This window comes from Ciconia boyciana, chromosome 5, assembly GCF_034638445.1.
Source record: "Ciconia boyciana chromosome 5, ASM3463844v1, whole genome shotgun sequence".
Classification (NCBI taxonomy): domain Eukaryota; kingdom Metazoa; phylum Chordata; class Aves; order Ciconiiformes; family Ciconiidae; genus Ciconia; species Ciconia boyciana.
Genome location: NC_132938.1, coordinates 18,635,052 through 18,707,140, shown reverse-complemented (window position 1 = coordinate 18,707,140; position 72,089 = coordinate 18,635,052).

Here is a 72,089-nt window from a genome sequence, read left to right as displayed (position 1 = left end):
GAGAAAATCTGTAGAGAGAGCAAACATTCATATACAAGCGTGGCCTAGAATAACGTTTCCATCTTTGCATGAGATTTACAACATACTCATACCACTGTATGCTGTGACCAACAGCATAAACAGAACACTTTGCTTTTGATCAGACATTGTACTTTTCTTTAAATCTTGGCCATTGTGGTAATATAATAGGAGATCATATGTCAGCAGTGAGTGAAAGGATATGTAATGACCATTACTGTATCACATTTGGCAGCTGTACTGAGCTGCACATTGTGTTCCTGAACCAATTTATACCACTCTAAGGGTATAAATCTTGTGCACTGGTGAATCTATACTTCTGCAGGAAGAGATCTCAAGTATGTACTAAGCTTTTCACACTTGAATCCCGTTGCCAAGGTAGGAGCTGGTACAACACAGACCAGAGTCTTCCTGGGTACCAATTTCAGGCAATGGAGGTGGGGTGGTGGAGGGCAGTGTCACTCAATAGCAATGTTTGGAGAAGAGTCACGTGGCAGTATAAATGATGAGTAATGTGGAGTCTAATCCTGTTGTGTTCTCAGCAACTTTTCATCACTAGCAGTCCACATTTGTGAATACAGGCATATTTACTTCCATCAGTGACTTCTCACACTACAGATAGTGGGACTACTTATGCGCTTGAAGTTAAGCACATTTACAAGCATTGTATGACCATGGTCATAACTTTTTGCTTCACAGTATTTCAAATAATTTAAAATTATTTGTTCTTAAAGACCTCAAGATGACATAGCTGGAAACAGGTGTTCCTGCACTTGTTCCTGAAGATACGCAGGTATTGACTTAATGCTTGTGACCTCAAATTCCAGGAGACACTTAATGCCAGTGTCAGAGCAGTATATAACTTCTTTTTAAAGAGAATAAACACATTTATTAGAAATAGAGTGTATCTAAACACGAGAGATACAATTTTCAGGTGGAAATGGATGCTGAGGGCTCATGTGCAGTGAGGTATTTATTGCCAAAGGTGTTATCTGGATTCCAGAATTATTTCTACACCTCTTTTCACAATAAATAGCTCCCCTGTGCCACTTTAAAAGGCCATGGCATTCATCTCATTTCATGGAGAATGAGCAGCTTGTTACTTGGATGGGATAGAATCTATTCCCATGCATCAATTTTTTCTTTCCAATTATGAAATATTTTAAGATCCTTGAGAAAAGATCTTTTATGCAATATGTTAAATGAGTTTTCAATGGGCTGGACAAACGTTTTTCTAAAATAAAGAATAAATGTTTCCCATTAACTCATTATTTCCAGATTTCTTTTTGCTGTTATAAAAGCTATGCTTAATTTTATTTCTTTTTCTGGACAAATGTTCTGCTCTGAGATCCTGATCTTTTGCAAGTATTTGGATATATTTCTTCAAATTTTACCACGGACCAGACTCTAGTGCTGTAGAAAGGCATATAAGGCTGGATCTAGATCTCTCTTCTTTATCATTAGCAGCATATCCTTCAATGACCAACATGTGGCAACCACATAAAGGTAAAATGTTTGATTTTATCCAACAAAACATCTTCCTATTTCTAACTTTCAATGGTTTGTGTCATTTTCCATATTTTGAATAGAAATCTAACAGGTACCTCTGAGCCTGTCACTTACAAAATGAAAAATCTAGGCAAGTAATTACATAGCTGAAGAAACTTATCCGAGACATCCTAGAGCAGAAATCTGCTTTCAGATCTGTGAAATAAGTAGCAGTCATGACAGGTTAAAGTAGTCATGATAACAGGAAAAAGAAACTGAGCCAAAACAATAACTGCTTGGCAAAGTACATTCCTTGAGTAACCTTCTGCTGGTGTTCTTGCAGCTTCTAATAACCCAAAAGATGGAAAAGAAAAGACTTATCAAAACTTGTATTAGGCAATGAAAATAAATCCAGTATTGAAAAGCTCATAGCTTGAAAAATTGCTGAATACAGTACTGAAATAAGCTTTCCTAAATTCAATCAGCTGCTATTTGCTACCAGTCATATTTAAAGTGAGTGAATATGTTTCTTGAAGGAATACACTGTTTTAAAGAGGTTGTTGACCTCCTGATGGCTGGGTACAGGAAAACCATGCACAGAATAGAGTGTTGAATGTTAAATAATGATGCTTCTGAACTCATATAATAAGCTTGCTACCTCACTCTTTATTGTATACTCGACAGCCTTTCTCCCAGAAATGTCTGCAAAATAAGTAGCAAAACAAAACCATCTCCATCTATACTTTCAATAGGTATGCTGCATATTGTTGCCACTTAGAATCTTCAGACTCTGCTTGAACTAAGAGGTGAAGAAAAACAGGTATTTGCTATTTTACTAACACTACATATTTCAGCCAAAATTGTGCTTGGTCCTGCATACAAATAATATGAATTTTGAATTTATTGTTCAGCATCAATGGATTTCCAAGCACTTTAGATAAAAGTTCCTATTCTTTACAGACAGGAATCAGAGGCACATCACTGGTGTAAACTTCCCTGAGGTAACACAACAAGATACTGGCACAGCAGAATCCCAGGCGGATGGGTACTCTTGAGCTGAGTGAGCCTATCATGGCAGTAGATAATGCAAATCTTATTTTATTTCATATTTTAATACTTTATTTTATATATTTATACATTTATTTATATAAATAAAGCTTTTCAGGGTCTTTTACTATTCAGATGTACTTAAGTTAGACAGGCAGTGCAGTTACACAGTTCCAAACCTAAGGAACCAACAGGAAGCATATGATATCCTAGATTATTACAATATCATTGAATAGTGTGCTTTTTCTCCCCTTCTGTAATTAGCAGAATGCTTATGATAAAATATACATTTTTGTGCATGGATTTAGGGTTCCTGTGAGATGTAAACCCTATCACTACAAGAGACAGAGAGAACACTGAAGTTTGGCAATTTACCGCTGACATCTATGAAACAAGAGGAAATCAGTGTGAAAGCTCTGCCTGTGTGCATCAGAAAAAGGGAAATCACTTTTCCTCCCCCAGCATTTTTCTAGACAACTGTTGCTAAGACATTCTGAAACAGATAAAGTGATTTTTCTTTTTCTCTTGGCTCATCAGGAAAGTTATGTTCGCATCATTTTTTTTTCCAAATCCTCCTTTCATTGGAAAATAAAAACAACTGCACAAGGCCATGCTAAATATCCATCTCTTCAATGGTGAGCAATGGTGGATGTCTGGGGAAGAGCAATGAGGAGAGGATGAGCAGTCTGCAAGACTTCCCCAGGATGCTTTCACAGCCTTCTTCCCCTCTTGGTGATGTTACAGTGGCTGCACCATCAAGAAGCTGCCCCTGATGAATGAACGTGTTAGCTTGCTTTTATATGAGCAGCGCTATAATCAAACTTTAAGGATACCTTTTTCAAAAGTCTTAGGTGCAAGAATTCACCAGAAAATACCACAGCTCTCTGGGCGTGTGCCTTAACAAAGAACTAGGATGTTTGTGGATTACCTCATGGACCAAGAGGCTAAAGAAATTGATTGCAAGGCCTAATCTAAATAATGATAGGTGCCAACCTGGGTCTTCATAACTTCATTTGCATCCTGTGCTCCACAGAGAGGACAAGTGACAGGATCAGACCAAGAAGAAGTTTGCTGATGGCATGGTGTGGTAGGACGGTGGAGCTGGAAGATGACTTCTGCACCCCAGCAGAGGATGGAGGACAGAGGCAATTCACAGTGGAAGATGGGAACTTGACAATGGCTTGTCCTCATCCCTGCACTGGCAATACTGTGGAGGTTCCACTTGCATGGAGAGCTGAAGGATGCTGACAGCAGCTCTCCCGAATCCTTTTTCTGTAGGAACGCAAGCAATGTGGAACAGACCACAGTAAAAGGGAGCAGCCAATCTACAGCTGTTGGCCAGGGTTTTAGTGGGGAGACTAGGAAGTGGTTGGGTGGTTTGGAGTATTCAGAATAAAACAGCAGTCAGAGATCCTCCTTGGGAGGACTTCAGTCAGTTGAACAGTGTGATTGGAAATGAAAGGAACATGTGGAAAAGAGTGTGAATGAGTCCCTTTCCCCATGTGAGTATCGTTTGAAGGGGGAAAGAAAAACGAAAGGCAGGAGAGGTTAAACTGACTGTTAAATAGAAGCACATTTCTTGCATATAAAGTTTTATTGTGAGGGTTGTGTTTATGGGCCTAGTGAGAAGGGCTGATTAAATGGCAGGTTAATAAAGGGACAGCATGTGGTTTCTGACCTAGGTAGAGAAAAGTTATAAGGTGGGAGAGAAAAAAGTCTGACTGAGGGCCAAGTATGGAAAGAGGAAATCTTACATCGACACAGCTCATAATCAGTGCTCCTTATTTAATACGGAGGAAGCTGTTGCAGAGAGGAAAAAGAAATGTGGCATGTTCCATTGCTTTACCACCAAGGCTAGTAAATTCATGGCTAGGATCTGTTATCAGGCTATAGTCAATACCCCAGGTGACTGCAACTTCTGTGTCCCTAAGTTTCAAAACTTCTAGCCCAGCAAAAAGAAAATGTGTTATGATACCATTGAAGCCAAATATATAATAAGGCTATAAAGAACTGAAAGTTTTGTAGGTAACCTTGTATGTTAAAACTGATTCTTTTACATAAATAAGTGGCCAAAAATTGAAGAAAGAAATAAGCAAACAATTTACAGTGATGCTTTTAGTATAAATCTGTACAATGATACAATTATAATATCACTGGATAGTAGAACTATAGATAATGGGAGCTGGATGTGATAGCCACTGTAGAGTTTGGTCAAAACATGGCCATATCTCCAAGCATCTAAGAGCTGACATTTTATATGTAATTGTCATACACCTACACTTACTGAAGATCCCAACTAACTGAAGTGCTTCCTTTTATTGTATTAGCTCAGCCTAGTGTCTTATTCAGTTTGAAACCCCTGCCATCATTCTCACTACTGAAAGCTAAAATATACATGAAGTAACAAGAACAGAGGTAAATCCATTTGCTGTCTGTGCATGCAACCACAGGTCAAACTGTCTAACTCTGATGTAACCAAGTTTTGCCATATCTTCTACACATCTGTGAAGTCTACGCTGGTGTCTACCAGGCAAATTCCCTCTACTAGTATCTGTGGTACTTCTCCTTCTCTGTTGACTTAGCATTTCCTGAAATACAACCCTGTTTGACCTACAGTCTTGGAAACGCCTACTTAGTATAGCAAATTATAATTTCCAGTGCTTCATCAGCACTTTTGGCAAATACCACTGTTTCAGCAGAAATCCATTATTTTTATGGAAATTTAGACATGCTGCTCTGTAACGGAATATAATGACAGGATGCCCTCAAGTGGCAAAATATAAACTCCACCCAGTAAAAATTAAAGTGGTTAATATATAGACATTCCCTGCTAGAAGACACCCTGCTGGTTCAGATATTGACACTCTAGATGAACTTAAATAGCTCCTATTCCTAAAATGGTATAAGGAAATGAATTAAAATCACATAATAGAACCCTTGCAAGACAAGAATTGGGGCAAGAAAGAAGTTCCCAAACATGAAAGGTTGTCTAGCTTTTAGCCTATGTGGATTGATTAATTTCTTGCCTGCAGTATTAACTTCTAGTTCTTTCACAAGACTAGCAAAATCTTCATATACTTCCTGGTATTCTTAGATAGGGACTATCAACAGGCAGTGTAATTGCATGAATTCTCATATATTTGCATTAATTCAGGCATGAGCCTTCTATTTCAAACCCATACTGTACCAAGCCCTACAAAAGTGAAGTACATTAATGTATTCATAAAGAATCACAGATGATGTTTTATAAGTTCACTGTTCTTTGGCAATACAGCACACATTTACACAAATCGTTTTTTAAATTCATAGGAAGTTGGCTTCCACTGAACGAAAAACCTGGCCACAACAACAAAAAGAAATATTCAGCAGTTGGTATAAATTTATTTTTTAAAAGTTCTTCAACTCTTAATGGGAATTTTCATTCTCCCTTCTCGCCCCCTTAAAAAAAACAACAGAAGATTTGACTAACCTAATTTCTTTTTTTACAGTAACCCAACAGAGGTTTTGCAATGAATAGCATTACTACTTTGGTAATATAGTTAGTTTGTCTTATATGAGATAAAAACAACAGGTTTTGTAAGTAAGCCAGAATATGCAAGGTTGGAATATTCATTAATAATTCAAATACTTACATGATTACTCTGCTAAATAGAACAGAGCAGAACTTTGTGGTTACTATTGCTTTCCCTTTAAAACTCTGGTTTTTAACTAAACAGACCTTATCTGAAAAAATATTAGAAAATAAGTGATAAGTGGCTCAGCTAATCCTAAACTCTTCCTCTTTAAAGTCACTGTTTTATCTAACATCTGAGGTTTCTCTTCATTAGGTCTGTAATCTTCTTAAAATCTCCTATTTTCAAGAGAGCCACAAGTATTTCCACATAAGTTTTTTTAAGTAGGTAATTCTACATACATTCATGAGGCTGATGTGACATCATCCACACTGCTCAAGGACAAAGGACTTGTCTTTATTAAAACATCATGCCTTTCAGTCGTCTTTTGCTGGGCTAAGGCCTATAGTATTTCTAAAAGTACCACGCTGAACATTTTGCATGAAGGCTAAGAGGTTTTAAAACAATGTAGATAACCTTATTCTGATCTTTGAAAAAAACAGAAAGCTGTGAAAAATCATTAATGTTACCACAGGTGTGGGAAATGATGCTGGAATAATTCCCTTTTTGCACAACACTTATTTCCCTGACTCCCCACTCAGGCAGCTACGTGCCCACATAATGTGGTCCTTGCCCTCTTACTCTCCCCTTCTGACTGCCTGGGTCAGTCTTTACATAAAAGAACCCAAGTTCCACCTACAAAGCCGTCTCTCTGTCTTTATTTTCATGGCAGACACTTTTATATCAGAGTACTTTCATCACAGTGGCACCCATACCAGAGCCACAATACTGTAGTTAAGGGTCTGTTCTTTGGCATTTCTATTCTAAAGCACTATTGTATGAGGTTGCTCAGCAGCTAAAATTCCTTCCATGCTGAGACTTGGCATACAAGTGCTTAGCTCAAAAGCAATTTAATTTTTTTAAAATTTTGTTTTTAACTCTCGGGTGTCCCTTTGGAAAATGTAAAGGTGAAAAACAATAAATGCTGGCTGTCTTTGAGTGATTGCTGGCTTTGTGATGGTGTGAGTGATTTTTACAATGAAATATTGCATGCTGTTTGTCAGTAATGTAGATTAAATAGTTTTCAGGGACTATCTGAAATCCTTGAATTGCCCTCTATGAAATAAGTAGAACAAGATACGGTAGTAATTTTGTCTTCTGAATGGATGCTACTTTTGCTAGAGTGTGAAGGTGCTCTCCTATAATGATAATTTTTAAACATTATAGTGATAGATATTTTAGAAGTATAGATAAAAAGAAGTAGATAAAAATCAGAGTAACTTTAATAGCAGAATAGCTTTAACCAGGAGATTTAGGAAATAAAATAGTTGCTACATGGAATAAAACAGAATTCTTGGCTTCTCGTCCCCTTGATGAAACAGTCTATCTAGCAAGGTTCACTGTGAGGTTCACCATCCTTTGAAGCCCCATTGTTAGAGGTTGCTCATAGTGGCAAGGTGCCAGACTGATGGACTTTTGGTCTGTTCTCGTGTAGTTGAGAATGGACAGGGTGCCGAGCAGCTTAATGTGGATTAATGGTGCCACTTTAAATTATACCACTGTTATTTCAGAAAAGGCAGGAAAACACTGAACCATGTTACATCAGCATATGGATTTACAGTTCTTATACACCCACAGACGTTACTAGTAATAGAAAAAATAGACTAAATACACAAAGGGGTTTGGGGTTGGGTTTTTTTTTTTAATCTTTTAAGAAGTGACCAAAACCTGGGAGTTTTGTTTTAAGAATTACTAGCAGATCATATACAGATTTCCAGGAACAGACACAGGCACTAACTGACAGTGATAGCTTTCTATTTAAATAGGTTAGATGATGCAACTTGAGTATTTATTCCCACACTAGAGAAAAGGTGAAGCTGTAACATCCCATCAGGGCACTCTCCTTGTGTACAAAACATGACTGAGGGCAGAACTTACCCACTGCAGGAAGGGGTAACATGGGAAGCCATATCATTTATTTTGGACATCACAGTGTTGCTTGAAATTTGACACTAGAACACAATTTGTTGAAGGCATACTGGCCAGAATGCTTTATTTATTCTCAAGTGTTAAATGCCAAAGGTAAACAATGTACACATTTTCCAGAAGTTGCCTCATTGATCATATCTGAGCTATCTAGACTGGCTTTTAAGATGTCTGTTAGCCTGTTTGCATAGTGGAAGAATGCTATACAAGCATATGTGGCCCTCAGTCCTTTTCACCTGCCATGCAGGTTTCCCAGTAAACATTGCAGTCCAGTAAACTAAGCTGTCCTGAAAAACCTATTCATGCTCTGAAACTAGTTTCTTACATGTTTTCTTCTGAATAATACTCTTGCATTTCCTGTCCCTTACAGCTTTGTTATGTAGTCCAACACACCTCTAAAGATACAAGGAAAGCCTTAAGTACCAAATGTTGTCTATTCTGAAAAAAGTTTGTATTTATATGACATTTTTCTTTCCCAGTTTTTCAGTATAAGCCCAATAAATGTTGGGTTTATACCTTTAAAGGCATCTATTTCTCCTGCTGGGAAAACAAACTGACAAATTCAAATACCATGTCCTATTTGATGCTGCAGTTCCTTTGTGAGGATTACAGGTAGGTGGAAAAACTGTGGGCACGCATAAGACTTGAGAATTGAAGAGTGGATTCTTCTCAGAAGCAGGCTGTGATCACTAACAAGCTGGTTCTTTTAAGCTTCTCCTTCTGGGAATATCTGGCATCAATAGCACCCCCAAAAATGTGGAGGCAAGATACTGGTGGTCCAAGAAAAAAAACATGTGAGAGATAAAGTCCAAAACCGTATATCTATATTGGTAAAAACATACTCAGTTCCGCTACCTGCCATTTTACTAGAAAATCAAACAGAGAAATATAATTGGAATAGCAGCAGAACTCCAATTCAAAATCAATTGTCTGCAGGAACAGTAAAGGAAACCTTTTTGAATATCAGCCAGCTATGCTGTTTCTTTTTGTATAAATATCCCCTTTTTCAAGCTTCGTCTAGTGTGATAATGAGCTCTCTTTTTTAACAAAATGTACAAAATATCTGAAGCAATTAGACTGCATTACTGTCTAATTATACCAAATGGTAATTTTCAAATCAGAGTTACTGTATTTTCTGTAGCTATACAATCACAAATTAGTAAGCTCTTAAATTAGTGGGCTTCTGCTGGAATCACTGGCAAGGCCTTTAACTACAGTACAGCAGTGTGAACACACTTCTGTAACACACCCAATTAGTAAATCATTCTGTTACTCATTACCCAATTAAAGATTGCTTTTCTTTTTACACGTTTTTACACATGTTTGTGTGAGTTTGGGTGTTTATGAATATGTATAGCCTATAGAAGTAAAACAAGAAGTACTCGTTTATAGAGTATTATTTCTGAATTAGGAAAATGAAAAGCTCTTCTTCACACAGTGGATATTTACGAGGTTCTTAATTGTGTAGCAAATGCAGGTGATAGATGTGTAGAGATTAAAACCAGATGTCTTAGTCTCTTGATCTTTAAATTGTCAGCTAGTGGCACTCTTTTTAAGTAATTCTGTTTAATCATGTCTTCTTTCAAAGGAATGTTCCGTGATTTGCTTTAATGATGGACAGTATTTCCTGCCTTACAAGCTGTGAAGATTGATGAGAAATTTTAACAAATTAAAAGGAGATAAGGAACATTTTGATTAAACATCCTAATTGTTCGAAGAAGAAGGGTGAATAAATACATCACAAAATGACAGGATAGGGCCATTGTATGAACAGCTGAAAAAAAAACAGTAATGACATTTTTGTAAAGAAGTAATTACACTAAATGAGTCATTAAGAACATTCAAATTCATATGAATTATTGTAATCACAGAAAAATATAGAGAAGCAAATCCATATAAGAAATTTGGTATAATATATATTTTTAATCTCTGGGTATGTTTTCTTTGGGTATGTTTTATGTCAATAAAACTCCGATTTCAATTTTAGTTTCAGTAACATTTCAATAACTTCGTAAAAATGCCATAGAATACACAGAACTAGATCCTGATTTAGTTTCTTTTTAAATAAAGAAATAATACTCTGAAGGTAAAATTATTTATACTAGTTACTTATTAGTTATTGATCTTTCTGTTTTAAAAATCGCACTTTTCTCTCTGAAAAAAAAGGTGAAAGTCTATTTCTTCATGTTCTAGACATAGGAAATGCATGCAAAAATATGGAAGATTCTCATCAGTTGACGACAGGGAGGAGTATATGGGAATATTAATTGATTGTAAGACTATCGTGAGCCAGTAACAGACTGTGGCTGCAAAAAAGTGATGATCTCTTAAGCATTTCAAGGGTGCATAGTGAAGTACCAGTGCTATAGTACTGATTCCTCATCTGGAAGTCTGTGGGCAGTGATGGTGGATGCTACATAACAAATAAAAATCCAAACCTGAATGAATTCAGAAAAGGGTCATTAAGATAATCAGGTGAATAAATTATTTACCTTATGAGAAGAGAATGAAAAAATCAAAGCATACTTAGTCTAGTAGACAGAAGACTGGAAGGGATTACATTGCTATCTGACAGTGCCAGAGACATGTACAGGGAGCAAAGCCCATCTTCGGTGGAGGTAACAGTAAGCCCAGAATCAAAATGGGTATTTTAATTGGGAAATTAAAAGGCTTTGAAGAAAACCCTTCAGTATGATTAGAGGGAAGTAAGGCAGTACGTTTACGTGGAACTTGAAGTTATGAATAGGGTATAGTGTATGTCATGGTTTCTTGTGATGGGAAGGGAATGGATCTGGTGACATTGAGGTAAGCATGGCAATCAGCAGAGAAGTTGTGTGATGTCCTGGTCCCACCACCTGTTAGCTTACCACCAACTGACTTGAAAAGACCTGCCGTGTAGCAATTCATTTTCTGCTTTTGTTCCAAATAATATCCATGCCTATGAAGATGCTTCCAGTCCTGCATCCTCTATAGATAACTACTATCTCAGTTTCAGTTAAAAGAACACAAAAACTGTATGTGTTTTCAAAAGTTTTCAATGTGTTTGGTGTACAAATCTGGATTGAAAAAAGAATGAAAATATAGTCTCCCTTTCTAGGATGGCTTCTCTCATTTACTGCTTCTTCTCCAGCCAGGTACAGCGTGGCTCCTGCAGCATTATAGTACACCTAGGCTGATCTACTCACAGTTGAAATGAGTATATACAGAGCGAAGCTAATGTAGTGCAGTGGCTGAAACTGATAGACTTTTACACATGTAAATCCAACATACAGTAATCAAAAGGTTTGTTTTGTGTTTGCATTACAAACACCACAACTTGTGTTTCTCAGAGTTAAACTGTCAACCATATTTATCTGCACTGTTCTTTTTTCCCCTGTGATATGAGGGGAAGAATATGTTATTACCATTTACGTCTAGCACGGATGTATCGCTGACCCTTTTATTTCCAGCATACTAGTCATTTTACAGGCAGGAAAAAAAATAATAAATAAAAATCCTTTGCTCATAGATTTTGAAATCTAAAGAGTCCTTTTAATGTGTGAAATCTAGATGAGGGTCATTACTTGAACTGCTCACAGCTCATGTACAATTTACAAGGCAACAGCAGGGATATAAGCATGCCTAAATCTCCAGAGGGAGGTAAAGGAATGGATGAGTAACACCACACTCCTGAAATCTCACTCTGGACCTAAAAGTGAGCCCTCCTGGGTAATGGTGTGTATAGGGTTGATAAAAGATGATAAAGTGTTTGCACTTCTCTAATTACTTGTGTGAGAAAAAGTTGTACACCTGAAGTTTGGGAGTGCTGGATTTCAGTTCAGACACACAATTCTTTTTAGCATTTGTAGCTAGGGCTCTTACCTGTTGTAAGCTGCCTGACAGCAGCTGACAAACGGGGGTCATCTTTCCAGCTAAGCCACCCATCTAATGTTTGGCAAGAAATCTCAGGGGAAAAGGACGATATTACAAATATATTTATGGGGATCCTCTAATAGTTTATGCATCAAGATAGCCCTGGAAAATAAATAAGGATATTTGATTGTTTTCTCATATGTCATCACAGCTCATACAGGGTAAGTGTTTAGTGGTTGAGCCTTGAACATTGGCAGCAGAACAGGAGAAGCCAAGTGAAAAGGTTAGCCAAAAATGTCAGCTTTAACTTTAGAGGGCTAACGCATTAACTCAGAATGGAAAGTCCACAGAACAGATATAGGGTTAAAATGAAACCAGCAGGCCAGCTAGAAAGCTTACTTTGTGGATAGAGTTCATAAAGTTGCTACTCATTCTCTATCAAAATGTGCCTGCTTCATAGTCACATATTAGCTGGAAATTAAACCAATCTGATTTGCCTTCTGCAGATGCTGGGTAATGCTGAAAAAACAGTCAACCTATTTAGGTGCCTGAATATGAATAGGAAAGCTTTCCTTTAGGTACCTCTGTTTTGCACATTTTGCCTAACTTAAAATGTCACAAAGCAATGGACATAAAGGACCTTTTCTGCACTGAGATTTTTTGTACCTGCTCATTCGAAGACGGGGTCACCAGAATAGGAAACCGTAAGTATTTGGCAATTCAAATCAGGGACTGGAGCTGCTGCTCTCCATGTATTCTGTCAGACAGATGGACTTGCAAACTACTGAGCTGTGCAGACCCTGTGTTCTTCAAAAATGCTCCCCTTAAGGAAAACAATTGATTTTTTTTCCATCAGACAGCACAATGAATGATGTTCAAACATGCCAATTATATATAACCTATTCATTTTCCTATCTTCTATCCTTCAGGTTGCTTTTCATAAGGTGCAGATTTGAAAGTTCTCAGGGAAGAACAGAAAAATATTTTTTATTTACTTCTTGTTCATGCCCACTAACTTATATTACAGCAAGATTCATTCCTTTATAGTAAATTAAAACTATTCACATCACGGCCAGAATACCAGCTGTGATTAGACAAGTCATTTGAATAAACTAATACAATTCTTGTATTATTTGATGCAAAGTGCAATTTCACTGTATTAAAATACAGCTGAAGCATATACTATAGTATTATAATTCTCTAAGTTTGTACCCATGCTCTTTAATTTAAAAATCCATTATGCTGCTTTTGACTTGGACACCAGGAATATTACTTTTTAAAGCCTGTCTGTCTTTAAAATCATAAGAGCTAAACAGTTAAGTGAAAGCTACTTTATGTATTTTCTTATGGCCTTGAAAGTGGTAACAAGCTCCTGGCATGTCTGGGACAAGGACTGTTAGCTGAGTTATCCAACTCTGACACTAGGAGAGGCTTTTCTGTCTAGGTACAATGTGGTTTTCCTCTTCAGCCAAGCTGCTCAAGTTCCTCTGCAAATGGCTGAAGCTGGCAGAAGCCACGATTTTGGAATTCCTCCATGATGCCTCACAAACTCAGTTCTGGTGGAGCATAAGCCTGGGATATTTGTAAGTGTTACTCAGCAGTGGCAACTGTGTTTAGCTACCACTGCTTTCTTGCCTCACCCAGGCAAGTCTCGTAAGGTGCCCTCTCTCACTGTCCTTGCTACAGCACCCTTTACCCAGGCATAAAGCATGAGCTGGAATTTTCTTCAGTTTATATAAATAAGTAAAGCCTTAATAAATGGTGCTGCAAAGCCACAGTGCATATAATTTTAGTATTAAAAAAATTAGCAAGTATCTGTTGAGTGGAAACATTTTGATTTCCTTTTACTTTAGGTCACACTTTAACATAGTTTATTGTATTTAAATAAGCAATATTTATGCCTCTAAGGCTGTTCCAGCTTGACTAGCATCAGTGTTATAGTTCTCACTAAAAAATATCATAGGTAACCAGGGTGGATTTCTAAAAGTTCAGGAGGTGTGGTTTAAAACAAAAGTTGTCAGTTTGAAATTTAATCACTGTAAAATAGTCAAGACAGTAGTTATTTCTGATATGGCACGTCTTATTGAATTGCTCTGCCACTACTTGATGGCTGTGCAAATATACACTTTTTAAACGCATTTTTTTCTCTTCTTTGTGAAAATACCACCGAAATTATACTAGAAGATAGAGTTTAATGGAAACTACAGAAAGTACTAGCAAATACACCAAAAGAAGTAAAGTAAATAATAGGTTTTAATTTCCTTCACACAGAAATGCTGGGGTTTACTTATTACTACTTGCTTGTCTAAAAGGGTTATAAGGGTTGTTCTATCCTTTACATAATCTCATCTGAAGTAAAATTGACTACAATATTAATCACTGGCAATTCAATTATTTCCATGTTGTAGCTTTCAGGGTGGTGCCACAAAGGAATTAAAACTTACTTAAATTAGTCATCTTTCCTATTAGTGATTTGGGATTTTAAGGTATTGTCACATAAAAATAGGGGAGAGGGACACTCAGTCAAAGAAGTGAAAGATCACATTACAAAATTTAGTCCAAAATTGAGTCATTCTTTATGGAGCAGACTTTGTGCTTCACTTAGTGTAAAATATAGAGGATTTTTTTTTCACTTTACCTATGACAATCATTCTAGAAATATCTTTATCGTATATAATTTCAGTAAGAAATTCAGATATGGAAAAAAGCTGTTTTGTAAGCTGATGTGGCTCAACAATGATTATGTCCAACCCTTCCAATGATAATTTATTAAGCAAACAGGCTGTCCCTGTCCCCAAGGCTTTCCATGCTTCTGGGTGCTCTGAGGCACATGGTGAAGGGATGGGTGGATCTGAATTTCGGGCAGTGTGGATGTAAGCAGCTGTGATGAAACTATAGCTTAACAAATGATCATCCCATTTGCTTGTAGGTAGCAGAATCATTTTCAAACGTCAACAAAAAATAATTGTGATCTGAAGTAAACATCCTTCGGGAGAAATGAAAGGGAAGACCATGGTCAGAGGGAGCCATTCAAGCCAACCTGTGATTGTGCAGTGCTACAAATCTGATAAATGTAATCTTTCTGAAAGATTCAGTTAAAACAATTATTGTTGAAGTATCAAACATAACAACCCTTTGTTCTTATCTTTTTTTTCCCCTAGTTCACCTTGCCCCATTGTCACAGTCTCTTAGCACTTCAGATGATAGTTTTAAGGCAGTGGAACAGCTAATATTACCCACATTGAGCATCGGCAAAGATCATACTTCGTTAGCTAACCCTTAATCACTTTCACTGAGAAGAACTGTCTAACAATAAGTAAGGCTTTCAGCTAACTTGGGTGAAAAGATGAGACTTACATGATTGTTTCCTGACTGTTCAACAGAGGAAAGACTTGCTGGCATGACGTTAACTTTGAAGCTATGGAGAATTAGATGAAAACCGTCAGGTTTTCCTGACGGTCATCTAAAAACCTCTGGTTTTCCAATTATGGGTTTCAAGTTTTAAATGAAAGGTCCGTGTGAGAGCCATGTGAATACTTCTGCTGAGTCAGGATTATTTTGCATCAGTGTCTATGAACACCAGAACTATAAGCCAAGTATAAGACCGCTATCAGGTCAGTACTGCAGCCACAGCAGCACAGAGTTTTGTACGAGGACAGTAAATTAGGTTTTGCTAAAGTCTATCATTCCACAATTGGACTATGACCAATTCCCACACTTACTATCTAGCAGTCTGTGCCAACCCTGTAGACACAACTGACAGAAAAAGGACAACAGACAGCAGTTTAGCATGTCTGTTAGAAACTTAATCACCCTAGTACACTTAGAGGATTCTCTCAGGCTGCCTTGCGTCCATTAACAATTATCTTTAAGAAGGTACTCATGGGGGACAGATCTTTTTAAAAGGAGAAACTGATGAATTATAAACTAGCTTAATTTTAATTCCTGGAAAAAATATTTAATCAAACAAATTATTTCTGACCACCTAGAAGATAACAAGGAAATAAGTAAGAACCATGAAGCATTTGTTACAATCAAGTGTCATCTATTTTTCTTTTGAGACATTTAATGGGCTTACATATAGTGTCATACATGTTGACTTCACTAAGATTTCCAACAGTATCTCTTATGGCTAGTTGAAACTGCCATAAGATGAGCATGCAGACGGATAAAAGCAAGTTCTGAAGTTCATTGTCAACTTAGAAGAATGTTTTAAGTAGGATTTCACAAAGATCTGGATGGAAGCTATTCAAGAATGTCATTAGTAGCTGTTTCATAGAATACAGACCCTGCTTACGCAGGCTTCACCAGTGGGAGTGACTGCAGGCAAATTTGAGTACAGTGCAGGCATTCAGCGTGATCCTAACATTGGAGAAATTATCCTTGGAAAGATGGATACTGTTCAGCAAGGACAAATGCAGGTTCAATAAGTAGAAATAATCAGCTGTCTCTCATAGGAGTGGAAGGGTCTAAATTACACTTATGCAGAAGAGGACATAAAATTTTTAGCAGATCAAAGGCTGAATGTGAACCGCAGATGCAGCACTGCTAAGGAAAGGCAAACAATACCAGCATGTATAAATAATGTAACTGCAAGACAAATGAAGCGGCCCTTTCAAACTACATAGTGCTGGCCAGGCCAGTACTTGTCCTATCTTGGACATAACAGTTCAAAAAAGATTTTGACTATCAGGGGGAAATCTAAAGGAGAGCAAAGAAAAGGATCAAAGATCACAGTGATGGCCTTGTTTGAATCTTTGAGTTCTCAGACAAGCTGCAAAGAGGAAGAAAACAAATCATTCTCATGTCCGCTGTGGATGGAGTGCCACAGTATCACAGAATCAGAGTTGAAAGGAGCTTTGAAATGTTCTTGCAGGCAAGATCATCCCTTCTAAATATATTCCGTGTTAGACCTTGAGTTATTAGTCTGAGTGGAAAACTATTGTAAGAGCCACTACTCTGATATTTAGAAACCTCCTTCTCAAGGAATCAGATCATAGAAAACTCAGATGACAGAATAAATTCTTATACAAAATGAATATATCCTACAGCATGCTGTGTGAGAATTGTTACTGTTTCTTATTTTGAATATCACTTGTACATAATGTCCAACACTTGGATATTGGCAGGCTAAGAGTGTAGGCAAACCAAGAGAATTTTCAAGAATCTTTCAAGAAAATACATTTTTCCAGTCACTGTTTTCCTTAGAAAAGATGCATATAAGCACTGTCTCTACTCAACAGCCACTTATTACTTATTATTATTAAAAATGTAGCAATTGGAAATTAGTCTGAGATTTGAAAAGAAAGGTAAATATTACTTTGTACAAATATTTAAAAGAAAATACAACCATTTAGATTACTCCTGATTAAATTAGGCCCAGCTAGCCAACCTTTAAACACAGAGAACAAGATAAATAACCCTTTCATGAGAGCTTGCCAGGCAGGCACAATTTATTCTTACAATATTATCCTTATTGCCAATGTAGCCAGACACAATCTGATCTGATATTTGCTCTACATTCTGTGGAAGAAGTGTTACTTTATACAAGATTATAAAAATTATGCCTGTTAAATTGCAGAAGAAAACGAACAGACAAATGGAGAACGATGAATGAAGCAGATAAAGAAATTACTCAGTAGGCTAGAAAAAAATGTTATATTTCCCCTATTTAAACTCTGAATCTTATACAACAAATTGCATACTTTTTCTCCTAAAACAAGTTTTGCAAATAGGCTATACTTGGTCCATCCTTTTGTTTAGCTCCTCCTATTTTTGCCTCCTTAGAGAGAAGGAAATTAGGAAGGTGTCCTTATCTGAGTTTACTAAATGTATTTAAAAAAATAGAAGCAAAACATGGTCTCTCACCATCTGTAAAATAGCAGGAAACCCTTACCCCCTCAATCCCAACTGCCCATGCCAATCTTACATCAAATGCAGAAGTAGAGGCACCTTTTAAATCAAAAGGATGGTTTGGTCCACTGTACAATAACATGAAATCTTTCACATTTTTAAAAGTCCTAATTTTCTTTCAAAATTTATCATCTTTTTAAAAAATCTTAAAGTTTAATAGAATTTACAGCCTTCTAAGATCTTCCCCTTCCTCCTAAAACTTAGCAAGTTTAACATCCTCTGAGAGGGATAAATCCATCATTCTTGTCAGCCTCAATAATAAGTTTTTGTTGAAAAAGCAACTCAATAAAATAAAAAAGAGTGATAGTAACATGTCAGGCAACCTAAGAGAAAACCTATATTGCAAGGTCTGCTCTGTGCTCTTTTGAACTTTTATAAGAAGTGATCTTGAAATGAGAGCTGCACTAAGCTTTTTCTTAAAGATCTGAACTGCAGAGAAAGAGTTCCTTTAGGAGAAAATCTTTTGAACTTTATATATTTGAATCAGCTGACTTTGTCTGGAAAACCTGTAAGAGCACTTTTGCTACATGAATTTAGAACAAAAATAGTATATTTAATTTAGTGCATTTACATTGTTGGAGGAGGATTTCTGAAACGACTTTTCTTAAGCTCTCTCTAAGCTTACAAAGCTTATAGGACTTTAAAAAATAGTTCACATTCCTGCAGTTTTAATTGAGCTGTGTGTGCAGTTTTATGGAAAAGGAGAATTTTGAAAAGACATTTAAGTGTCCAACATATCAAAGGTAGTTTGATAAAATTTTGTTTAAGGTTAACAATCAATAATTCACATATTATCCTAACTAGAGAGAGAGGCCAACAGATGACATTTTTGCTATTGAGAAAATGGTTCTGCATCACATTCACAAATAAATGTCATTGGAACATTTCTTTGCATCTGTATTATATCCAGCAATTTTTAACACACTGATTCAAATTATATACTAGGTCAGATTATTCGTCCAGAAGAGAACACTTTGATCATGTAGTTCACCCTCCCTCATGATACAGGCCCCTGGTCCTCCCCGAATTAATTACTGTTTTAACTAGCAGATGACTTGTAAAAGCAAAACATTTGAAGCGACAGAGAACTCACAATACTCCTAATAGTCTGTTCTAGTGGCTAATAATTTTTCCTCTTTAAAATTCTTAACATATTTCCGGTTTTAATTTTTCTAGCAGTAACTTCTAGCATTTGGCTCTTGTTACATTTTGGGGCGAAATGTTGAAGAGCTTTTCATTAAGAAATGTATCAGTTCCTTAAGATTCACTGTGATCAAAACTCGCCATAACCTTTTCTTTGATACTCTAAACAGATAGATTTTGAGTCTTTGACTATAAGGCATGCTTTCCAATACCTTGATTGTCCTCCTGGTTCCATTTTTAATCATTTTCCTTTGGTGTATTTGCATTCACTTCAGAGAATTGGTTTTACTTTAAAACAAGCATGCCTGATGCTTAACTTACACTACAAATTATGTCTATGGTGGTAACACAGTGCTCTTCATTCTGTCTACACCAGTGAATGTTGTTTGTCAGTTTGATGACAATGCTAGTCTTCAGTTTTATAGAAAGAGCCTGCTGGAATTCTCTTTTCAGTGGAATTTGTTCCAATATGCACTTTGTACTGTTTTTCTGCCCAATCTTTACCAATTAGTCTCTCGTCACTTCCCTTTGTTGACTAATCTATGTTCCAATACCTCTGCAATACATTTTTCAGAAGTATCATGCCTTGGCATGATGCTTATCTCCCATACAAATTAACGGTAAAGCTCCTGTTGACTTCCAGCAGCAGAGAGGAGGAAGTGCCAAAACTTCTGAAAGACTTTAGGCTAATTAATTCCTTCTTGATAATTCATAATACATTTATTGAAATCTTCCTTTAAAACATGGTGCCACCAAAGTATTGATATATTTCTGTCTGCAAAGCATTCACTGAGTTAGTAGACAGCTCATAAAGCAACAATTATATGTATATCAATATGACTGAAGTAGCAGACTTTGAATTCTTAAAATCACCCTATGATTTAAATCACTCTGTGATTTTTAAGCCCTCTATCTTGCTAGGGGCAATCGAAGTTTAAAATTTGCTTTGGAACCTTTCAGAAGTTATTTCTATTTACATTCTATAATGTAAGCATTTTAGAATAGAGTTTAAATTTGCTATTAATTCAAAGCAGTTTTTCATAAGTTGTGTTAGTTATCCACAGTTCATGGTTATGCCTTTAAATTTCCTCTTGCCTCCTCATTAAGTAGAGACAAATCTATTCACCATGTAGAATGAAGAGAAGACATTGTCCTTTAAATATTCCAATCTCACACTAGAAAATTAGGCATCTGGTCACTGTAAATGCACCTTTCTCATGGAAACAAGTAAAAGATGAAAAACTTCTACAGAAGCAACCATGATTCCAATTTCAGTTTCTCTGGAGGATGCATTACCAGATTAGGGAACAGGTAACAGTTGTGTTATAAATCTGATAGATTTCCCTGTGCGTCATACCATGATTTACAACTCTTAGGTGATTTTGCAGGGAAAATATTCAGAGTTCGTAATGATAATGAAGAACAGTCTGTCATCTTGTTAATTGCCTTTCAAACAGCTGTAGGCTGCTATTAGGCTGCCCTTAGCCTCCCCTTAACCCGACAAACAAGCCCAGCTCTGTCATGGTCTCTTCATAGGTCCCGTGCTCTAGGCTCCTGGCCATCTAGTAGCACTCTGCTGGATGCTCTTCAGTTTCTTAACATCCTTCTTGAACTAGGGCCCCAAACCTAGATGCAGTAATCCATACCAGTGCAGACGTATTCACAGCGTCTTATTCCCAATGAGAACACAGTTGGTGCCTACACTACATGGTGTTCATAATCTCCAGGTGCTTCTCAGAAGGGCACTTAGCAGCCAGGCTCTTGACTATTTCTTTGTTTATAGAAGTGTAAGGTATTAGCATGACTTCCATGAATTGCAAATGTTTATTTCTAGATGCTTCTTCTTCCAGTCATACATTCCAGCACAGAAATATTTAAAATAGAAACCTTAAACAACTGAGTACCAGAAAGCAAATAAATAAATAAATAAAAACAAATCCTGTGCCATACATTGTTGACAAAACTGTATTGTCTACACTGCTATTAAGCGAGGTGGTGGCTGTACATGGCACAGCAAAATGCATTTTATGGAATTATTCATTCTTCGATGTGTCATTAAATAGCAAAATGGGAAGTGAGGAGCAGGGAGGGGAAATGAATGACTGCAGAGCTTCTAGGAAGTCTAAGATGTAAACAGGGATTGTTTTCTCCTGATATAGGGTCTCCATACTGTGCAGGCACAGACATCTTACTGAAAATCTTGACTATGACATTTTTACTCTAGCTGGTGAGTTTTAAGTGAGATTCCAGATTTCATAGCTGAATATTTTTAGTGCCTCTTGAGCCATAGTTTAAAATCATACACTGTGCTTTTGAGTCATTGTAGTAGATTTCCATTGCTAGTTTGGAACCACCTCAGTCCAACAGCCCTGTGATGATGTCTAGACACATGGGGGAGCTAGGAAGCCTGAGCTGTGCCTATTAAATGACTGAAGAAGCTTGTAAGAAGCCCAGGTGGACTCTGAGATGAAGACTAGAGGCAGGATACAATGACTGTCTCTCCTGGCATGTGTCCTTAAGGGGTGATCTAATCTCCTAGGCATGTGAGATTAAGCTGGTAGAGGTCTCTAATACACAACACATACCTTTTACACATTGCAGCCGTGGAATTCCTTGGAAGCCTTTGTCATCTGTCACCTATGAATGTTCTTTTCCCAAGGTATGTGATATGAGTCTTGGGACCATTAACTATGTGAGGATTTTGATTATGCAGCTCACAAGGTCAAAAAGATTTTTTCCCAGATATACTCTGGTGCATATCATTTGTGTTTTTCAGAGGAGAGAAAACCATGAGAACCGACATTTAAAGGAAAGAGTATTTTGTCATGTGGCACATGTCCCCATCTTATAGAGGAGTTTTGAGAAAACTGTCAGGTTTTCTTAGTGTTTCAAGGTCAATATGTTTTGTAGCAGAACTTTTTCCTTTTATTTTTAATTCCTAAGTCTCTTCAATGCCAGTTATGCATGCTTCCATTTCTTTGCATTAAATATGGTAGCGGTCTGTTTTCTTCTGTATTTCAAGGGTTTCTATTCTGAAGTGTTACTTCTTTTTATGTTACAGCAGGTTACTTCAACACAGTATTTAAGACATTGTGCCCTTCAAGTGACTATCCACATTTCAGCTTACACTTCCTTGAATTGTTAAACCAAAGTCTTGCAAGTTTGATATTAGAACCTATAATCATTCATAACATCAACTTTACTATTTCTCTGTACTTGCTGATTCTCTGTAAGTTACATCATATTATTAACTTAGAATCAGGAGGCATCCCACCATCCACCATTGAAATACCCTCACTTGAGAGCCAATATACCATAACTTATTACTCAGCTATCCCACACTCTCTTATGTAGTATTACTTAGAATATTCATTCCAGAATTCTTTGTAGCCTATGGATTATGAAATGACTAAAAAGCTCACAAACATCCAGAGCCAAAAAACAGTGATGTAGTTTGATGGTTACCACAGGGTTTGAATCTCCAGAGTTCCCCCACTTTTATGTTGGTGTCACTTCATTTGAATCAATGGTGTGATATCCTGGAAAATCAGGATGCAAAGGGTTAGTGCAGAACCCAGCTTTATTTAATCTTCATTAGTGATCTGGAAGTGGAAGCAAACAGCTCATTAACGGAATTTGCAGATGCTAATAAATTGAGAGAAGTTATGTACCCGAGGGAAGACTGCAAAATAATAAAAGGGCATCCAACAGGGGTTTAAAATGTGGACAGAAAAAAACAATTTAGCTCAGGAGAGCTTATATTAATAAAACTCAGAAAATAATTAAAACCACAAATAAGAATGCAAATTAATTCCATACCTTAAAGTAGAGAATAAGACATTGCATCAGCAGAAGAATATCTTTTCTCTCAGGTATTTGGGAAGGACACCAGGAAACTTTGCTTAGAATTAGAGCCTGTAATCAATGATAGGCAAAATAGGTAGGTAGAAGCATGATGCAAGATACTTCTGCTTTAGGGTTTTCAGTGAGCTGATGAAGTCTCTAACTCACTATAAATGCTCAGTGAATTCCACCAGTGGATTTTCCACAACTTTGGTTGTCTAAATATTCTCATTCTTTGATCAGTCTGGCAGAAGGGTGACTGGATTTAACCTTGATCAAGATTTATATGATAATATGCAGTTTGGAGTTTGCAAATTTACAGATTGTGTATGCCTTTTGACCTTTATTAATTTTTATGCAGTGGTAAAGATTAAGAATTGTCTTAAAATAAGTAAATACAGGAATTGTTGTTAATAAAAAAAAAAGCAAATATTACATCCCTTTGGCCTATCAGGAAATCCCCACAAAGCTATTTTAGTCTTTTAGAAAATTTATTTACAGAAATAAATAACAATGCTATTATGTTTTAAACTACATGATTAGATAAAATAATTCATTTTAATTTCTGTCCTTGAACTTCAGTACCTGAAGACATTTATATGTCAAAAAAAATCAGTAAAAGCAATGATTATAAGAAAACCATGGTTGTTTATACATCATTTTTATTCCTACATTAAGTTCTGTGTTTCCTCACTGTAGGGAATAATATCTCAGACACACAGAGAAACAAAAATTGTACTGCTTGCTTTGGCTAGCTGTACAGACAGTCACAAGCTCATCAGGACATAATGCCATTCAGATGTGAGCCTGAGGTTTGCTAAACATTGCCAATGATTTTGAAAGCTAATCTCTATTTCTTTTATATTTAGAAAGTTAAAAGTATAGTTAAAAACTCCAGTTTGTTTAGCTCATCGTCCAAACATAATACAGGTCACTGTATACCTAGCATGTTTTGCAGCAGTGTCTTCTCTCCAGTAATTTCCTACCCAGGGGACTTTTCTCCTTGTAATCTTTTCTCCTTGTTTATTTGCTCAATGTTTGTATCAAACCAGAAAACGTTCCCTTTCTATTCCCAATACAACCATTCTTCTTTCTCTTCCGCCCACCTTTTATTAGAATGATGCTTACTGCAGTAGCCCTTCCTCTGCTTTTCCCTTCCTTCTCTAATTGCATTGAGGACTATTTGGAATTATTCCCTCTGTCTCTAAAGACTCTTTAAGATCAGATTAGTTGATCGCCTCATCATTTTTGCAGTCCCTTAGTTGGAGGTGGCCTAGAGCTTTTCATTTTGAGCTTGACTTAATATGATGTTCTCCTGTCATTGCCACTCAAGCATATGTATCACAGCTGTGAAGCTACAGAACATGCAATTTTTGGCAGTTCTCAAGCTTGCTTTGCATTTGAGGATGATGAGATAAAAAAGAGCTGTAGCACCCTGAGACACGAATGATCACATATGGGGGAGAAGGAAAGAAAATAAAGATTGCACAGACTTTGACCTCAAGTGCACATTTTTGTGCGTCTGGTTGTCTAACGATACACATCTGTGAAATCAGCATTGTATGCCCTCTAAAAAAGGGCAGTTCAATTTGTTGATGTTATTGTGGAATGACAGAGCATGATTTGATCAGCATTTGTACAGTACAATCGAACTCAAGAAAAATGAGGAATACTGAAAATATGTAGGCTTTGCAGACAGGCAGAGGAGGATGAGCAATGGAATGGAATTTCAGCTAATGTGTGTGGTATGTCCGGAATCTTTATCTGAGATATAGTATTAAAATTGAATTTCTCAGAAGAAATATAGGAGTGTCAGAGAAACACCACTGGCAGCATGAGAAAAAATAGTCATTGCTTTCATTCTGTTATTTATCTGCTTTACAAGCATAAATCAGTCATCATGCTTTAACACAAAATAGTTAATATGTCACTTTCCCCTATGCAATTCCACAGGTATCCAGTGAAACAATCTTCTTGCCTGTCAAATACACGTACCTTGGAATTGCACAGCCATACATTTAGGGCCAGGTTCACCGTCTTTCACCAACTGGAGTCCTCCCATTCATCACACTAGGTCAGGTCACTAAAGTAGTGCTGGTGGGCTTGCTTGGCCGGCTTCCCTGTGTGGCAGCTGCAGAGTGCTGACCGTGATTAATTGTGTTGCATTCACAGTGCTATATTAATTGTTTTGCTTCGCAGATGAAAAAAAAGCTTTCAAACCTGTTAGGTCTCTAACAAGACATAAGTTGCCGATTTAGTTTCTTTGTATCAGGAATCAAAATGTGTCAAGCAGTAACACTGCATAAGTCATAGCTGATGTGATACTCTAAATTGATCAAAAATTCGTATTTGTAGTTTAAGGTTGGTGTTACAACAGTGTTATAGCACTGAGAAATGGTATTACTCTCTTTATTTTCTCCTACGATTATGACTCAGGATACTGAGGATCATGAAGTATCTTCCAGCCAAATAAGACAACAATGTTTTGAAGATTCTAAAATAAATGAATAATTAAAATATATCAAGATTTGTATTTAATTTAAGGTTTCATATTTTCTCTAAAAAATGTTTTTTATCTTTGAAGTTCTCGTGGTCAATAGCTTTTGCAGTTTGTACAAAACCTGAAAGCTGAAGCCAAATTGGCTGAATGCCTCTTTTTTTTGGCTGTAATTGAAAAAAAAGCCATACTTTTTACATTTTTAAATAAAAATATAGTCTGGGATTCAAATTGGAGCCTACAGGATTTATTCCTTTCCATCAAATACTGAGTCCAATATGGTGCTCCTTAAATCTAAATGCAGGGTGATGTCTGGCTGGTTTATGGCCAGAGTGCTTAGTATCATTCTATTGTATCAAGTCCTACCTTGTTTATTCTTTTCAAAATCCATCCTAAAGCTTTAGTCTGTGGTTTCACATCAGAGATTAGTAAGCCTAATAGCTGTTCCCTACCAAAAAATAAAACACTGTTTCTCCTTTTCCCATCCTCAGCTACAGGGTCCTCCCATCTCCCTCACTGCTGTTCATCTGAAACATGGTGGGTGACCTGATGATCAGAAATTATTCACTTAGGGGGTGGAGGGAGGGAATAGTGTTTCTTTACTGATATCTTAATTAGTTCACTATGGGGAAAGAGAAGTGCCCTTACTGACAGAAGGCAAATAGGCATGTATGGTGGGAAGAAGTTGCAGAGGGGAGGACAGAAATCTGTTCTGACAGCAGAGAGCATGAAACTCACCTTTAACGTCTGGTCCACAGCTTGTTGGGTTAAATAGAAATGTTCCCATTTGGTGGGAATCCCAGAGAATTTTGAATCACATTCTTATTGATTTTTATGGTGCCCTCATAATTATTACTCATAATACTCATAGCTGAATACCCTACATAGGTGGGAAAATCCAGCAATACACAATGTTATACTGCTTTTTCTACTTTTAGTTCAGCATGGTCCAGGCAAATTACCACTGAATGTGGTTCTTGTCTCATTTCTGCTTGTAAAATCATAAATATCTCTGCTGAAGACAATGAAATTATGGTGCTGCAGAAGTGGAATGAGGAAAGTGTCAGTGGTGGTTCCCGGTTGGATCATACCCCCTTGGATCTAACTGAGGATGAGGTGACACAGTAATGAAGAGCTACTCAGCTCCTTTTTCCTTTCTGTTTGGAAGCACCTAGAGCAAACAAGTTGCTTGTAGTCCAGGAAAGCTATTCTCTACTCAAAGTCTCTTCAAAACAAAACAAAACAAAACTTTCCTCTGTGAAAGTTTATCTGTTCCTGAGAAGAAAACTGCACTCCAATCAGAGAACATAAAGGCTCCACTAGATTTAGTTGCACTGGTTTACTATACTACTACCTTTGGCTGTGTGCCTTGCCTCTCTGCTCATGCTGAATATACTAGAACAGATGCATGCCCACCCCTCATCAGCCTTTCTTCATAGGCTTGTTTTTTACCATAAATCCACTGCCTTTCATTACTTAATATGTTGAGCTGTGAACATAAGTGAGTCAGGTAACAAAGCATGTTTCCTTCTACCTCTCCTGCTACGGGCCAGTAAATTCTGGTAGAACAGATAAGAAGTGAATATCTTGTTTTATCATATAGCTTTTCAATCCATTGGTGAACATCTGCCAGAGCCCTAAGAAAAACAGCAAGAAGCCATACTCTCAGCATAGTTTGGAGGAAAGAGGGAATTCTGAGGCCAAATCTTAGCCTTAGAATGCTGAAAAAAAAAAGCTATTTCAGCTATTTTCTGCCATCTCATTCCTCTCAAAGTTCACCAAAATGACAATTTTTCATATAAAAAGACAACATATTGGAAGAAATCAGTTCATTATCAACTTATTTACATAAGGTCATGAACTTTAGTTTTTAGGTCAAAGAAAAGTACCAAAAACTTGTTCCCACAAAAGGCACCATGAGACTGACAGGCACACTGACAAAAGATTTATTTTTGATTCAGTCCCATCTAATTGTATATTATTATATCTATTTCAATGCACTATCTAAAAACAAGCAGAAGAAAAGTTTTATAGTATGGCAATCATAATCTAATGCAGTACCTTTTGTCATGCACAATTCACATTCTTTGTGCAGTATGACTAATACATGTGAAGAGTTGGAATGTTTTAACGAATCCCTTTAGAAACTGGGATAAAAATAAAAGCTGTGCAGTCAGATAAAAGTGACAAAGAGAACACACCAAATTTTCCAGTATGTTGGCTTTGCTCTGAACTATCAGTGCCATCTCACTTAAAGGCCAAATAATTCAGGAGAGGAAGAAGTATCTAAGAGTAAGAGTCATCTCCTGGCAGAATAGAAGTTCTTAATACATTTGGTGTCTCTACTGCTGACAGGGGAAATAGCGTGAAGATTAAAAACAGTGTGTATGGCTGAAACAGCAGCACTTTGATCTTAGGCTGTGTTTTTAAACAGCTCTGCATCCTTCAGAGCCTAGCATAAGTTATATCAGCTCTTATGTTTCTCCATCTGAGTGTAGGGAGAATTACTGCTACAGAGGAGAACAGGGTTAAAAAGGCTTATTGGTGAGTTTCAAAACTTACCTAGAGAGCACCCTTCAATCCAGTCATGGCCATAATCAAATATCTGGCCCTGTACATCTTTACTGTTCTTAATGAGCAATAGTTGCAATGATTACAGAGCTGCAAGCACATGTTGAAGCCTCCCCAACCCCCATATATATATCCAAGATTAATCAGAGAATTATACTAAAAGTTTCTGGTGACTAAATTAATCTATTTTAATTTTTATGGATAATAGTTTGTGGGATTTATAAAACAAGTACGGATTTTTTTTTCTAACAAGTTTTTTATGGCAGTTATATACAATGGACACTGTAATGGGGTTCATCCCACCTGAAAATCAGAAACTTTGTTCAAATCTTTCTCATTCTGTCTTCATAGCAACATACAGTGGCAGCATAACCCAGTGGTAGAAACATGTAAGAAGGAGGTAACAATCAATAACGAAGGCACTGTAGGACAAATTTATGTACTTTTTTTTTTCTTTCTAATGCTTGAAGGCATAACAGACTGTTACAAAGTTTTCTCTTGAGATCCTGGCCAGCTAAAAAAATGTTAGAGCTGCCTTGATCCTTCAGTTCAATTTTCTAAATCCTTGAGTGGATGTGCCAGGTACTCTGCTTCACCTAGATCACGTGGGGTATGTGGACAACTATAACCAAAACAGTTCTGTAATTCTGTAGCCAAGTTTATTTCAGCTTAGAGAAGGCGAGCTACATTCTCCAGCTGAACTCACTCTTGACTCGTGTACTGCAGTTAAGTTTTAGCATGGCCAAGCACATTTCCCTTCTGCTTTTCCATATTTGACTATATTCAAAGTGTTGCAAGAGGAGGGCACAGAAGTTCCATCTCTCTGCCTGCTGGCAGATCCATCCCTGTGTAGCTCCCAGGCTGACCCACACCCCTCCCTGCTTCCTGTGCTCAGGAGGAAGGCAGAAAGCCTGTCCCTGTAAACAATTGGTAAAGAACTGGCACAGATTTTCCTCTTTGGAGTATTCTGCATACTTTCCTACATATTTCCATTCTTATTTCTTTTCTTGTCAAAGAGGTTGCCTGCATAAAGCATGAAGCAATAGTACTTCCTGTTAGGAAGGGCTGGAGTTTAATTCAAATGTCTGTTCTGGTTTTGTTTTGTGTGTCTATTTTAGGAGAGCTAAGCTGCAATCATGAAAGGAACCTAATCCACATGTGCCTATCTTCCCAACTCACATTCAATTATTTAATTTCACCGGTAGCTCAATGTCTAATTGCTCTCAATACTACTGAAAAAACCCAGTTGTATACCTTCAGGTATTCCGTATACAGATATTATTTTAGATTTTCTTAGCTACAGAAGATTGGTTTCAAAATAAGGCACTATTTAACATATTGTACCTTCTCCCTGTTTGCTTACATATTAGTCAGGTTAGCAGTTTTGAAATAACTACAGCCTTGTTCATTAATGTGTTTGTTGTCATTTTGGCTACACTAAACTTGGCATCAAATTACTCATCAACATACTGAAAAGCTTGCTCTGGTGGTAGGAGGATAATCGAATTGTCAGCAAAGATCAGTAAATTAATGTTAACGTTTCCTGTTTGAATTCTCTAGTTCTTCAAATCCTGTTCATAATAAAAGGAGAAAGACTTAATGGAAAATGTGCTAGAAGCCTGATTAGAATTTCAATATATGAAAAGTGCTCTTCATTGTAGCAGACTTAGAAAAGTGGTTGCAAAAATGAATGCCTAAATGTTTTTACATATTCCTGTACCTACTAACTAACATGTTACTAGAGACTCAGTCATTCTCCAGAAAAAGTCTTCTGTCTCACTGGCATGATTTTTGCCTGCTTTTTCTTGCCTTTCTTTGGCTTTCCTTGTTTTCTTTCTTTTTTTATTTTTTTTTTTTTAACTTTTTTATATACTTAGAGACATTAGTAATATAACCTTTCAGTGCTTGGAAACTGATTATATTAGTAATACAACCTTTCGGTGCATGATGTCTCCAGATGAGATTTTCTTTTTCCAGTGTTATATATATTTGCAGGAGTAGCGAAAATAGAGGCAGTAATTATTTTTGTGAAAATATTGAGGTTAGAGAATCGACCAAAAAAAAATTTCCTGATATTTCTGATGTGCCAAAAATTTTCTTGGCTGAAAAATTTGTTTCCCTTAATATGCCCACTTACCCTACAGTCTTTAAGTATATTTGTGGTGTATGCACTGGTTTTAAAACAATATGCCTAAGACAAGACCAAGGACTAGCTCTGCAGTCAAGTCAAAGATATAGCTGTAATACAAGGTAACTGATTCTTCACAAGACAAATGGCTCAGACATGAATACTGAAAATATTAGCATTCATCCATCTTTTCCCTGTCTTCCTTTGACCTCTATTGAAAAATGGCCTCCCTTCAAAGTATGCATTCCCTTACCATGAAGTTGCACCTGGAACTGAATATGGACTGGAAGGGACAAGAAGTATGAACAAGACAGTTATTCATGACCCTCTTGAAAATAAGTGTTTCTTACAAGTTACACAGACGTAGTTACACAGATGCGTTATCTACCCTCTAGTCAAATGGGTACTGATGGTATAAAGGTCTAAAAAAAAGTCTAAAAAATGTCTACCCATGAAAAGAAATGACAAGATTTCTTCAAGAGAAATAAATAAATTTGATTGTGGAGATGTTTTTCATGACTATGATTAATTATTTTCTTTGTTGATTTTTTTTTAAGAGGAGCATGCATTTTTCTACAGTGTACTGCTTTTTTTGGGGGGGAGGAAGGCAGGGCAGGGGGCAGTTGTTGTTGTTAACTACTTACAGTAGAGGCAAAGCTGATACTGGTACTTCACTTCTTGAGTACCCAAGAACAGAGTCTGCAGGCTGCTGTAGGATTCCTGCAGGAGCTCAACCTCTGTTTGAGAACCGTTGCCTGCAAAACAGAGTTTGGCTGGCTCTTGTGACTGAAGAGGCGGAAGGGAGTGGAGAGGCAACATTAGTATTTGCAACTAATGCTAATATGTAAGGGCTGATGAACCCATAACACTGTATGCACAAAGTTTCTGTAGATATCTTTCCAGCGTATCACATACTTGACACATTTGAGTTTCTGGAGAACTGTTGTGATAGGAAGGATGGGGTGGGTGGGCAGACTAGCAAGGGGTTTTTAACAAGTATTTTTTTACCTGTTGAGGATATGTTTTTGGATATGGTTTACAATAGGCTTTACTTAAAAAGAAATTGTCAGGTGGATCTGCTCTGTTCAAGCTCTTATCTCTGTTTTTTACTACTCTATGGATGGTAGTTCCCAAAAGCTACCACAATTGCAAAGGTGTAGAGATTTCTGCCTGCCAAGAAATTGTGTGCCTTGGGCTCGTTTGTGCTGAATGGGAACAAATAAATCTCAGTCCTGTGGCTGTAACTGTTGTGTTTTCAGCTTCTTTCATTCAGGAAGAAGTCCAAAGATCCTCTGAAAAAGAGTATTCTAGAGGTGAGGGTGATTTTGCAAGGAAGGAAGAAATAAATGAGGGGCATTTGGAGGCGATATGGAAGTCAATGTCTTGTTAAAGCTCTGCCTCAAGCAGCATTGTCTATAGAAAAACTGATGTTCAGCAGAATCTCAACAGCTAATGCTAAAGAGCATTATTCCTTAGAGCATCTGGAAGAATATAATAAATGTGCCATTTAGAAAGCAGGGAGATATATTGTAAATCTTGCCCAGGGTTCTCTGTCAAATAATGCTGTTTAGACTGAACTGCTGTGACCTTGAATTCGCATTCAAACATTGGCTGCATAATGCCTTTCTCAGTTAGCAAGATTGTTAATGCCAAATTTGGTCAATAAGATGATCAATTCTACTTCAGGTAGATATTTGTTTTGTCAAACAGTATTCAGTGTGTAATATTTGTTACAAAAATGGGGGGAAGAAGGTATTTGATGATCATTAAAATTGCTACATACCAGAGGCTCAGGAAAAACTTTGAATTACATGAAAATGGAGCATTAAATGTGGTATACCCCATAGAGACCAAATAATATTGTTATTATCTTTGAAAAGCAGCTATGATCTACATGATACATACAACAGCTTAAATGAAAAGAAAAAAAATGAATACAGGACTACCCAATTTTCCACAGGGTTATTCCAGTTTAAAATCAACATAATTCACACCAAAACCTGATATAACGTTACAGGGAATTTGCCCATTAAAAGCACAACACGAAAGGAAAGAGGGGAAAGTCTTTTGAAAGTCTCTAGGTTTTGTCACGTTTAGTTCCTTTGGATGTGTACTGACAATACCAAGTCAATATTTTACCAAGTATTAGTTGAAAAATGCCTGATGTTTCCAATAAGCAAAATATTATTTTGTCTATTTAAAGTGAGTAGAATTTGCTTTTCAATCTGAAAAAGATATGATGAATATTTCAAAGAGTACTTGTTTTTTTTCTTTTATGCTTTCCAGTGTTCACAAGGAATACACCATCTTAGATCCATATGATACATGCGATTCACAGCTCCATAGATCATTGTGGGATGCTTTCCTGAAGATTCAGGTTAATGGCTTTTTTGGTTGACAAAGTAACTGTTTTCTGTATGATAAGAGATGTGTGCATAAACTAAGCACAAGAAGGTAAATAGGTGGTTTGCTTACTTTCTGATTTGGGAATGCATGCTAATTTTTAGGTTTGCAGAAATTAGGCAGACAATATGTAACAATGGAACCAGTTCTAGTTCCTCGTTGAGTAACTCAATAAATGTGAAAGTATTGTTTGTTCTTACCATACACACCTTTGATTCAACAGCTGAACTATGTTATACATTATTAAACACATTTAATGAAAGTAAATCTGAATCTTTGGATTAATATTATTCAAATTCCAACACGTGACGGGAAGGAGTTGCTATGATTTTACAAAGAGGCTGAGAGAGTTCACTCTGACTAACTGCAAGGTTCAGCCTGACACTTCAAGCAGTTTCTAATCTGCTCCTATTGTCAAATGAAGGGAAAAAATAGGGGGTTTGTTCAAACAACAATTATTTCCGTAGACTTAAATGAATGAACATGATGAATGTTACAACATGTATATGTATATAAATACACACTTTACATAGTATACAGATGCCTGCAATTTTCCCTTATTGCAAAAAATTAATAGTTTTCAACCCATACAGAAAGACTTATCATGAGTAATGTGGGTCATGGCAATACACCGGCTTAAAAACAACAACTTTTAAAATATATCATTTTGTTCTACTTACTGTCAAAAGAAACATGGTAATGTTATGAAGTTCAAGTGCTGTCTCCTCAGATGCCTGGGGTGAAACCTTGAACCCACTGAGATCAACAGGAATTTTGTCCTTAACTTCAGTGTCTTAAGTTTATATGTGTTTATGTGTCAGAACACTGATTGGAAGCATAAAATCTAAGGCCCACTTGGGAACCATCTCTGATAGTACAAAACTAAGAAATGACTCACCTAAATACAGAAAAAAACCCCCTTTACTACAAGATATGTAAACTGCAAGACCCAGCAATCTAAACACTAATGACTTTGCTTAGATTTTTCCAGTCCCTATGTCATGCTCTAGTAGCAGAAATACAAGTAATTTATTTCTAAATAGATCCAGTGAGAATATTAGGCTGTTATGGCTATGATTCCAGTTGATGTTGATTGTCTGCACTGATACTATGTTAATATTTTCTTTCCAGCATTCAAAATGTACTACAATAATGTGAACCAAAGTCTCAACTTTTCACAACAGTCTTTGTAAGAAACAATAGGCAGGTCCCTGAAGGCATAGCTTTAATTTACATATGGATTGAAGGTTATGACTGGTACTTATGTTATCTGAACACCCCCAGTAGTACTGTCTCCTGAACTCTATGGGAATGCATATTTAGTTAGGACTGTATAGATTTTAAAATTGAACACCTAGGTTATATTTTGCTGTGTTTAAAGATTAGTCCTCATGTTCCATTAATGGAAAATATTGTTTAAAAACTGAAAAGAAAAAAAAAATCAGCTCCATGTGAAACACATTTTTCTGCAGCAATAGACATATCATAAGTAATGGATTTATGTCCGATGCTTTGCACTATGAAGCAATTCTTGACAGAGATAAATCAGCCTGAGAAAACTGAAAAAAACCCCCCATGAATCAAAAGAAAGGGGGAAAAAAGAAAAGGTATTAAGACCAGATAAGTACAAAAATAACTAAGTTAACTGAATAAACATTATGAAAACAAAATATAGCCAAGGGAATAGTAAGGAAGTAGCATAAATACTTCAAAGCAAGTCTTATTTTCATGAAAAACAATACTATGATTAGTCTCAGTTTTCTAGCCTAAAGGTATTTTTCTAAAATTTTTCTGTACATTATTCATATTCTTAGTATAAAGAGCCATGTTGGCTCTGTGATGATTGGTGGTAGGGTAGCAACAGAAAGAGCTGTTTTGCTTTCTGCTTTGCATTCTTTCATTAAAGTGGGCTCGAATTATAAAGTGGCAATGGAATTTGGCACTCAAGTGTCTACCTTTGGTCTCACAGCTAGAATTTGATTCCCAGCATTCACAGTATCTTTTGAAAATGATGAGTCAGACAGATGCTGGCAGACTTCCAGATCTTGGTTACATGTGTGAAAGGACACTGCTTTTCTTTTAAAGAAAGGAAAGAAAGAAAAAAAAAATCCCAGATGAGCAGTCATAGTTTTGTGCCCAGAGAGAAGAAGGATGAACCGAATTTGCATTAGAAACCCCTGCACCCAATTAGGGAGTAGAGGAATGTACAGTAGTCATAAGAGGACATCTCTTGCATTTCCAATTCTCAACAGCAGGAGAGGAAACAAAGCTTATAAGGACAATTTTTGTTTTAAAGAAAAGTTTTGTAAGGTTGAAAACAATCCTTAAGAAATTTTTGAGTATTAAATAATAAAAGAAATCTATACCTTGAAAGATACAAACTTACTTTTCACCTTTGACCAACTACCTATTAACATAACTATGTTGATCTCAGAGACGTTTTTCCTCATTTAAACCTACATGAGCTAGAGATATGATGTGAATTCTGTCACAGGGAGAAACAAGCACTGGTACTACCAGCAGAACCACTTTGCCTGGTAAACGAATGATTGAGGTGTGGAACCTGGGTCCAGTCTGGATTCCAGAACTCCCTCGAATTCAGGAAAGGTTGGATACGATATTTTTCATTTAAACCAAAGCCACTAGTTAATTTCCAATTAACTAGTGAAAGGGGTAAAGGGTTCAGATTCATTTTATGCCACACACAAGGGTGACCTCTTCTGGCCGAGGACAAAACTGTTGAACATTTTCCCCTGAGTTTTAAAGCTTTTTTTTTTTTAGCTTAAATCAAATTATTCCCCTCTGAAGGGAAGTACCCAAAACTCCATTTCCTAACATCTTTTTCATTCATGAGTCATTTGATTACTTTATTCATCAAAAAGAGGAAAAGTCCAAATCTGGATGGTATTTAATCTGTCTATTGTATCAACCTGGAGTATGCCATGATTTATTAGTATTTATGGTACATTCTAAGTTACCCCAGCAACAGACTATCTGGCTCTATGATTGCCACTTTTAAGATTTAAAAATTTTAGAGTGAAAATCTGTAAGCAAAAATGAGTGTTGAATTGTCAACTGTATTTGCAGATGCAACTGATGCAATCGCATACACAAATATAAATTCCCTACTGTATTTCCAAAGGAGGTGGTTTTGTCAGTACCTGTTGCTAAATGTGGCTAGAAGGAACTTCAGGACCATCAAAAACAGGGCATCATAGGCCAAATAGCGTTGGATGAGAGTCCAGAAAACTAAAACATAGAAAAGTGAAATCCTGATCAGCAGAGACATCAATGGGAGTTTTGCAATCAGGCTCAGCAATGCCACAGGTCATCCCTAAGTCTTTAAACAATTTACTCATATTTTAAACTATTATAAAAGTAGTATAAAAACATAAGCTGGGAAATTATTTCATGTAAAACATTAAAGCAGTAATATTTATTATTTTTATAGTAATAATTTACTCATATTTTCTCAGGAGAAGTGTTTTAAAAGTTTCTGTAAAGCAGAGACATGGATAAACTGTAAATGATCAGTTTCAAATCATTTTGAAAACTGACTATCTTCCTTTGCTATTCGGATGAGAATACAGTTGTAGAGACTTAGTTATGGTTGGTGGTTACCATAAGACAAACATAAAATGTATAAAGAGCTGCTTAAATATTTTCAGTGCAATGGCTGAGGCTTCTTAAATATTGTGGCTGTTACAACAGATGAAGTTCCATCTGTGGTTGGTAGTAGTGCAAGTTTAATTCAATATCATGTTAAAGACATTCTCTGGTTGTTGGAGTTTCAATCTATCAGGGACTGAAAGGGGCCCTCTTCCAAAGCAAGGTTAGAAATTTTGTCCTGGGGATGATGAAACCTGTGAATACCTTTGCTGAAAGACCTTTTAATAGCCAATACTTTATGACATCAGTTCTCAAAACCAGAATTCCTGAGCCACAGAAGTAGCATGTGGTTAAATCGATTCTTTATTATCAATTGTTTTTTGAAATATTATTTGCAAAAAACACCTGTTGTTATGTCTGAAGAGCTAATCCAGCATCATTGTACTCCCTGGATAAACATTCTGATTATTTTTAGGATTTTATTTAATACTTCATAATTTTAAGTTTAAAATTTAACTTAATAGGATAATAAATCCTTTGGAAATATCTATGCTGTGGTGTTAACTGAGGGCCTGAAATTGTACTTGAGGCAAAACACTGTATCTTCCCCTAGGTTGAAGACTGATGTGAGAAGCCACCAAGGGATGAACATATCTGAATTTCCAACAGGTACAAAGGGGACAGTAGTTTAGATCCCATCCAGGAAAAGGTTTGAGCTTAATAGACTATTCAGTGCTGTGAACTCCAGCCCAACTTGGACACAGATAACAGTTGTCTAACTGTAATTTTATTGGTTTAATTCATCTAGGATTTCCCTTTGTGGTTGAAAAGGAGCTTTAAATATATAGGGAAGATTTGGTCACTGGGAGCCAAAATGCTTTACTTTATTGAGGAAACATCTGGAAAACTTAGATACTTTCATATACAATGTTGGCAACATCAAAGCAGCACTCCAATCATATTCAGATATAATTGGAAAGTCATTGAAAATCTTTCCATTATAACTTCTAAAGTTCCCCAGCTGCTAAGAAAAACACTGCCACACCGTCGCTGGCAGCCACACACAGACCTGTTCAAGGGCTCTGCCTCATACAATTCAAGTGGCTGGGAATCTCGCCACTACCGCAGGAAACGGGCAATTTCCAGGATACCTCTATTCAGGAGGAGAGTCTTTGTTAAACACTTGGCTTTTTGATTAAAAATATGGAGCATGGCAGGATTAACGAAAATCAATTCAGTCCCTGAAATGAACTCTTGCAAATTTGAAGCTCGTTGCCTGGTTCCTCCTCTTTCTCTAGGAGAAAGAGAGACAGGGGACCGTCACCGTTGTTGACAGCTTTCCGTTTAATTTTCTCACATGAATTAATTCATCACGTCTGACACTGGGAAATAACTAATGGGTGAGATGATGTATATGATTGGTTTTGAAAAAGAAATACTGGTCTTGAAATACTGCCTTCTTTTTTATATTCACCTGCAGAAATCCCAGGAACAGTTTGAGAAATGCCTCTCCACACTCAAGGGCTAAATTTTTGTTACCAAAAATATTTATTAGTGCTACTGTACAGTCTGTTGTCTGTTTTTGATGTGTGGGTGTAGATTTATTTCTTATGATTGTCTCTATTTAGAGCTGAAATTTTGATTGCACACTTAGCCATAGGAAAAAGAAAGAAATAGATAAATTGTATGGAGGAAATATGATATGAAATCTGACATGACAGCATTCACTAACCTTCTGGCAGTATTACTTTACTTCACATCTTACTATCCTGCATCTGAATTTGTGTTACATCTTGTAATGCAAGCAAAAATTCACATTAGTATTTTAGTTTTAAAAGACCAAGTGCACATATAAAATGGGCCAGCATGCAATAACATTTTCAAAGCTCAGTGTTTGTATCACTGCATGGATACATTAACAGTGACAATTTACCAGTGTAGAAGAACTTCAATGAGAGTTTTACAAGAAAGTTGTTTTACAAGGAAAGGAGTCAGGCAATTCATGTTTCAATTTCATCAATACAGAGGAAATAGGATGTCAGGGATTGGGTAAAAGACAATGTCAGTAAGTAGTTTCTTTTCTAAATTTTGTTTCTGCAATTTATGTGTTAATTGGTCTCACCTTCTGCTACTCTAATGCAAATTTGCTTTGTTAATCAGTCTATAGGAAGGAAAACACTACACTCTTCTCTTTGAATCAGGCAGCATTGCCCTTCGGTCTCTTTAGGTGAGATATTAAGCCTTCTCTTTTCAAGGAACTGCCCTTTGAGTAATAGATATCTAGTCTTTTTCCTTCCTTCCTTTCTTCCTTCCTTCCCTCCCTCCAGCTGGGCTATGCTAAAGCCAATGCCAAGAGCTCTTCCTGTCTGCAAAGGGTCCAGACAGATTTTAATCTGATGGTGTGCCTCTGTTGTGTTCATGGGGTATAACATTAAAAATACACCCAAGAAAATAATATATAAAAACTTCTACTTCCTACTTGCAACTAGGTAGCTGTTTCCTATTCTCGCACTAGATCTTCCTTAGGAAATACAGATGAAGATGCCTAATACCTCCAAATTTCCACTGCAGTCCATCTGCTTGAGAAATGAGCTTTTGGTGAAGGCTGACTTTGGAGTAGTATTTCTCTCATTAAGGATGTATTTTATATTATCCTTTTTAAAGATTGTCACTGTTTGTAACTCCTGGGATAGAAGATTTGCTAGAAGTTAGATTAGTGGGCTGCAATAATTGAAAATCGAGAAAAATCTAGGAAAGATTTTACCTCTTACTCAATGGAAGAAACAGGACACTTGATCTTCATGTTTAATTTTCCCTTCCTCTACAATAAAACCCACATGTTATCTTAAAATATCTAATACAGCACTTACCTGTTTTACCTGTGAGACTCAATGCTGTGAGGAACTCTTGAATTTTTCCTATATCCTTTGAGTATTCCATTTTTAATTTGATAATGATCAGTACATGCATGCCTACAGCACAATTTAGTCCCATGAATTAGTCTTGAAATGATCCTATGGTCAGTGTAGAGCATATAGAAAATAGCACAAGAGAAAATACCAAAACTGAAGCAGTTCATAAGAGGAAGAAGAGAAGTCAGCTGTCAGGACTTTGCCTATTTAAAATGAAGGTATTTAGGTAGTACTACCTCAGCCAATGATGGTACACATGAAACCTTAACACTGCATTTGGCTTTCACACACCAGCAAAGCCTGATATTCTGAGCATTTTTGTTCAAAGCATCACTAATATAATTTGTCAATATCATGCAAATCTGCCAAAGCATCACTAATATCATTTGTCCATATCATGCAAATCTGCCATCCTTTATTTCCTTTATTTCCCATGCTTCAGACTTTTTTACTGAATTGCATAACCACAATGGTTCTATACAATAAGTACTTACAGGATTCTGTCAGAGGTGTTGAAACAAACTTATAAAAAACTTTGCCTATCTAATGTCTTCCCAAAATTCAGAGCAAGGTAAGCCCCAGATTTACTTAAGAATCCTCCAGAGTGTCAGATCCCTAAAGATCTGAAGGCAAGAGCAGTGGTACCACGTGGCTGAAGCACATCCCTTGAGCCTTCCCTGCTTTTAAACAAATCAGGAAAATGTCTCAGAGATCTGGTTCATCAGGATAACCTTCTAGTCTGACCTCCAAGCCTGTCGCATAATCTCAGGGACTTGGCTATTTATTTCCTTGTGTGAATGGAAGTAATTTCTCATTCATAGGTGCATGGGCATTTCTTCCCATCCTAGGAATGCTGTGCTGGCTAAAATCCGCTTTGAAAAAGAAGCTGACCACGTCTAACTTCAAAGCTAGGTCTGTCCTCAAAGCTAGGACTTACTAGATCCTCTTCAGAGCATAGTTTGTTCTTTGTGGTGGGTCTGTTGAAAGAATTTTAGCTTTCCATAAAGTAAATCAAGTTTCTAGAAGCCACTAAATATCTATGATATCTCCTTAATCTCAAATGAGAGATAAAGTAATATACTGTCCCATATCCAAGATTCCACAATTATAAATTTTGAAAACATTCCCAGCACATACCACTGAACAGTTTTACTAATCTATCAGGAGAGGATCCTCCCAGACAATCCTTTAATTGGGGCCGGGATTTCTGTTTCAGACAAGATGGGGACTGCTGAGCTTTTGAGTTCCTCCACTAGCACACTGTTACATCATAACCTGATGTTATATCATAACCATATATGAGACGGGTCAATCAATACTACACAGTTAAAAGTGCCTACTCATAGTGGCTTCCAGAAAACTGCAAGCTCTGCCTGAACCTTTCAAATAAGTTATATGTTAGAATGAAGAGGACTGTGGGTTTAGGTCATCACCTGACATTCTGGGCAACAGATTTCAGGTCAGAAGCCAGGTCAGTATCCACTCCTCAGATCTGCGAGTGCAGATGGTTACCACAGATGGTTAGATCTCACATGCCATAAATCAGGTAAAAGATCAAATTCTAATACATCCAGGAAACCAAGAGGTATATTTAAAAGTCTTATATCATCCTGTCCAGGATTTCCCTTACCAAAAGAAAGGCTTAACCTCTAACTTCAGATCTGGAAGCTGCATCATCAATTTAACACCTCTAACTTTGGCGATCTGTTCATACAGCAAGGTTAGCCTAGCCACAGTCATTGACATTTCAAGATATGTAGGTGGATACATAGTCATCCACCTTTCAAGATTATATTCTAATGTCCTTTTAGAAGTAAACTCTCTAGTGTAATACTTGCAGAGTATTTTCATTTTGCTTGTCTTCCTGCCTATTGTTAACAAGGCCAGTCAGAGACACAATTGACTGATATAGCTACAGAGGGGACATCTTGAATGCCATACTTCAGACATGGAAGTCTGTTAAATATAAAAGACCAATGACAATTGGTAATTACTTCCCAAAGTTCAGACAGTACTACTCTGTCGTGGGAAGGGAGCCCCTCCCATCCTTCTGCCATCCCCAGTCCTTCTCTTTATCAGTACTAACCTGCTTCAACCCCCACCCTCCCAGGGGAAGGAAAAAACCTAAAACCTTTCCCAGCCACAAACATATATGTAAATTTCTATGACTTTTGGGGGCTTGAAACCCACCAGCTTTAGATGATTCCCAGCACCTGTGCATTATTTCCTTACAAAATGAGACCAGCTGCCTTTTTAAGGGCCCCAAAACTCACATGCTCTGTAACACTGGAGTGGGGGAGAAACAAATTTCTTAAATTTTACTTAAGCAAGCACTAAAGTGGAAGATAAATTAGGGCTTATGGACTCATGAACAGGAGGTTAAGCTGAAGGCAGAAATAGAGTAAGGGCAAAGTTGGGAGGGAGTAATGGGATCTGCTGTAAATCAGGAAAGAACAGAGAAAAAAAAGAACCATAAGGCTGAAGGAAAATAAGTATTCTGGAGAAGATGTAAAACATAGGCTAGGAAGGAAAATGAGACTAACTGGGCATGAATAAGGCAAGATGCATGAGGTACAGTAGGAAACAGGAGTCTAGAAATATAAACATGAGCAGAGTGTATATAAAAGTGGAAAGTAATTTCTGGACATAATCAAGGAAAATAAAACCCCAAATGTTGAATTAATGTGTTATATTTACTTGTTTTATAGGGAAAACTGGAAGAATTTGCTTGTAAAGAGGAACCAACTTTAGAAATTATTTCAAAAGTGGGGTTTGGACATGGTAGACCAGAACAGCTGTTCAGAAGCCATTACAGTCCATTGTGCAAATTTTTCTTAGTTCAGTGCTTATTGGCTTAATAGAGTGCTCAGCAGGAATCCTTACGGTCCCCTCTATTAATCTTTCTGTCAGCTCTGCACAAATTCCACACTTAAAAAAAATATCCCAAGCCCCCCCTACACTTACAGCACGATAAGAATGCAGAGGGAGTCAGACCCACTCTTCCAAAAGAGAAGGGGGCTGCACAGTGAAGATAGTTATGCATTGCAGAGGTAACAGGGGAAAAGGAGGCACATTACTGTGCCTGGCTTCCTCTCATTCCCTTTCCCTTTATCTAAACACCTTATTTTTTCTGACTCTGTGCTGCTTTTCGCAGAACAAGTGTTTTCATCTCTTCTAAAGTGAAACAGATCTGTCCCTCATCACATCCCAAAACACAAGAGATGCAGAGTTCTACTCGTCACTCATCCCTATCTGCCTCTTCCACTCAAAATGATCATATAAGTAGAGCTACTAGCCCGAGGACTGACAGAAATCTTCTTGATGTTCGTTTGCACAAAAGACACCTTTAAAAGGATTCCTGCAGGAGGGGATATAATTTTTCCCTCTGTTGTCAAAGCAGAGTGTATTAGCTTGTGTTTTAAACCCACAGAGCTGAGCTTACACCGCTTTTGGAATGGTACTTTGTAGGCAATGTCCATCCACAAGGCAGTAAGTAGAGATGTCTCAAATAGCTAGAGTAAAGGTTGCATTGAAATTGTGTGGGATTTTTTCTAAAAATATCTTCATTATCCAGTATATGCAAAATAGATCCTGAAACATCATTACTTTCATGTTCTCCCTTCATTCCTGTGCATGATAAATTGTCAGACAGTTTTTCTTCCAAATTAGGTAAGCTTTATCTTTGATCTAGGCTTCAGGCTGGGGTACATTCTTCCTAATTGAACTGTAGTCCCTAGAAAAACTGCAGAGAGGTGTTGACATAACCTTAACCACTGTGGTTCTGACGGTTTGTTTAGCATAGCTGTTTGCTTTGGAATAGCAAGTTTACAGAAAAGTCTGTGCATATTGCACTCCACAAAGCACATGAAGATCTGTGACGTCATGCAGTAGTTATTGCAAAATACTTAAACTTTCATCTGGAGCTGATTGGTCCTCTTTATGTCATACATAGTGAAGATTACAGTCTAGCTCATCCCTCTATGCAACCAGAACTTTGGTATCACTGCAGAGCTTTGTCCTGGATCCTGCCCTGAAGTTCATCCTCTTGTGAGATTACTCTATGAAGAATGGTTAAGATTACATTAACTTCTTCTATCTCTTCCCTTTGAAAAGGCTTTTACTTACCAGAACCTTTCATGGTGCATCTGAGTTGTGCATCTGAAGATGAGGCTGAATTTTCCATGTGTAGTAAATAGAATGAATAAAGCAGCAGACTGCAGAATGCTATGTAAATTATTCACAGGATTTAGGATGTTTGGTTATGTCTTGCATTAATCAGTATGGTTTTAATTACACTTGCCACAAATGGAACACATTTTTCACTAAAGGATCAAGGAGCCAAATTTGAAGATAACAGACTTTTCACATGTTTTGTACCTTCTGTCATGACAGATCAAGCTATCTTTCACTGCATGATGTGTATTACTCTTTTAACAGCAATGTTAGTTTTCTTCAGGGCAATGTCATAACAAATAAATATAAAGCATAAATGTGATGTCTTCATATCCTTAGCATCTGAGGTGTGAGATTGCCTACATTAGCAACTGCCCTTGAGCTAAACAAGGTAGCCTGAAAATTCAGATCTGTAGAAGATTTTATTGCTGTTCTTGTGGTTAAGAATTTATAGACAAACTGGTGCCAACTTTTACTATGTATGTAGCTTGGGCTTTTTGGATTTTGTTCAACTTCTAAAAGCCTGTTTTGACAGCACAGATTTGTCTATGGGTAAAATAACTTAAAGACAGGCAGAATGCAGCTTCCTATGTATTTGAAAAGAACCTATGAATTTGAAACGCTCTCTGAAAGAATCATTTAAAAAACATTAAGGGACAGACGTGGAGTTACTTGGAGTAAATCAGCACAGCTCTTTCAAATTCAAAGAAGCCACACTGATTTATACCAGATGAGGATCTGCCCGTAATAAAACAAGTTTAAAATTTAAATATTTATACAACTGAGGTATTATAGAAAGTTTAAAAGTAAAAGACTTTTCTTAATCTTTCCAGTCAAAGTCCCATGACTTTTTGTGGTTACATTTTGACCATGCTATATTTTTAACTGAGTTACTGGCTCTTAATTTGCTGCAGGCCATCATGTATCTGTATCTGCATGTAATTCTGAGCTGAACAAATTAAGCTGAGTAAAAATAAAGTTATTTCTTTTTCTTAAAGAGCTTTAAATTTAACAGAAGATAATTGCCCTTGAATCACAAATACAAAGTGATAAGTAGAAAGGCAAGGTTTGTTAACATCTAACATCTGAGCAGTGAAAAGAATTCTCCACAAAAAATCTAAGGAAATTTCAGCACACTTATGTCCAGCTGAAGGCTCTCCATAAATCTAATGTCGTCACTCTGAGTTCTCCCTCTGGATGGTACTTGGGCCCCTAGTTCTGTAGACTACTTTTCCCAGACATGTTCTCGTATTTATTGGCAGCTCCCCTGAAGTCAATGGCTTATTTTGTGTTGGAATCCTTGTGTGTAAACTGAAAGTATTTTAATAAAAAGCTCTAGATTGAAGGTGTTTTGTTGAGGATTTCTAAGTACTGTCTCCTGTCCTGGTCCATGTATACCTCAAGGAACCTGTGATTCAGTAGTTTTAATGTTTTGTATAGTTCTTTGTGCTGATCCATAGTCCAGATGTTTCAGCAGAAGTTATTTGGAAGCCAATACTCTGCTCAGGACCGTTTTTTTAAATACAAAATAATGAGTCAAGTCATCCGCCTGGAATAATGAAAAGAATTCCCCCTCCTCCATGAGAACAGCTCAGCTTAGTTCACTGATCTAGCAGAAAAAAAATGTAAATCCTCCAAACTTTCACAGTGCCATCTGATTTTGGAAGTACTTAGTATATACTGCCTGTTCAGCCAGTTGTCCAAGTTGTCCAAGTGTTATTAAAAGTGTCTGGAGTTTCTTTACACAGATAAGTGTATTAGGACTGAGTTTCAGCTAAGAAAGTTAAAAGGTGGTTAAGCATTCCTGGAATGTCAGCCATTTAGTCTTTGCTTTTGCTTACAGGAAGCATACATAAGGGGTTCTCCATTGCAGACTCATTTCCAGGGCTCACTTTTTCATACAAATATGCCTGTACATAAGCTGCACATCTGGAGCTGTTGATCTTTGATTTTTATATGAGCTGAATGAGTTGCCTAAATGAGCATGCACTTTTCAACGGTCTTTTAGGTCAGTAGGTAGGCTACCCACCTTAGTCATAATATAACTGAACCCTTCTACGTTTTAGTTAAAATTTCCTTTTGTAATTCAGACTATGATTGTTGCTATTCTGACTTTCCAGATGTTTTACTTGGCATAGGTTCATTTCAAAACTTTTTTCAGTACAAATATCACTAATTTGAACCATCCAGATCCACTAATTATAGATATTTCTGGAATCAGAATGACTTCCCCACAGGAACATCAGTATATTATATGCTTGTTTAGGTAGAAAAATATGCAGATGAAAAATTAAGAGTTGATCCATAAATATGAAAATTAAATAGCTGCATAAACCCCCTTCCCCCACAAAAAAAAATAAATGCTTGTGACCTCTTTAAATAGTAGTTTCAGAGGTTTCATTCAGAGTAAGATGCATTAGGAAATAATGTATATCTCTATGTTCAGATTTTTATCATGTATAACATTCCTTGAATACTCTTAAATGAAGAAGAATTCAAAATAGCTGTTACATATAGAACAAAAGTGTTTGAAATGTTGTGTACAGCAACATTTTTGGTGAATGATATCTTTTGATCATATCAAAAGATAATGGCCTGAAGTTTAACACCTCAGGTATATTAGGCAAACATCTATTTTAGGTACAAATATTTACGTCTGAATATACTATTATGGCCCCTCACAATCTTTAATATATTTGTTCTCACCAACAATCTTATCAGGAAGTAACATTACTTTCTTAGTCTATTAAATTATTTTCCTTTAATAGAGAAAGAATGAAAAATGTGCTAATGAAATTGAGAGATTATACCAATTTGGGAGAAACTAGTTTTAGATTACGGTCACAATAATGTATGATTTTTTAATGATTCCTTTTGTTTTACTCACATATGGACAGAAAAGCATATTCATTAATATATATATTCAAAAGTATGACTTATCTGATTATAGTATTACATAATTTCATAACCACTGTTTTATAAGGTTAACCTTTCCCCTGTTAGAGGAGCATGTCAAATTGCTGCAATAAGGATGAATGGTAACTTCTAAGTTACCTTTATTGGCATTAGGAGCCCTTAAGTGCAGCATCTGCAGATGAGACAAGATAATATATTACAAAAGCTCAACATACCTCAGCTGAATGACACAGTAGCAGCTCGTAGTATAACAGACTGCCACATGCAGCTAGACCATACACAATTAGGCAAACAACAACAAATTATGAATGAAACAGAGTCTTGGGATTTGTCCTGAAAGATACTGCAGCTGAACTTTGACATAAAATATTTGGGAAAGAATTTCAATGATGCTCACCCTGAGAGGAAAAGGCAGCCACCCTCTCTGGGTTTTCCCAAGGGGACTCAACCACTCTGTTTTATCTGACTCCAGCTGTCGTGATCAGAGACCAGGAACAGGTGTCCCTCACTGGAAGGAAGAGTCAGGGCTCTCAGGAAAAAGGGAAAAAGGAGATTTTATAAAGCTCATTCATGGAGTCCAGCTAACAGCTGATGAAGAGAAGACATTGCAGGTAGGAGGGACTCACTAGCAAGGGTATAAAAGCCAGAAGGATGCTTTCAAAAGAATGATGTTCAATCTGTATGTGGCTAGAAAAAGAAATCCTCATTTTTAAAGTAAGATATTTCACTAGGACTATTTGTGTGTTACTGAATATGAATAAGAGACTGTCATGTAATGGGAGGAGAACCCGAGAGAAAAAAAAGAAAGACTTCTATCTCAAATATTCAAGTTTAATCCAGGGTTCTGTTGAGACTATACATAGAGAAAAAGGTCAAATCCTCCTCAAATTTACTTCAAAATGTGAAAATATTTGCAGCTTGAAATGCCTTTCCTAGAACATTTGCAGAACCATTACAGCTTAAGAGTTTTATTCAGCTATTTTTCTCTTTTTGAGCTGAACTTCCCTGGTTTTTTTTTCCCTTATCATCCATAGTAGTTGTCGACATTTATGGCCTATAAAATGTATAATAGCTTCAGCCAGAATTAATTCAGTCATGATACTCTATGCTGAAGCAAATCACCAGTAAAATTAACACTCATTAAAAACAAAAATGTTTAAAACCTAACTTCTCATTGCAAAACTGTCCATTTAGTGAAACCCAATTAAAATGCAATTAGCCTTGTAAGTGATGTATATAATATCTAAGAAGGTCAATTGCTCTGTACTTCATAGGTCTAATTTGTTTTCAGATTAGCTAGTGTAAGAAAATTTAGAATGCCTTTTAAACTTTTCACTTGTAGGAAGTATTTGTTGCTATATATTGCCTTCACTTAAGCATTGTTAATAAAAAGGAGAAGCTGAATAACTTATTGGGAATAATTCTGTGTTTATTTGTCTGTTCTTCATGATAGCCCTGAATGGTAGAAATTTTAGTAATAAACATTGCTATTTAAAGAAACCCCTTACTTTCAAAGATGCCTAAGTAGATATTTTAATCCACATGTTCTGACTTTCAAAGATACGTAGTCAAAACCTAAATAGCTATGAATAGAAGGTTAGATACTTGTTTGATGCTATGAATAATTACTTTATCTAAGTAGCTCTTTCTCTTTACTGATCCATGAAAGATCTGGACAGTTAGCTGAGATGGATGCTTAGGTTCCACATTTCTTAGATGATTTGATGAGATGAATCTCCACTAACTGTATATAGTAATTTAATTTGGAGAAAAATGTTTATGACATTATAAATTCTTTGTACTAACTACTGGTAGCAATAAGATCAATTTCAAACATTTGTTATATTGTTAAAAGATGAAAGAAATCTGTATCAAAAACCAGTGAAACCAGTTTACTTCTCATATACATTATTTAACAAATTATGAACCAGCTTGAGGTGGAAACTTAATTCTCAGCTATCTCTCTTATGAGTCCTCGGTGTAAACTTTATAACATCCTTATTCATCCTTACTGTTCATGCTACCAGGTTTTGTTTCTCCTTAATTACTGATGGGCTAAAAAGATCTTCTCCCTTCCTTTGATATGCATATTTGAACTTGCTATTTCTGAAGTATGTAAGGAAAGATGTTACAGTTCTTCTGCCTTTTCTGTATCTGTTAAAATGTCACCTTCTCCATCCACAAATAGGTCTATAATTTTAGAATTTCTCTTGCTCCTATTATGTTTAAACTACATTGGTTATTTAGCTGTAAGTCAAGGGGGTTTTATCTTCAATATCTCATACATTCCATTCTCTTTTTGCATTTGCATGAACACATTTCCATTGCTCTTTTTTTCCTATCAGCTGCCTTCACTTCACTTTGGAGCCAGCAAAGCTTTTAACCAAAGTCGTCTTTGAGTTTGAATTAGTTTTGGGTTTGGGTTAGTTTTTTTGTTTTGTTTGTTTGTTTTAAAATACTCTATTAATTTAAAGTACAAAGAGATTTAAAAAATAAATTACAAATAGTCTTCTGTTTGTACTAGGTTTTCTTGTTTCTTATGTAGTGATCATAGATACAGTATTTTATTTACATCCATACATTACATCAAAGAGATGGTTCCTAGCGGATAACTACGATTTTCATTTTTTTAATAAAGGGAAAATTAGTATATTTTCTGACTTCACTGATCATTTGTATCAAGGAAACATCAGGGAAAAATTACCCTCTGGCCTTATGTCTGGTAAATTATAATTACAGGGGAAGCCAGACATTGTCAAACTTGGAAGAATTTAAATACCTGTTGTTTTGAAATGGGCTTTTTTCCTTTAAAAATCTTGGACAAGCTATTTGGTAGTTTCAGAGATAGGTATCACTTTTTATGTGAATGTGTTTTGTTATGGAATGACTGTACCTCTGCGAAACCATTTCGGATGCTTGGGTTTTTAATGTTTACATACCCTTATGATAATCATGATAAAAGTATCTAAGGAAGTGGGGTTATGTGGGTATATATATACACACATATACATAAATTGCCTTTTAACCTAAGTCATATGCCTGAGCCCAGACTTGTCCCACATCCAACGCATCTGGGTGCAAGCCCAGGCTCCGCTGTGGGTTCTGGACGTGCTCTGGAGCACGATGCGGGAGACAGTGTGGGCCCCTGCTGCTCTGGGCATGCGCTGGGCAGCACAAACATGCACGAGAAGGTAGCACCAGTTCTTCAGTGTGTGTCCTCCTTCACGCCTCACAGTGGTGTCACTCATCTGCCCACTCCCTGCACTCCACTACACAGTACACAAGCAGCCTGTGCTTCTGGGTCCTGCAGCGTGCCTGAGCAGGGTGCAAGGCAGTTTTGTGTCATTCATTTGTGGGTTTGGGGCTGTGTACCCTCTTCTTATTCCAGCTTCTTCAAAGATGCACACATTTGTAGTCTGTATATATTCCATGAAATGGAAAACATTGTAGAAAAGTAGGACTTGACTTGTTGACTTGTTTCTCCTTAATGACTGAGTTTCTAATGGGATAGTTGTTTTGGGTTTTTTTGTGGCTTCTCATGCCTTACTTTTCATGAAAAAGGAAAAGGAAAAAGAAATAGAAAGATCCTCATTTAAAAGTAAGTATATTGAAACTAATTAATTACTTTGTGCTTAGTCTTCTAATGAGCAAAGTATTGCTTGTGAAAAAACAGCTTAACACCACCAGAAAATTAAGACATTTCTATTCACCCCCAAAGTAAACAAAAATCTATAAGTGATTATTACCCTCTAATCTGCATAGATAAGCATAAGTACTCTCATGGAAGGTTACCTACAATGAAGAACTCCAAAATTATTTCTCTAGTCTTTTGTTTATTTTGTCATTAATCTTTTTCAACTGTCTGGACAAATACTAGCAGATATCAAACACATTTATTGTAATCTTTAATTGCTATCAAAGTAAGACTGGAGCATGACTGGTTTTTAAGAGAAACAACCCATTATAAATAAGTCTAGTTCTATTTGTGTGCTTTTGACTAGAGCCAAAGTTGACAGCTTGTGGCAGCAGTGGTATGTACATAAAATTTAGAATCACAGCTCCAGAGGAAGAGTGTTGGCTTAAGCAGATCAGATCAATTTTTTATTTCAGTTGACTAATACCCTTGGAAAATAGCTTCATGGTTGTTTTATTTGATGATAAATTTGTAAGAGTCTTTGCCTGTAGGAATGCGGTAGACAAGAGGGATATGGACAGAAATAAAATCCAAGCAGAATGAAAAGTCCACAGAGGACCTCTGTGACAGTTAAACCCCTTTATTGATTGATGTAGCATTTAGTCTCTTCAGTTAGGAGATTTGTACTAGGACACTCTGTTTTTACTGTTACCTTGTTACATAAACTTCTTAAAACAGGGAAAAAGAAAGACTGACTCCTGAGTATGAAACTTTGGCAAGAGAAAGGAAATGGTTAAAGCCACGTGCTCACAATATCTGGGTGAAAATCCTGGTGATTTTCATGAACAGTGAACCTTGGTTCTTCTGTAGTATTGTGCCAAGAATAAAGTACTTCCTACAATAGATAAATATGAAAAGATCACATATTATTTTCTTTTATTATTATTACTATCATGGCTGATGATTATCATAAATTAATATTGAAATAGAGTTTGGATGGCATTGTAGAAGTTCAGAAAGAAAAAGCAGTTCAATCAATAAGCTACATGACCTTTGGATTTGAGATAAGTGAAAATAGAGTATTTGTTATGATATTTCCACTGTAAATGTATATTTGATAGAAAATATGCATGGAATTAAAAAGAACATCAGCTAAAAATGTATTCATGTAGCTGATCAATGCCCATGAAGTGTAATTAAAACTGATAGTATGACCTGACTGGATAGGGGAGGACAGGGTGCATGCATGAAGATTTAATGGAATATTTAAGTAGGGATTTTTTAAGTACTGAAATTGTTCCTATTTTTTAATCATTTTTAATCTATTCAGTAAAATTCTGTACTGGTAGCAAACTCATTTTATGGATTTTTTTAAAAGCCAGGTTCGTTATGAATGGGTATCAGGAGTAGGATTTTAAGACTGTTTCTATTTTTCTGTTACTTTTATTTAGTATTTCAGAACGACAGAACATTTGAGCAAAGGCCAACAGGCAGTTCAGTCTGAGGTGTGATTGCTGAGAGCACAGAGGGCAACTGAACCCGTAGACACCACCAATATTTTGGAGGGGTTGGAGGAAAGGATGTAAAGCATCCTAAGTATTTTATTTTTCTTCATTTTGGGAGAATTTTGCAGAATCAAAGGCTGTCAAGAAGTGATGTGTGTCTGACACTGTGATGGGCACCACCACTGAGAAAGGGCAGCGACTCTGGCAGTGCTAGACCAAGACAGACATTTGGAAGAAGATGAGATTGCTCGAACACAACATATTGTCATGTCTTTGGATACAAATTTGGATTATTCTGAGAAGTCTAGTTTTCAATACTCTCTATCTCCATGCACGATGAACCTGTGAAACAAGTAGAAAGGAGATCCCATGATCAGTGCAGCCCAAACCCAGAGCTCATGGCAGTTTCCAGGCCTAAATTCATATTGAAGACACAGAAAGCATAGTGGCCCAATGGAAAGAAGACAATTTATTTCCTGCATTTGTAAAATGTGTTTAAACCTATAACAGGATTTTTAGGTATTAGGGGGTTTTTTGTGTATGGGATAGCATAGCTAGATACTGGCACCGTAAAGACATTAATAAATACACTGTGAATCTTCACTTTACTGTTTTTGAAACACATTTGACCTGGGAAATCAGGATGGCAGTTGAATGGCAGGGAAATACATACACTCTGAAATAGAGTTTGGAATTCACTAATAATGTCTCTCTTAATCTCACAGAGGCTAAAATCGCTGAGAATAAAAGTAACAATTTGGTCAAAATGAAAAGTAAATTTACCCTCAATCCTTTTTGTGTAAGGAAAGATCTTGACTCCCTGCTCACCATGAGAATGACCACAAGGCAGGCAACGCCTTTTCAAAGTCCAAAGCCTCTTTGCCTTTGTAGAGTATTTTGCGCAAAATTTTGTGCAAAAACTTAAAAGCCTCCTTGCTTCCTTTTTGTGCTTTAGTGTTGAATTTCATCCGTTCTGCTACAGCTGCTTCCTTACAGTTTCAGGGTTTTCAAGCCTCATAATGACCTTTCTGGTTGACCCTGACCCATTCTTCGTGTTTCCATGATGTGGTGACATTATATTTCCATGAAGTGTGGTCCCTGAAGGGGTTAATGCTCCCCTGCCATTCAGCTGTTAGTTTCTCTTGAATTTCCCTCTGGACTGTCACAAAGGATAACAGAGATGTAATAAAAAGGTCACACAGGTGCTCCCATGGAATATGTTATCAAGTCCTACCAGTGGAGGAATGTGAGCAGGCCTATTTGAATGAACAATGAAGACACAATAAAAGGAAAGTCAAATTATAGACAGCAGGCAGGTTTGCACTAAAAGAATAAACAGGATTTACTGTATTCAAAGAGCCTGAAAAATTACACTCATTAACCATGTATCAAGTAAATCGATAATACCATTATGCGTTACAATGCGAATTAGCTTTAACAGCTATTTCATACAACTCGGCAGGGATTCACAGCTAATTCAATTTCTACTGCATTGTATTCACACTAGTATTGCTTCAAAATGGTATTATTTTCATTCTGCCCTTCATCTATTTCCTCACCTTATTCAATACTTCCAAGAAAATAAAATATAGCCATTAAGAGGCGTAGTTTTAACATAAGGTTCATTGCAACTGCACCTGTGTCAAAACACTGAAGACCAAACCTTTTTCTTGCCTGTACTCCTACTGATGCCTTCATTAGCCGGTCAGCTTTCTGTTCCGCAATAGATCAATGCCAGCTCCCAATGATTCCTTAAAACAGGTCATCCATGAGGATTGCTGCAGTAAGGATCCTTCTGTCTACCTCTCTCCTTGCTTTTGCTTTCTCAGAGGCTTCCTGGATGGCTATTATTCTCAAGTGCAGCACCTGCATGCTTAATTGGGAGCCAGTAAATGAAAACAACTTGATGTTCACACCTTTACCGTGCTGCATGGTTTAATTTAATAAATAAGGGCAGGAAGGAGGGAGATATATGAAAGGATGCTTTGTGAAAAAAAATATCCAATAAATATGGCTGATGTGGATAGCAAATGCTTATACCATGGACAAAACAAAATAAAATGTAAGTAGTGAATTGTGGCAAGGTGATACAAGAATGACATTTAAGACTTTCAGTGTGTGAGGACTTGTGACAGAAGTCTCAGCCTTTATGAGAGAGAAACCAGTGCAAATATTCAATAGAGCACAACCAAAAAGTCTGTCATCATAATATGCCAACAGTCTTCCACAGGGTCATTTGCCTTGGTAAAGAGATCATAATCAATTTAATTTATGATCTAATTTTACTTCTTTTACTTGATGAAGAATTCTTTTTTACAGAAAAGGAAAGGCACACTGAGTTTTTCTGTGTTAAAAAAACAATACCCAGAGAGAAAATGAGGAAACTGGATTTAGGGAGGAAGGGAGGAGAATCATATATCATATTTGTTGCATCACAACCATTGCTCTTCTAAGATTTTGTCTTACATCTGACCATTTATTCCTCTAGACAGATATACAAGGTACTAAATTCTGAGATATATGAGATTACTAAATCTTACACAATAATCATTGAGGTTCACATCCACAAGCATTTCCAGCATTCTAGTGTATGTTGCAAATGAATCACACAAGCAATATGTGCAGCCCAGATTTCAAACATTGCTTCATAATGTATTTAGCCTATGATAAGGCTAGTGAACCCTTCTGAGTTTCTTCTGTCTCTGAAATTTGAGGTTGCCTTCATTCTTTGTGTGCTTTTATCCAAAATGCACTTTTACACTACTCTAATCCAATAATTGAAAAAGCAGATATTTCTTATTAGACCACAAGTGGAAGTCTGCAAATAATCAAAGTGATCAATGTTCTTAATTGATCATTAGAGTTTATTTATTGAATTTTTTGTTTGTGCCAAATAACAACAACATTGAGGAAAATCTTCCTATAAGACAGTCCAAAACCAGGATAATAACTGCTGGCAATTATTTCCTCAGTACTGTGCATTACAAAATAATCCTGTTTTTGTCTTTGATAAGACTAGGGAAAGAGTTATTTGTCATATGACACGGTGCCCACAGATTTTCTTTGGATCCCAGTTGACATCTCAGGGTTTTATCTATACAGTGATTTTGGGGAATCCCAGCAAACCCCTGGCTTCTAAACTTGCTTGTTGCAGATTCTTTGCACATGGTTGTGTGTTTAAAGTTTGACTGAATAATAAGAGAGTAGTTATTAGTTAGTATTAGGTAGTTAAAATATAGGAACACATGTGCTGTTTTTTATGGGATTTTTGTTGCTTTTGTTTTTGGTTTTTTTCCCTGAGGGAATGTCTAACTGTATGAGGAGGCACCCATACTGAAGGCTTGAACTGGGCATAGTTTTCAATTGAAAACAAAGCTGCAGAAGGTCAGAATGGGTCACTTGTACAACAGGGAGTGTTTCTAAATTGGTTGTTTTCTTTGTGGTTTATTAGAAGCTTGATTTAGTGTTTGCCAGTCTTTCCCATGTAGGATATTGCTGTAAAGGACACAATATCAAAATGTGTAAGAAACTGTCCTACTTAGGCAAGGCCCAGAGCTATAGTTTTTATTTTGCTTTCAAGTTTCTCTGAAGAACTTTGCTAGCCATCAGAAGACTGAGTAGATCAGCAAATACAATTAATTTCTTTATACCTTATGATACCTGTGCAAGTTACATGTCACTTCAATTTAACTATTAATAAAATTAAATAATTTTTTTTAAAAGTAGAAGGTAAGAATGTAAGAAAGTATTTCGAGGGAAGTCAGAAAGCATGAAACAAAAGTCTAGAAGCAGATGAACAGAGGAAAGAAGGAAGAAAATAGCAAGATCAGAGCTGTCAATATGTACTGTGAACAAACCCTCTTGCCACCTTGCCCTTTTATACCCAAAGCTGCTGTTTGGGACCACTTCCTCCTAAATACGGAGGGCAGACTGTTGCTTGACTAAGTCAAAACAACAGAAACCCACAAGATAGTAACATGCAGACTATACTTCTGTCTGCATCAGTCTCTAGTTTCATGCATTCATTCATCTGCAGCTGCCTTCCCTCATCTTCGAGGCTGCATCAAGGCTTCCTGCTGCCAGGCTGTGGCGAGACGTCTCAGCTCAGCCGTCCTGGAGGCAGAATGAAGGCACCCATGAGTGATTGAAGGTAACAGATAGATGGACTAAGTGCTCAGTAAACAATATGTGTGCCTATGAAAAATCTGGTGCCCCAGGCCAACTGTCCATTTGGCCCAACCCCAGCATTTAACAGTTGCTCAAAAATATTTGTATTCCATTATAGTTCATTTTTCCCACATATTTACTGTAAAGGATTGCCATTATGGGTTCCAGTTTTTGAACTGGACTGGCCTATGTTGTCAAAATTAGAGCCATGTCAGCAGAAGCTGAAGACTCCTGTGAAAAATACATGTGGAGCCTGCTGTACATGTTGTATTTCAATGCAACTTATTTTCTCTCCTTGTGTCGCCCACTGTCTGATGAGCACAGGGAGCTCTGTGAGGAATGTTTGTGGAGTGAACAGTAACAGAACACACGGGTGGCATGCTGAGTTATAAAACTCCTTTTTTTTTCTCGTAGAATGTGTCTTGTCTTACCCCCACCAGATACACACACAGTGCTGTACAGATGAGTGTTTGAAAGGCACTCATTATTCACCTGTTTCTCTTTCTTATTGGTTGTTTTGGGTGAACGTATTTAGTCCAAAATTGAGCTGTGCTATTCTCCTATTTTTTTAGATGTTATTTTCTGGAGAATAACTTACAGTAAACAAAACACTGGAGGCTGGCTTGCCAGATAACAAAAATAATTACTAGAAAAAATATGACTAAGTTTCTAAGACTGCTATAGCTTCAGAAAATACAAGTAATGTTTAATTAACTATGTGTGAATTTCCAAACTTTTTTTCATAGCTCTGCACAGAATACATGAGTATAATTCTGTCAGACTTCCATCTCTCAAGTCATCTTTGTTTCTGTCAAGCTCTGGGAATAGATTTTGTCATATGTAACCTCAAGAAACTCATTGAAAGGCATGTCCTTCAGACAGCATTTGTCTCATCATACCTATTCTCGGCACTATAATCCTAACTATTCTCAGCACTTCACTCCAGTGAGGAGCGCTGGCCTTGCTGTCAGCTGCTCAGAGGGCTGCTCCCCCCCAGCCTGTGTATGTGGGGTCTTGATGCTCTCCGTCCATGCATGCTGGGCTCTCTCATCTCTTATTTTCTGTTATTATGTTGGAAAAAGAGGGTTGAACGAGGCAGGGTGGTGATGTTTGTGGTACATACTTTCTGTAGGTGGTCAGAGACTCCAGCAGAGGTTTGCAGTGATCCTCACAGCCCTGTTTCCTACACAGTCATGCTTCTTGCTAATGGAGCAGCTGGGAGGTGACTTCTCAACCAGAATTTTCCCCCTGAAGCTGTGGGCAATTTTTTTGTTTGCTTTCGCTTGGGCAAGTACGTACCATGAAAATAAGTAACAACAGACTGTAAGTCAATATTTACTGGAAAACAGTGCAGGGAACAGAGGTTGATGTTACTGTAATATTTCAAAGTCTTCTAATTGGCATGAGGAGGCTGATAATGATCACAGATGAAATTTACCTTCAGCCATAAGTTTTTCATCCATAATAAATTCTGCTTGGGTCCATTTCATGGTAGTAGATGTCAGTACAAGATGAAATATTAGTAGGCTTACAGCTACACTGATAAAAGCTTCTTCCTCAAGCTGTGCCCATAGGCAAGTGAACTGAGTGGCTCATACCCTTACTTTCCAGGGCAAGCTACTCTAAAGCCAGCAGGTTACTTCCATGTGACATAGCTGTTGTTCCAGTTCTCCTCTGAGCTGTTCATGATGCCCTTGCAGCCCTAAAATTTAGGGAGGTTTGTTGTTTGTGAAAGCATTCTTCAGGTAGCTTGAAGATTGGTGACATTAGAGTGTGCCCCTAAGGTTGCATGGTATGTCCAGTAGTGCCACTAAAGGGAGTGTCAGGTATCTTCAGGCAGAAGGCCTGCTGAAATAGCATCTTAATGCTGGTAGGTTAGAAAGAGTCCAGCCAGGTGCAGCTTCATCCTTTCATCTGTGCTGTCTTCAGGGAGGGGTGTCTGAAGCAAATTATCACCAGAAGTATACCCAGGTTTCATCTCAGAGGTGGGCAGAATGGAAAGTCAGAACATGAGAGTTAGCTGGAGTCATCTGACAGACTAAAGTTGTCCCATGTCATCTGTGTGTTACCTGAGTGTCGAGAAACGTTTCAGAATTAGTTCATATGGGAGCTAAGTATGACAGTGACCCTTACTGATCCTGCAAGAGCAAACAAACAGAAGTCCTGGTGCCTTTCTTTCAGAAATAGCTATATGGAAGTTGATTTAAAATAAAATTGGAGTTGCTTTTCATGGCTTGCTCTTGTATCTTTCTGTTAAACTAGCATAAGAAAGTTTTTATTATGGTGTTATGTTCAAACTGAAAAAGAAAATTCACTCACATCCAAAATTTAATTTGTTATAGCCATGCAAATGTCTGGTAGATTTTAGGTGCTACAGAGAATGAATACTTCACTTTGTCTGCCCAAGTATTCCCACTGGAAAAGGTCTATTTTATTTGGGTTGGATAATATTGGAGTAGTCAACTGCATAATTAACCAAGGATCCCAGCAAGTTTGGCATCCCATGTTGAACCTTAAACTTTTGTGGCTACACTGTTATCTATATCCGTGCTAAGTAATGCAAAATTTGCTTGGACACATCTCTATGAGCTACAATTCTAATTTAGCATGCATATATTTACCCTTGCAGACTTATAAATGTATGCCTGCATACTGTTGTGTATTGAAATAAAAAAAAAAAATTGAAGGGAAAAAAGGTGCTTAAACAATTAGAAAGAAATTTGAAAGGCATAATATTAATATGTTGTATTTATCAGCTATTTTGAGTCACAACAGAAACTAGGATAAAAAGAGAAAAATCACAGAAATGGGCATAAAAAACCAGAGGAAATTTAAAAGTTCAAATTTATAGCATTGGCAGTTTTTTCGGGGATAGTGTGCTAGTTCTACATCTTTCCCCCTGTTCACAACTCTTCCTGTCTCGTATTATCTGTAGGTTGTAGAATGGTACCAGCTCACTATAAAGAGTGTGTATAACCAAGTGCTAATTTCATTAGATACTTTTGTCCAATTTAAGCCATTTGTCATCAATATTCTCCTTTTGTCATCCTCACATCTGTTTATAATATACTTTATAAGAAACTTTGAATTAAAGGTATAGAGCTCTACAACAAAGATATCTTCATCCCTGGTTGGCCCTTCCAGGGCCCTATAGAATTACAGGCAATAGTAAATATTAAAGTACTGTGTTGTAAGATTTTTTTCAACAAAGTTATTTATTGTGTATGACCAACTGTTCTGAAGCTGATTTCTACTACTTTTTCAAAACAATCTTTCTGTTGTCCTGCTTATCTTTCCATTTATTCCACTCCTATTTTGCTTATAGTATAAATGTTAGCATCAGATACTAAAGAAAACAATTTTTAAAACTAAAATTTGACAATTATTTCAACTAAAAATCTGTGTGTAGCATTCAACCAATAAATGATACAGCAGAGGATAACAAACCATAACTCGGTATTTCTTTTATTATTGTAAAATAAAAACCAGAAGCCAGAAACATAACCTGAAATACCTGGGCTATTTCATACGAGGTAGAAGAGCTCACCTGGGTCTCATTGTAAAGATGCTGACATTTGGAGCAGGAGGGATGGGGAAGGCACTGAACACAGAGCGGCTCCCAGAGTGCTGGGGCCACCTCCATCATCCTACCTGCACACATCGTGGAGGACACCACCCCTGCTAGCCACCTCCTTCCTTGTCATGTCTCATGGATGTGCCACCTTGCAGACAAGCCTAATCCTTGTTACTTATGGCTGGCTCAATGTCCGACTCTAGTTACAGCTGAGATCCAATGAGCAGCTGGAATGGATAGAAGCACCTTTCATTACATAAATGATCTGGATTTGAAGCAGATGAATGGCATGAAGATTTTTATACACAGGGTGATGGGCACACTAACAGCTTCCACTTCTGAGGTAAAATGTGGATAATTTTTTTTTAAGTAAATGAATTTTTATGTAAATATGTAGCTCTCCTTACTGTTGCGAATAGTCAGTTGCTATGGGAATACGACATGCAAGGTTTCATATTTTACCTCAGAAATGTCTCCACATAGCCTGCTATCACAGGCCTTAGGCACCTGAAGGAAACTGAAAAGAAATTAAAGTAAATAATCAGAAGACTGTATGTGTTTAATGACATTAATTTCTATTTAAAATACACTTTGTAGATATTCCTTAGAGGGCTCTCAAGAGTATCTTGTCATATTGTGAGATTTTCTAAGCACTGATAGAGACTTCTAATGACTGATAGAGACTGGTATTACTTTCCAATTGATCGGTGTGGTTTCCTTTCATCTTTGAGCTTCTATGAAGCAACCCCTAATTTAAAGTCTAATATCTTTCTTCTGTTCCCATATGCAGCAGATGGCACATGCAACTACATCCTACTTTCTAATTCCTATGTGACATTTATTATTCATCAGAAAGGAAGTTAAAAAATATTATCTTTCCAGCTTCTGGTTTTTGCTAATCATATAAATTAAAATATTGCTTAAAATAAATTATATTTGAAGACATAAAAAATATCAAAAGTATAGCATAGGGGCCACCCAGTGGGGCAGCAGTGTATTGTTCTGCCAAAGCATAGCTTGATAAAGCAAAGCACAACTGTTGAAAACTCTTGCTTGCCACCATTTCCCACTACATATTTCTGTGTTCATCTGATGATATTTCTCCCTTAAATTCCCTCCTAAAAAGGGAATTGGAGCAATACTCAAGTACTGGTGACCATATATTCAAATATACCCACGTTTTCTTCTGTTTGTGATTACAGATTCATTTCATAAGGCTTTAGAGAAGTGCTTATTAATGCCTCTTTCCAAACTGCGGGCAGGGATGTCACTTATTCTTGCAGGTAATTATCTTTGCATGTATCTTCAGTTAAAGGGAAATATTCTTGTATGACTAACTGTAAATCTGTATTTTTAAGTGGGTATGGCATATGTACCATAGCACAGCAGATTTAAAAAGTGGAAAAGTCTTGGACAGTAAGGCAAAGCTGCCTGAGAAATAAAAAAGAATTGCATGCTGGTAGTTTATTTTTAATTTAGACTGAAGTAGTTCTAGTGTTGGGTTTTCAAAGACACCTGAATGTTTTAGAAACACAAATTCTTGGTATTCAAGAGAGCTTTTTTTCTAGTAAATGACATGAATTTTTGGGTTTTTTTTAATTATATTGTAAGAATAACTATCTTGTGCAGAGTTCCAAGTTTACCCAAAACCAATTTCCCTGTAAAAGTTCTGAGCTGGAGCTTGTACACTTTCTAAACGGTTTCCTCTGCTAATGATTGAAAAAATAATGGAGATGCAATTACAGCTTCTGTTTTGTTTTTTTTTAATAAAATAGAAATAATCTAGAATTTGGGGTTGGTTTAGTTTCCAAAAGTAGTAAGGCACTTTGGGTTATGCCTTTCTGCCATGTCTGCTCAGCCTCTTGAGTGTAAAGAATCAGTTCCATGGTAACATGTTTTTAAACTATGACATACAGCTGTTCTTAAATACAAAAACAAGTCACTGTTTAAAATATACTGTAAAATATCTGGCCTAAAGAGTATTTCTTATCAATTTATACTATTGTTACTGAATTGTAGTCATAATAACTAGAAAGACTTCTGTGTGTCATCTGTTTATCCCCATTATAGAAGTCACACGTATCTTGCTGCATGCAAATAAGCATTTAAAGGAGAAAAGTGCATGTCTTTTAACAGATTCAACATTCTTGAATTCAGAGCATATATACCAGTTAATCTTGTAATTATTTTTTACTGTATCCCATCTCCCTTTGCAACCATAGATCCAAATGTCTTAGTTACTGTTTTGATGTTGATAATTAAATTCCACTGGCTATAAAATTAGATGTGCTTAGCAGAGGTTATACTAATGTATGATTTTAATCTGAATTACCTTGTAGAGAGTCACCCTGATAATAGCAAAGGAAGAACAGAAGAGGTGCTAAAAATATGCCTTTCCTCCCTAGTCAACAACACCTACTTTTATAAATTTTTCTTTTAAGCTTTGGAAGGATGCAGATGCTTTTGTTCTTATACTTCCTGCTTCCTTAATAGCTTCAATGATGCTCCTTGGTGGTCAACTTTTAAAGTTATTCCAACGCAAATGAACCCGGGATCTTCAGGTCTTGGAGTCATACTCTTCTCCAAGAGGCTATCGTCCTTGTTACACCCTGTAAGAACTTCTGACAGAATATAATGCCTCAAAAATAATCAGAATAAGGGAGATAGATAGTATGAATATGACCTCACATGAACCTGAATGGTTTTATATAAATATGTAGAATTCTGGGACACCTTTCCCAAACAGGTGTCCCTGTGCAAGTAACCTCGAAACCTTAAGAGTTACCTTAACAGTTCTTTTACAAAATAAGAAACAGAAATCGGGATGATCACGTAGAGCTAAGTGGTACTGGTGTTACTCAGGTCTTCACTCATCCTTTCTTCTCAGTCAATGGAAAGGCTCACCTATTTGATTTATGCTTATGAGATTTTAACCTCGTGGTTCATGAAACTTGGATTAATTCTCATGAGGCTTGTGGAGTTTTTTTTAATTTTAGAAATTCTTTTAAATTGACTGCTATCTTTCACAGTAGAGGATAGCTTTTTATTTTCAAAGTAATGTTAAGCAGTAATTACCCAAGTACCTAAGCTTTAAGAATAAACCCTTGGCATATAGTTCTTTCAAAGTTTATGTGGTGGTAGCACTTCCTATTAATACTGTTTTCTCAAAGGCAGTATATATTTTCAATTTGAATCAGTTGTGTTCTTTACCCATGTCTCCTTACAGTTCTAAATTAGGTATTAAAATAACTGAATTTATTTTCTTTAATATTAAAAAAGCTACTGACATATGGATTAACAGGATCATACTCTCTAAAGCTCCTGAAAGTTGTTTGCCTTTGAGAGACAGAAATAAAACAGTAATTATTAGTCCAAGGATTCTGTAGGTTAATCTAATTAAGAATCCAGACTTGTTATGTCTTGGTTGGAGTCCTAGTACCAAAGGAATTTATAGCTCATTTCACTAGGAATTTGTTTTTGCCATCTGCCTACAGAAAGAAAAAAAAATATTGCTACAGTACCTACAGCTTGCATTGCACTTCCACAATGCATCATATTTTTGCTACTACATCCAGATGGGCTGCTCAGTTCCTATGTAGTTAGTAATATTCTTCAGACCTGATCATAATGGGGGAAAAAAATTGTAGTATATCCTATAATTTTTAAATGTATTGTTTTGGTATATATAGAGTGATTTTCTCCCTCTCACACTTTCTCCTTTTCCCTGTCTTTCCCTCTATCTCTCTCTAACACTGTGCCTCAGATACCACTATCATTCATGATGGTAGAGAAGTCCTGAAAGATACTAATATGGTAGCACAATTTTTCATGTCTTTATTTCCAGAATATTAAAACTCATGGATTTATTGATAGGTATGCATATATTTTTCTTCCTAAATTTGATTGTCGTACAATTGCAAGGTTATTTATGTGACTTCTGGTCAACTGTGGTTCTGGAAAACCACAGTACCTTCATAAAATTCTCATTTATTATTTTCAAATTTTATAGTTCTGAAAATACAAGACAAAAATGGACTTACAGTCTATTTCTGTAAAACCTACCCTATGAATGCTCTTCGGAGACAGGTAAAATATCCCATTATTAATTTGTATCCATTTGTTTTAGATCCTAACTTTCATTAAAAAAATATTCAGTAAATCTGCTGGTGAAGGAAGTAATTCCCTTGCATATATGTTTCTTTTCTTCTCAGCTTTTCCCTACACTTTCTACTCATCAAACTTAATTCAACTGATAGCTAAGGGGGAGTCCAAATATTATCTTTTTTCCACTGATGATAGGCTGAGAATTAGAAATCCAAGACGCAAATTCCTTCAGTCATTTCTGAGGCCTTAAAGAGCTTCAATTAAACTGGGCTGAACAAAACACTGGCAAAATATCTGCATTTAATTATATGAAACCCGTCTTTCCATCTCTCTTTGGTATGTTCCCATCCTTTGCTTTCAGTCCTATCAAAAGGAAAGGAAAAGCCTTGTTTAACTCTTTCCAAAGTAACTATTACCACCAAGTAACAAATGAAGCTTTTAATGCTTGAAAGGTAGCCATAAGCCAAATGCTTGGTATTTCATAGCTCCCGCAGAACACTTCTTTAGCTGATCAAAGCCTAGTCTAGCCAACGGCCCACGTTTTCCCTCTGAGACCACTGTATACAGCAGTCTGCTTTCTACAAATACAGGCATTCACTCATTGGTAGCAGAGACTTACCATATGTTCATAATTCTTTTCCTTTTACCCTTTGTTTTTCCCATCTAAATTAAAAAGTAAAGTCTTTGAGCCACAGGGTCCCTCAAAGACTCCCTTAGCCCCCATATTCATCGGCATGTAGGCACAACAACAAAAAAATCAAGGCAAAGTGGACATTATTATTCAAACGTGTATGAGCTTCAATTTACAGCTAGTTGTTAAACTTTGCTTCTGAGAAAGTATTCACTTTAGGAAATGGGTGTCTGAAATTGGTTTTAGATTGTTTCTTTCCCTCCATATTTCTAGAAATGCAGCCTTTTCCAGAGCATGAATTAAACTGAAAAAGACTCTCCGAAGCACAATGTGCACAGAATGTACCTTTTAAGTCTGATCAGGGTGGAATCATTCACAGCAAAGTCCTTCCTGTGCTGGTGCAGCCCTCTGCATCTGTGGATCCAGAACTGCACTCGTGCAGATGGAGCTCTGAAAACAAGGCTGACTTCCAAATCCATTGGTTTTTGTCCCCTTAATAAATAGTCTCAGAAAGGAAAATCTAATGAAATGAAATTAAATTATTTCACAGGATTTTGTCTTTTTATCCCAGTAATCATTTGGCCTTTCTGTTGAGGCTTTATTATTCTCAAACATAATTCTATATGATTCCCATGCAGATGAAACACTAACACAGATGATAATTTAAACTCCTTATTATTCCTCATAAGAACTTCAATAAATCATTATAGTATTATCATTATTCAGACTTGTTTTGACAAGGCTACAAACTTAATGTTTCAAAATGAGTTAGGTCTGAATTTATCTAAGCCCAGGGTACTTTATGTGTTCTGAAAATGTCATGAAATTTTCACTGCTATATATCTTCATAGTGCTAATTTACCACCAGAACCATATGTTCCTAATCTTAGATTACAGCTGTATAAAACACTCAAAATTGTGTTCATTAAAAGTATGCCTGTGGTTAGGTCAGCCTATCTATATTTATTTTAGGTATGAGGTAGAGTTCATATTCTATTGCTAGTCATTTGGTAGAGACTGTAGCACACATAAGAATGGCACAGAGGAACTGAGAAGAAAAGCAAATGTGAGTACAAGACATTTTTTTGTCCATGAAAGGAAAGTTCATATTCTTATTCAAAGGAATGTGTATACATTAAACATTTGCTGCACTCCCAAAATATAACTTAAATGTTGGCACAGAAATAAAATGCCAAAGGTGATGTTTCAAAGTGTGCATTTCTTTTCATAAATATTCAGGGTTATAGTTTTGGTTCTTTTTAACAAGTTGGAGAAAAATACTGTCAAGTACATTGAAGCAAAATGTATCTGAAAGAAAAACATCTGGAAAAAAACAAGCATTTTGAACATGTCAGCTTATGGTTGACTGTCCTATTCTCCTTCTCTCAAAATGGTGCATGAAGTAGAGGGATGCTTGCATATATGTTGTTATATGTAAGAATGTTCATTGAAGGGAATTCCAGTGTATCGTGTGTTATAAGAAATGCCATGCAGTAATGTTAATTTATTTTTGGTGTTGTTGTTTAAGCAAGTTAAATAGATACATAAAACTTACATGAGTTGTTGGCACGCAAGTTATTGCTTCCTGGGGACTGCAGCAAGTTACTGAAACCTTTTTGAAATGATGTCAGGATTTTTTGTAATTGAATATGCATATTTTACATGTTGGAGGCTGAAACACACTTTTTTTGGCAGGCTCTTTCAACAGATGCACATGCTGGGGCCCTATTCTAGGAGGTCTTACAGCATACGTAAGTCAATATTTGTGCATAATTTATAAAACTGAGCAGTGGAACATGGCTTTTCCATCAAATTTACACGATCATATTTCCCTCGCTTTGTTTTTTGCTTAAGGAAAACAGGATGTAGAAACCCCAAAGACGTCAAGAAGTTAAAAAAAAAAAAGTAGGATGAGGAGCTAAACATTATTAGCTAATTCTAGTAGAAATTGACATTTTTTTCTGAAGGAAAAGTACAAATGGAAAACAGAAACAAAGACGACTATTGAAAACTTGTAATTAGTCTTTCAATCCATACTCTCAACTCTTGAATGTTTCTCTTTAATTAGCCTGTCTTTCAATTTCTTTCAGGTTTTGATGAAAGAGATAAGCATAGGCAAGGTTGTACTGAGCAGAAACCATTTTCAAAACATGTCTAAAGTGTTCATAATATTAGTTAGTTGCCTACATATCTTCTAGTTCTTTATATTGCCTTCATGCATTCCAACTATAAGAAAGGGAAGACACACAATAAACATACTTGTGAGGAAAATGAATTGCTGTGTCTCAAACATGATGCTATAGTGACTGAAGGTCACTGAATTCAAGACACTAATTTATGGTACTGCCACAGTGATTAGAAATCCATTGAAAAAATCATGAGTTTAATAAATCATCAGCCATTTTCTATACAGAGCAAAGGTTGTGTAGATATTAAGATAAACATTATTTGACTTTTTTGACTTGCCATCAAATTATCAACAATGAAAATATAGCATACAAACTAAATGAATTCTTAAAAGGCAGTAAGGATCTCAGAGGATAGTGATGTTTTAATTTATCTTCTATATTTTTATAAGCAAAGAATGAGAGTCATATACTGCTGGGTAGAGAATCAATAAATATTATAATGAATATCAGCTATATACAGTATTTCAGCTATATGCAGTGAATACTTGGTACAGAATAGCTTTCATATCCCTGACTACACTGGGGTAAAGGTTTTGGAGCTATTATTGTAGAAAATAAACCTGAACTGTGATTGCTGTGGATTAGAATATATTTTATTAAAGACAAATTATACCAAGGTAGTGAGTGCCTAATCAGAACCATTCTGAAATATTTAAAAATCCAATAAACTGTTATGAGGATCCCTCATTTTAATGTTTTTTAAAACATGTATTTTTCGATTTGGTCAAACTTAAAAGACAAGAATAAGACCAATGGTTTTCCTGGCACAGCTATGTGAATGTATGCACACATGGACTTTAAAATGTGCTGGCTTCTATTCTGCCTACTTGGTTGTTTTTTGGCAGAGTTTTTTGTTTGTTTTTCGGGGTTTTTTGTCAAGTCTTCTGATTATGGGCTATGATAATGTCCTACCACTGATTTTATGTTGCAACTTTACCACGGGGTCTGAGTACATGTTGCATTATCACACAACTTCAAGGTTTATGAGAAAAGTTTAATGAAGCCTCTATAGTGTATGGATTTGTTTTGACCAGTGATTACAGTATGTCATTGATTATTTATTATTCAGAAATGTAGGACCAGGAGACAAACCAAAAATGCATTTTGGTCATCCTAATCTGCCATCAATTGCTTTCAGATGTTGGCTTGCATTTACTTCCTATCAAGAAACAATGACAGAGTGATGACCAAACCTCAGAATTTCTCATTCCAGGAAAAACTATCCATTAGTCAATATATTAGCTAAAGCTTTTTGATGTACAAGTCTGAGAATTGGGTTATTCCTTTATTTCTGGTATGGTAAAAATCCTGCAGTAAGTGCCCTATCTATAGTACCTTGTTACTTATGCTTCCAGAACTGGGAAACACTAAAATATTTTAAAAAATAAAAGAAAATATAAAATCTGAAAAAAGGTTATCATTATTTCTAGAATTTCAGAAAATGTCTTGCTTTGGTCCTGTATATTACCACAAATTGTAATGAGTAAATAGCTTTGCTTTGCAATGAAAAGGTTTTTATTACCTTTGCTATTAATAAAACTCTAAATATCAAACCACCTAGAAGTCACTAAAAACCATAAAACTGGAGTTAACCTAAGATTCTTTCATGTAAACTTGAGTGGATATCCAGATCTTCTCAAATGCACAATAAGTTAATTGTTTTACTGAAAACTGAGAGAAAATTCAGCGATTTCAACTTAGGCTTGCTTTTAGTATGGAAATTTATTTATATAGCTCTAGTTTTTAGTGCAAGCCTTTGTTTTATACACACTGCATAGGAAAAAAATCTGGTAACAAAGATTTATTACTCCACAGATAACAAATGAACAACAACTCTGACAGTTTCACAAGAAGTTCATGCTATTGCATGATAATGAAGAAGAGCTTATTCTGGTGAGAAGCATGGGCTGCCAATTTTAGTAATATTTTTCAGTCACAAACTTTAGATTTCGACATGAACTTTCTAAAGAATACGAAATAATCAGGAATAAGCCTTTAAGTTTTGGCTCCCCTTATAAAAACAAAAGCATTTCAACATGAGGAAGTAGAGGGTTTTTTACAAAATACACTAGGTAATGTGCTGCTGTGCACATTTTACCTATGAGTGAGCTGATGTACATAATGACTCCAGATCACACTGCAAAATCTGTGAGTGTCAGGAATATAAACTAGCTGTTGTCACTAATATAGCCACCAGACCACATTCACATTAGTCAAAAGACTTTTCATTTCAGGAAAGATGTCTGGAGATAGGTGCTAACAAAACGTTATTTTCCAAAAATCCTGTCTTGAAATAGCTAAAAGAATCACTTGGAAAATAGACCAAGACTTAACTATAGCTTTCACATTTCTGGCAACTTTTATTGGCATTCTACTGCAGACACTGCTTTTAACATCTTGCTGTCATAAATTTCAAATAAAATGATAATGATGTCAAAGATACAGTGTTAGATTTGGCATCAAGAACATAGTTTACATATACAGTGATAAACTTCCTCATATAATAGAGAGAACTAGCTAAGAATTCAGCTTTATCAAGCGTATCATAATACAAACAACTAGAATAATGAGTCTAAGGACAATTTCCCAGTATGCAGATGTGATTAAATTGGGTGGAACATCAAGTAATGAGGAGTAATAAAGAAGGACCTGAATCACTGAAGAAATATGCCTGAGCTAATTTATAGTAAATAGGCTTTGACAAAGACGGATGTATCGTTAGGTACTAAAAGGAAAGAAACCTCATCTGTGTGAATGGAATGGTGCAGAAGTCTTCTCATTTCAGGCAGATAATCCACACCTCTGCCAATACCCTATACAGTGTACTTATATATAAGCAGCACTTTATATATAAATATCATTCCACAGCAACTGTAAAATGAAATGAAAAGAATGACTGTGAAGTATCAAAAGGAAATGGAAAGGGAAGGAAAAAAAAAACAAAAACAGAGGAATAAGAGTGGGAAAAACTGGAAGTACAAAGTATTTCAAGTTCTTTTGAAACCTTCAAAGCTAGATTCAAATACAGATTGAAGAGAAGACTCCTGCTTTAGTAGGAATATTCAGTAGATTAAATACTCGGTTCTTTTCTATGTCTAAATTCTTATTATTCTTTGTAAGATTACTGAGTTCTGATTTCTTTTTCAAGTGGAAAAATGTTGCTAAATGTTACCTTCAAAAATGCAGCAGCTTTCTTCTGCTTCTCTCTTCTTTCTGCACTTTCTTCCCTGTATTGAAAATTTAAGTCTCAACGGAAATAGAGTTCAGAAGTTTACTAAAGATAAGCATTTCAGACTTTAGCTGCTTACCTAAAACTTGAACCAAAGTAGCCTAGAAAACTCATTGAAATAAGCAGCCTGTACATACACACATGTACCACAATACACTGGCATTCTGTTGAAGATGTGCATTTGGTGACTGCTAGCCTATGTGTTTAGATTTCACCAGACCCTTTTTATTCACTAAGGGCTCCTCAGTCACTCTAGAAGGCCTTTCTGTCCCTTTTTAATTACCCAAATTGTCCCTAACTGCAGTCTTATTCTCCCTGTTAATTTACCAGTCACCTCCCCTGGCCTGAATCCAACCCCAATTTAACAATTTCTTTTACCTTCAGAGTGAGCTATCTTAATCAGTTTCTCTCTCTCATCTCTTCAGTCTGATATCTGAGCAATAACCATAAATGAAACCCGGTGTTAAATCTGTGCCAATACCTCCTTCTCCTATATAGTACACAGAGAGGCAGCCGTATGCAGAAAAAGAGAACTCTCATTTTGTTGCATCCAGTGATTTCATCAGGGTTCTGAGACATAAATTTAAAATCCCAAAATGAAATTAAATAACCAAAGGCTATCTATGCCCTTAATTTGGTCAATGTGAGTAATTTCCACAGTTATTGAATGAAACATAATGTAAAGTAGAAGAATGACATTTGTTTTCCAGTTCTATTATTAATTTTCTGATACTTGAATGCACCAGCTGCTTGTTACAGCTATCAATATATCTGTGCACTAAGAAAGCAAGCAAGCTGGATAACTGTTAGTGCTTTAATTTTCTTGACTATTGCAGCTGGTCATTGGTGAAGTGGACTGCAAACTGGATGCTTTTGAGATTTTTCTATTTGTGTTCGTTCCTGGAATAAGTCTGATTTACATATTAAGATGAAATACAACAATAACAAGCAGAAAAGACATGGTTTTCATGTCATCTGTTGACCATAAAATGAGTGAAATGTTTAACATAATAGAATTTATGCTATATTATTTCTTGTTCTTTCTTTCCTGAGAGAATTAAAATGACAGTTCTTCATGTTCTAGGCTTTCATTGTTAGAAAATGGCTGCTGTACTAGTAGTAGAGAGTACACAAACCTTGCCTGTCTCATTTTGTCTCCTTCTTTCAAAATAACCTCATCCACAAAGAAACTAGTTTTTGTTTTGTCTCTGACTGAAGTATGCCAGTTCCCAAGGGAAGGAGAAGAATCAGTACTTTTTGTTAAGAATAGCAACACACTGAAATATGTTTTAGGCGTGATTATGGTATTATATATTAATTTGTATATAATGGTTGAAGTTAAAGCTTACTCTGAATAAGGAGTTGGTTATGCAAAAGTATACAATCAGCAAATTTCCATAGTAGTGGAATACTCTGAAAACCTTAAAACAGAATTTAATAAAGACAGGACAATACTTGTATTTCCGGGAGTAAAAATTCATTTGAACTTAATATTATAGAATAGTCAGACATCTCACCACTATCTTGATACTAATACAACATTTCTTTGGGATTTCTGGCATACCTCAGGAGGCCAAATGCACTTCCAGAAAAGCAGCGTGAAGCAAATATGACCAATCACATTCTACTGTGATTATATATGTATTTTCCATCAAGAAATATTATAATTATTTGGTTTCAGCAGGGATATTTTACTATCAGGGCATTCTTGAAAGGGAACTTCAATACTAGAATTAATATAACCTTGAACAAATATCTCTTTTGAGAGACATAGCAAAAGAAACAAAAAAATTACCTCAACTAGGTTACGGCTGTGTTAATACTTGTACTGCTTTTGCCAAATCATTGTTTCCCTTTCTTTCTTTACATACCCTCTCTGTATCTTTTGGCTCATCTGATAATGCTTAGACTGTTGAGATTGTCTTTTTGCTGTTTTGCATATGTCTAGTCTGTTTCTTTGATGTATAGACACATATTTCTAACAGTAATTATTATTAGAAGCAGTGCTGTTTAACCACATGTTGTACTTCTCAATTTTCTCAGTCCTTTCTAATAAGCAAATGTATGAAGTCAGAGGGAGCAAAAGACTACAAGAATTTGAAAGCAGGTGATTGGTGTCATAGAGAGTGCCAGTGAGTCACTCTATTGTGAGTAAATGCACTGACTGGTTTATGTTTGGGGTTCAAATAAATTAGTAATGGGAGTGGAAGCTGAAGGAAGCTGTAAGATTGCTTCATTGAGTCCTTTTTTTTTTTCCCCATGAATGAACAACATTTCATCATCCTATAAGATCAAAGAAATTAGACCAAAAGAGTTCTATTATGAGCCATTGAATAACTGAAGTCAATAGAGACACTGATTTCTGTCAACCAAGGATACACAACCGAGGAGTTTTCCATAGCTGCAGAAAAGAAATGAAGTGATACAACTGGTCACATACTGGTTACTTAAGTGCCATTATCTGTACAGCGCTCTGACCATACCATATCCATAGTCACTAAGGATAATACAACATAAATTATTTATTAACCTGAAGCTACTCCTAATGTTCAGCTGGAAAATTAAATGGATCCTTCCTCCCTCCATGTATCCATTTTTTTTTCCATCTCTGAAGCATCAGTTTTAAACCACCTGACAGAAACATAGATGTGCCTTTGAGCACCAACAGCAGGATTTGCTATGATCCTGCTCTGAACTTCATGGTTAACCGCCTATTTAACCACCTGACTAAATGAACGCATCACTACGTGCTAGCTCTAAAGCTTCTCTGTATAACTAATGAAAGAATTATCAATGTCAGCACCACAGGCAGATTGTCTTTTCCTTAAAAGGGTATAAGAGTATATTATATAGCACAGGTGTTAAAAGTGTTTTTCCAAGTGAGCTATCCCAGCTTGGGGTTTTTTTTAATTATTATTATTAATAATTATTATTATTATCATCATC